The sequence below is a fragment of the Ananas comosus genome, linkage group 24 (genome assembly GCF_001540865.1).
Source record: "Ananas comosus cultivar F153 linkage group 24, ASM154086v1, whole genome shotgun sequence".
NCBI lineage: Eukaryota > Viridiplantae > Streptophyta > Magnoliopsida > Poales > Bromeliaceae > Ananas > Ananas comosus.
The window spans coordinates 2,342,149-2,414,237 of NC_033644.1; the positions used below are offsets into that span (position 1 = coordinate 2,342,149).

General features: G+C 39.9%; 2 protein-coding genes, 2 long non-coding RNA genes and 1 pseudogene across 12 annotated transcripts; 2 read left to right on the plus strand and 3 right to left on the minus strand.

Moving 5' to 3' along the window:
* On the minus strand, positions 12,911-19,000 carry LOC109728725 (annotated as a pseudogene).
* Positions 20,911-23,442, plus strand: LOC109728565. The gene is made up of 3 exons (XR_002221014.1): positions 20,911-21,001; positions 21,096-21,168; positions 23,306-23,442. It is a non-coding gene; the product is annotated as an uncharacterized LOC109728565 (long non-coding RNA).
* Positions 22,804-29,264, minus strand: LOC109728564. Of its 8 annotated transcripts, none has more exons than XR_002221011.1 (3): positions 28,889-29,264; positions 25,770-27,857; positions 22,804-23,552 (listed from the first exon to the last, which is right to left on the minus strand). It is a non-coding gene; the product is annotated as an uncharacterized LOC109728564 (long non-coding RNA). The 8 variants fall into 8 exon arrangements; XR_002221006.1 differs by having other exon boundaries at positions 25,770-28,070; XR_002221009.1 differs by lacking the exon at positions 28,889-29,264 and adding an exon at positions 27,973-28,880.
* On the plus strand, positions 39,960-46,751 carry LOC109728793 (transcription initiation factor TFIID subunit 14b). 2 transcript variants are annotated; one of them, XM_020259323.1, is made up of 6 exons: positions 39,960-40,293; positions 42,735-42,838; positions 42,991-43,212; positions 43,303-43,490; positions 43,653-43,774; positions 46,090-46,751. In XM_020259323.1, the coding sequence occupies exons 1-6, from the start codon at positions 40,129-40,131 to the stop codon at positions 46,174-46,176; spliced, it is 888 nt and encodes a 295-aa protein (XP_020114912.1). In that variant the 5' UTR covers positions 39,960-40,128; the 3' UTR covers positions 46,177-46,751. The 2 variants fall into 2 exon arrangements, with proteins under 2 accessions (XP_020114912.1, XP_020114913.1); XM_020259324.1 differs by having other exon boundaries at positions 39,961-40,293; positions 42,756-42,838.
* LOC109728518 (pentatricopeptide repeat-containing protein At2g03880, mitochondrial-like) lies at positions 52,214-53,557 on the minus strand. Its single transcript, XM_020258934.1, has one exon. The coding sequence runs from the start codon at positions 53,555-53,557 to the stop codon at positions 52,214-52,216; it is 1,344 nt and encodes a 447-aa protein (XP_020114523.1).

Sequence of the window (72,089 nt, forward strand, 5' to 3'; positions counted from 1 at the left end):
GTAAGGAAGTAATCCATCGGATCCAACGCTCGCCAAAGCCCCGAACACGAAGCAGCTCAGTGAGGAAGCTCCAGTTAATATGGTCAAAGGCGCGGTCGAAGTCAATTTTGAAAAGTGCTGTCTGCTGTTTAGAGGAGTGAAGATGGTGGCAGAGTATATGGGCCGTGAGGAAATTGTTGAGGATGTAGCGGCCTTTGATGAAAGCACCCTGGAAAGGGTTAATAAGGTTATTCATAAGGAGCTGAAGCCTGGCCGCTAGCACTTTCGAAATTAGCTTGGGCAGGCTGTGGACCAGGCTGATCAGGCGAAGGTCACGTGCGGAGAGCGCCGGATTTTTCTTCGGAATAGGGCAAATCCAGTTGCAATTCAGAATGCTAAAATCGGAAGTTCCGTTGTAAAAACTATCAAAAAGCTCCATAATGTCCGATTTCAAAACATTCCAGAATCTCTGGTAGAAAATCATCGGGAGGCCATTCGGTCCAAGAGCTTTTTCCGGTGCACAGGAGAAGATCGCCAACTTAACTTCGTCAATAGTGAAGGGGGCAGAAAGGCTAGAAAGATCAGCATTGTCAGCACAATAAAGGGAGGATAGATTGACAGTCGGTGTAGTTGCCTGCGAAACCCCTAAGGAGCTATGGTAGAAGGAAAAGAGGTGATTAGCGATAGAGTCGTGGGTGGGGAAAGAGGAAATACCATCCGTGAGGTGAGAGATGTAATTCGAGTTTCTGCGACAACTGGCTCTGCGGTGGAAGAACTTGGTATTCGCATCTCCAACCTTCAGCCAATGAATCCGGGATCTCTTCTTCCATTTAATCTATTCCTGCAAACAAAGCTCTTCGTATCGACATTTGAGGAGAGGCCGCAGAAGGCATTCATGGTGAGTCAATCTCCTTCTTTCCTCAGCTCGGTCGAGCCAGTCCAGCCAAGAGTGACAACATGTGGCTTGCTTTTTGATAGATGAGATGATACCAGCAGACCAAGAACAAAAGGCCAATTGGACTTGCTTGATTCTATAGTCGAAGCGCTGAACCGGATCCGGGCTAGGTACAGTCGAGTTCCCAACTTGGGCAATGACGTCGGCGATGTTCGGGTAACGGAGCTAGAAGGTTTCAAACCTAAACAGATCAGCTTTCGGGAGGAAAGTATGAGCCGTGAGAACCAACGGAGCGTGGTCAGACCTTGGCTGAGGAAGTGCTCTAAGGCAGTTGCGTGGGAAGGAGACTGTCCAGTCTTGCGAAATGAATACGCGGTCTAGTCGCTCAAGGGTGGGGTTCCACCTACCATTAGTCCAAGTATATGATTTGTTCAGTAAAGGGACATCATAGAGGCTCAAGTCTCGGACAAGCTCCCTAAACAAGAAAGTGTCATTGGTTATAGAGAACGGCCCATTTTTGTCAAAAGCATAGAGTAAGATGTTAAAATCCCCTATTATCACCCATGCTCCCCTGGAAAGGTGACCGAGATAATTGAGATGTCGGAAGAACTCGGGTCTAGAGCTCGCACATGTCGGACCATACACATTGGAAATCAAAAACCTCCTCCCATCACTCATCCTTCGTAAAGCTAAAGTGAAGGCGAAGGAATGAGACCACTCCTCAACGCACTCGAAGAGGGAGGGGTTCCAAGCTATAAGGAGCCCCCCCTTCGTCCCAGTAGCATCGAAGAAGCGAAAATCTTGAAGATGGTAGGCACAGAAGGTAAGAAATTTGGAAAAGGAGATAGAAGAAAGCTTGGTCTCTTGTAGGCAGAGCACCGAGCATTTACTATTACGGATAAAGCTTCTGACAATTGTGCACTTAGCCGGGTCGTTGAGTCCCCGAACATTCCAAGAGAAAAAACGAAAGACCCTGTTTCTAGTCATAGAGAGAAGAAAACATACATATCCCGACAACTCGGACCAGGAATTAGACCCTCCCGGATGGTGCCACAGTTGGTGCCGCCGAGGAAGAGGCGACAAAGGGCCGAGCTTGCAGAGTATCAGAGGGCCAAGCCTTCTTGTCTACGATTCCGCAGGAGGCCATGATCAGAGTAATGTCGTTTGTAGATAGGGGCCGAGAGGTATCCCTCGTAGGTTCAGGAGTACCGGTCTTGGATGCAGAAGTAGAGTGAAGCAGAGGCTCAGTAGTGGAAGAAGTAGTTGCAGCTGTTGGCGACGGCGATCGCGCGACCCTGGTAGCGAGCCATGCCATCTTGAGCTTTTTGCACATCAAGTCCTGGGCTCTCTGCAAGGGAGTTTTCAAGATACCCCTGTTTTTGGTTGCCAGTCGCGGGCTCCGCCTGAAAGGTAAGGTCTTTCAAGGGCCCGCGTTGTCACGACCCGCGACCACCCGCCTATTTGGCCGAGGTCGCGGCGCCGACAGCGCCGAACGGGCAGGGGTTTCCCCTGTACTACGGACAGAGTCTCCCCTGTACGTTCAAGGCATCGCAATCAATACAATACAAAGGTTCCAAACAGGAACAGTACTTAACAACAGATTGCATAAGGAAGGTATCAACAACATAACACATCCTATATTATTACATACATTCACATTCATACATTTTTACATCACAGTTCTCATTTGACTCCTCCAAATACAATCTAAGTTATTACATCATTTACTTATTACAGTTTGATACATTGTGTTCTTTTCATTCCCCATACCCCTAAGCTATGTCGACGGGGTACTGCTAGCTCTGGTCTCTGGGTAGGGCGCTATCTATGGATCTACGCCCTTTCCTCGCGCCACCGCGCCGCTCACATGCGAACCCGTAAAACCCCAAAACAACGTGGGGTGAGAACCAACTCCATGATTCCCAGTGGGTACGGCCACCCAAGGGAAAAGCTCGACTCAAAGGTCTAAGTAGGCCCTGCAACATGTTAGTTTAACCATATACAATGCAAATATATTCAATTGAAATACATGTTAGGCCTAACAATATGCAATATGCAAGTCATGCAACTCTATGCAATATCTAGTAGATCATTTGAATTCTACTTTTACTTAGCTACCTTAGCTCACATTTCTTTACTCTAAGGTTTCTATTACCTCAGTTCACAACTCGAGTTCACTTTGCCTCTAAGGTCTCTATTACCTTAGCTCTTACTATTATCACTAGCTTATAAGGTTTCTATTAACCTAATCAAGCTAACCACCCGACTCGGCCTCGAGTCAATCATCCGCGGATAGTCCGCGCACTGGCCGCACTCTGTGACTTAACCAGCTGGCGGCGAAGTCGTCGCACACGCCGAACACTGGTTCAAGTCCCTTGACTTGGCCATCTGGCGGCGAACGAATCGCACCTCACCCAACAATGGCTCAAGTCGATCTGGCGGCATAATCCACAAACTGGCTTAACCATCCGGCGGCGAAATCGTCGCACACGCCACGTCAATGGTTCAAGCCCCGGGCGGTGATCTCTGCGCGCTCACCTCCCAATCCATCCTTGGTATCAACCTCGGCGGCGAAATCGTCGCACACGCCCTAGCCTTGATACCAAGGTTAGCATAGCACAAGTCCTGGGATTCCGGAATCCACTTCCACAGGTCGAGGGTCCATAGCCAACCCTATGCTGTCGACCTAAAACATCCTAGTGGTTGCTACCACTATACTCAACAACCTAGGTTCAATGCCACTCTAGGTTTACTATTCCACAGCCTAGGTTATAAAACTCTAGGTTTACTAGTTCAACCTATGTTCACGGACACTAGGTTCCACATCACTATGTCCGACCTATGTTTATTAACACTAGGTTGGATGCCACTCGATCTATTTGATTCTAGGTCTACTCATGACCTATGTTCTTTAACACTAAGTTAGATGCCACTCGATCTATTCACAAGCTAGTTGTCCAACTAAGCATTCTACTCATTCTAGAGTTATCAACATGCATTTCATTCTTATTCACATACATATATAATCTGTTATATGCATCTACTTAGCATTTACATCATATCATTATTATCATGCATTGTTTAGCTACTTGCATCTTATCATTATGCATTTCTACTCGGCATTTACATTAACATGCATCATTTTCATGCTCCATTTACATCTATATGCATCAACATGGATTCTTAGTCTTTCTTAGACATAAAGGCGACCTAGTCGCTTCGGTAAGCACAACCCACCTTTTAACGCTTTCCGATTGCTTGTCGACACTTGCAATCGGCCTCCCGCGGCACCCGGCACCCGTTTGGGCCCGATCTCACCGTTGCACTCCACGAGCGTTCCGCTTCGCCGTTTCAAGTGCAGTATCTCTTCGGTTATACGCCACGGTGCTCCAAATCCAATCCCATGATTTTACGACGTCGCCTCGGCCCTCTCGGCGAACCCGAAGCCTAAACGTCCGTTTCTTTAATAACTTTGTAACGGCTCGTCGGATTGCCGAACCGTCTTTGCCAACGTGTTTCGTTACCTACCAATTAGGTTCACAGAGGGTTAAAAGAGATCAAACCCTCATATATATCAAAACGCCATTTTGGAGCCCTAGGTTTGCACTACGGCGAAATCCATCATTCGAACTCTAGATTCAAGCATTAAACATCTATTAAGCTTGCTAGGAATCCAACTAAACCATTTCTAGAGATCAAAACCCTACATTTAGGGATTTACCATGAGAGGGCTAAGGGCTTACCTCTCCAAAGCTTGCTCCAAGGTGAGGAAGAAGATGGAGGTGATGAAAACCTCCTCCTCGATCTTCTTCTCCTTCCTCTCCTTCCTCTTCTTCTTCTTTTTCTCCTTCTTCTCTTCTTTCTCCCCTTCTTCTTTTTCTTTCGTTTAGAGAGAGAGAGAGAGAAATGTGAGGGAGAGTGAGGGAATGAGAGAAAGAGAGAGAGAGAGTCCTCTCTTAACCCCCTCTCACATTGTAACATTTCCAAATAAGCCCCCTAACTCTTCTAACCTCGCATCAGCCCAAACTGGGCGTTTTTCGCGTTCGGGGACCGGTCCTTGCGGTGAGGGACCGGTCCCTGAGTGACCGGTCCTTGGCTGAGAGACCGGTCCCCGAAGGTCCAGAACTCAGCCTCAAGGACTTAGCCAAATTTTCAGCATTTTCGCCCGTTTTCGTCCGTTTTCGCTCGTTTGACCTCCGATTCGTCTCAAATCGAACCGAGACTCTCCATACATGTTTTCAAGCATGTTTTCATCATATTTTCATTCACGCTAATGCCGGATTTAACTCACGGCCCAACATAGCCTTTCGGGTCCCGTTTCCGCACCTATGCGCACCGAAACGCCCGAATGCCTCCGAACTTCACCGAACTTCACCGGAACCATTCGAATGGCTTTCTAACCTCACATAAACCATAACTTCATGATTTTAGAAGTCCGGTACCTTACAAGTAGGGTGCCTCTAGCTCTGCTCGGTGGGTAGGGCTCTAACTCGCGACGCCCTTACCTCGATCCTGATCCGCGGAAGGCGCAGCAGCCGAAACCTGTGGCTCTGCAAAATAGGAGTAACAACTGGGCGTGAGAACTACTATAAAAACAAGTAGTCCTCAGTGGGTGCCGCCCAAACAACATCGGTCCACCCACTAAGTCTACAGAGGGGAGCCAGGATAGTAGGAAAAGCATGAAGTAAACTCTACCGCTATCAATCACTACACTATCATGCTCTACACTAACCAACTGTAGGAAATGTCAAATCTGACCCAATCCAATCGGGACTGTAAACCAACCCGTCCCTTGGACTATGAATACACCCGTCCCTGCCCAGTTGTGACTATCCAGCTACATCCACACTAACTGGTCCGTGGAGAGCAAGCCCAACCGGCATGAGCGACACCAAGGCGAAAGCACAAAGCCCGTCTCCGGAGTGGCACTCGTGGGCGCTACTCAACTGAGTATGCAGCATATCTCTGTCGAGCTCAATCAGGCTCTGAAAAGCCAAAGTCAAGTAACCGACTATAACTAGTCTAATAACCAACAGTTCACGTGCCCTCGGCACAATCTTTCGCCAAAAAGGCGATCCGGGTCCACCGTAAACTCTGACGGCACCCAACAGTCCGAAACAGCCCAAACGACCCTATAAAAATCCACTTGGCGTACCAGCACGAGCATAAATGTGTTCTAAACTATCTGGAGTACTCGTCTCTAGAATACTGCGACAGTACAATTTTATAACGGCTCCTAGAGCTAAATCAGGCAGTTTAAACAAGTGACAGGTCCAAATCGCAGGTTTTCTCCTAATTCAAATTCCAAGTCCAACATGTATAAACTACTCAATTTATTACCACATGCTCCAAATTGAGATTTGCAATCTACCATATGATCCATGAATTCGAGCTAGAATAGACTATACTAAAATTNGGCCAGTGAATTGTAATACGACTCACTATAGGGCGAATTCGAGCTCGGTACCCGGGGATCCTCTAGAGTCGACCTGCAGGCATGCAAGCTTGCTCCAAGGTGAGGAAGAAGATGGAGGTGATGAAAACCTCCTCCTTGATCTTCTTCTCCTTCTTATTCCTCTTCTCCTTCTTCTTCTTTCTCTTCTTCTTCTCCTCTTCTTTTTCGTTTAGAGAGAGAGAGGGAGAGAGAAACGTGAGGGGGTGAGAGGAGAGAGAGAGAGAGTCCTCTCTTAACCCCTCTCACACTTGCAACATTTACAAATAAGCCCCCCAACTCTTCTAACCTCGCATCAGCTCAAACTGGGCATTTTTCGCGTTCGGGGACCGGTCCTTGCGGTGAGAGACCGGTCCCTGAGAGACCGGTCCTTGGCTGAGAGACCGGTCCCCGAAGGTCCAGAATTCAGCCTCAAGGACTTAGCCAAATTTTCAGCATTTTCGCCCGTTTTCGTCCGTTTTCGCTCGTTTGACCTCCGATTCACTTCAAATCGAACCGGGACTCTCCAAATATGTTTTCGAGCATGTTTTCATCATCTTTTCATCCACGCTAACGCCGGATTTAGCTCACGGCCCAACATAGACTTTCGGGTCCCGTTTCTGCACCTATGCGCACCGAAATGCCCGAATGCCTCCGAACTTCACTGAACTTCACCGGAACCATTCGAATGGCTTTCTAACCTCACATAAACCATAACTTCATGATTTTAGAAGTCCGGTACCTTACACGCATGATCACTACCCTGGGTGTAAAAACCAGAAGGTGGGGCCAGTCCAAATGCCGGGGGGGGAGGGGGCAGACTGGAGTCCGGCAGCGAGGCGAGAGACCCAGTAACCATGGTGACAGTGGGCTCAGGCGTGACAACTTGGAGGGCGCAAGGTATATCCGAGACCCATGGGAGGCAGAGTACGTTCGGGGCCGCACAGGAGGACCCAAAGGAGAAGAGGAGGATCGGATCACACTCGCATTCAGCAGGCCAGAGTGAGGTGGATCGAAGACATGCTCTAAGGCCTTAGTGTGGCCCATTGGGGTAGCTTCGCCTATTGGTCCATCACACGGATCCGTAGATCGGCCCAAAGTGCGGCCCAAAGAAGAAGAGTAATGGATGGCTTAGGTCGCAGAAGGTTTATCACGTGAATCCCGAGGCCCACCTACCCTACTGTCAGCAATAGGCAGGGCGGCGAGCGGCGCAAGGTGCGGCTGAAGAGACGTGCTGGCCGACAGAACAGAATTTGAAATTGTCCCGCTGTCAGGGCGTCGCTCCCACCTGATCGTTCCGGGCATCGCCGGGCGTCGCCGCACGCAGGAGTAGTCTCTCGGTAGAGGGTTGCGGAATCTCTCCCGAGGGCGCTCCCGAGGTCTGGAGGAAGGGATGGATTGGAACCCCGTCTGTCTGATAAAGGCCTCCTGGGCATCCATGGTCTCAATGCCCACGTGTTCGTCCAAGCCTTCTCCAAGGAGGATGGGGTTTGCATCTTCCCAAGATTCAATCACAACAGGTGTCAGATGTGACTCGAAATCTACTATCGTTTCCACGTTCGGGTTTACGACTCGCCGACAGCTTCGCAGTGCAACCAATTTGGAAAAGAAAATTATGGAGGAAAAATGAATGTTTGTGGTGGGTAGCGAAGGGTTCGGGCCGCCAGGGGGTGCGGGGGGCGGAGCCCCCCGCGGTACGGATCGGATCCGAAACCCATTATGAGTTTTCCTTTTTTCGTTTTTGCCCTAGAGGCGTGTGATCGTGGTCGGTTGTAATCTGAAGAACATTGTATTCCCTTTTCGTTCCATAGGGAAGCTCTCTCCTCCCTCGCCCGTGGTTTTTTCCTTGCAAAGGATTTTCCACGTAAATCTGTGTCTCTTTATTTTCTGCTTGTGGTTTGATTATTTTTTGTGTTTCTCATTTCGTTTCCGTTTGTGCGTTTGTCGTAACAACAGGTATCTGGAAACGCTTGTCCTCCACCATAAGCGTGAGTATCTCTAGAATGCGGTGAACACTCTGGCACCGAATCCGAGCTCGGAAGAAGGAGACGTCATCCCTCCTTTCGCTGAGAGGATCCACTTCCCAAAGCTCGCCAAACCCAGAGACCGCAGCTTTGACGTCTTCCTCGTTCTAACACAGGATCGGCCAGTGAAAGAGTCGGATCCACGCTTTGTGGTGAAGATGTCCCCTCTCAAGTTCCCCCACTTCCTCCCAGTTGGAAAAATGGAAAAGAGAACCCTCAAACCTGAGGGGGCTGTGTCCGATGGCCGATCCTCGATAAACCTAGCTGGGGAAGAAAACCGCCATGGCTGAGGCCCGAAAAGAGGCCACCTTGTAGTCCCGGCTGCTTCCCCCAAACCTGGCCGCCAAGCCGCGAGGGAGTACCTCCCACGCGAAGTCAGGGCGAAGACCAGCGATGTCTACCTTAGCCACAGTACCAGAGAGGGAGGGTTGCCCTGCCGGCGGCGGTCGACAAGGAAGGAAGGCATTGGCAGTCTGTGGGCGATCGGCGGAGGGTCCAGGCTCCATAGGGGAGTGAGGCGCAAGTCGCGGGTAGGGACAGCGGGCTGTAGGGTGGCCAAACTCCATACAAAGGAGGCAGCGCCTCGGCTCCCTGCAGAAGGCAGCTCGGTGGCCCCGTTCAAAACACCGAAAGCAGCGACCCTTGAGACAGGGGTTGAGGAGGAATCTAGGTGGTGAAAGAGGCAAAGCAGGGTTGGCAACTCGAGATCTGGGGGATAAACGAGGTCTGGCGGGTAAAAGTGGGGTGGGGTTTGGGTCGGAAAGGGGGAGTAGGCTTCAGAATCGCATCTTTAAAGGAGTGGGTAGGGTGAACATGTGAAGCAGTACAAGGAGATGGGCCAGGGTGAGGCTGAGTCAGGGATGGAGCAGTACTGGGCAGTGGGCCATAGAGGGGCGGAGTCGAAGCAGGAGGTGTATGGACAGGGGAAGGGTTAGAGGGGGGGGTTGCTGAGGTTGCAACGAGGACCGCGAGGGCGCACCATTCTGCCCGTTGTTCCGTGTACTTCAACTGTATTATTCCCCTCTCTCAAAAGGTTTTCCTTGTTGATGTTCATCTGTTAACAATGGCAACAAAAGGTGTCCATGTTAAGAGAATCTTATTTTGTGAAATTTAGACTCGTAATCAAAATTTCATAAGATTTAATTTGGCAATGTACATAATAGAATGATGACCTTATTTTCATCTTTCATCTTCTCTCGGATGCTTTCAAGTTTACAAACAATATTGTTTAATGTATATAAATGATTGGAGATCGACCTTGATGTCTTCTTTTATTTTGAAGAGTATAACGTTCTTTGTAAAATAATCCAGTTGGTAATTAATTTGTTTTGATACAGGCTCTCTAACATTGTTCATTATCCAAAAGCCGTCTTCTCCAGCTATGTTGAAAAGAACTTAATCCGCCAATTACATACGAATATATAATAGGTAAAGTCATCTTAAGTCCATCTCCTCTCCTTCATTATCGATCATCTACTCCAATTTGTTATCTTTCCCAAGTCAAGCCTTATATTGCCTTGTTGCACTAATAAATCATAAAACTTTTATCCTCCAAAAGTTTTTCTTTCTATCAAAAATTTTCACTTTCAATCAACTTATAGCCATCAAGGCAATTTGTCGAATATCTTGAACTCAACCTTGAAGCTGTGATAACACTTGTAGCGTGGCAAAACAACAAAACCCACATTACTATTAAGATGCCAACCTCACTAATTAACCAATGTATTAATTAATTATCTGAATCACCCACAACCAATGTATAAAAAAAATTAGAGTAAAACAATATAGAAAGAGAAAGCCCAAGTATAACCAACAACACAAAAAAAAATTACGTAGTTTATTAGAGATACGAATGGATTCGAGTTGGTAGAGATCTTGCCAAGATCCACCCCAAATAGGGCAGTAACAAGGAGCCTGTTAAATTTGGTTTGATTTGTAGTTATCTAAATTTAAGTTAAATCCTAATCTAATTAGGATTAGATATTATTTGAATTTAATTTGGTCTATATGGATTATGAGTCAGAATCTAATTCTAATTAAATTAGATTAGATTTGTATTTAGAAGTTCAATTAGACTAGAGGTCTAATTAGACTCTAATTTAAAGATATACCCTATATATATATATGCGGCTAGGGGTGGCAATCCAGCTCGCCGTTCGGGAGCTAGCTCGTATTCGGCTCGAAATGAGCTCGAGATCGAATCGCTCATTTAGTAAACGAGCCGAACACAAACTGGGGTCAGCTCGCTCGTGTTCGGCTCGATAACAGCTCGAATACATATATTTTATATTTATATAACTTATTTAGTTTATATTTATATATATAAATAAATAATTATATATATAATATATATTTTTATTATTTAATTTTTAGTAAAATAAAAATATAAAGATGAGCTCAATTATTAAAAGACTTATTTATATGTAAAATTGCAACTATTAAATTAAAGTTTAATGGATAAGATTTTATAAATTTATTTTTTATATATATTCAATCTAATCCTTCTAACTTATTGTTCGTTGACCAGCTCGTGAGCCGGCTCGTGTTCGGCTCGTTAATAAACAAGCCGAACACGAGCTGAATTTTTTGGCTCGATACTTATTTTGGTTAAAATACAGAAAACTCTTATATAAATATCTGATATAACTTATAAGAAATTGACGGAATAGTGACAAAACTCTTACAGAAGGGTTAAATGCATCAACTTAAAATTTTGAAGAGAAAAAATGTAGTTTTCTAAAGTTAGAGACGAAAAGTGGAAAAAACAGTTATACTTACCAAAAAAAATCTATATTTCAGATTTTCTAATAGTAAAAATTTTTAAAAAACTTAAATTCTAAAATAGAACTTGCAAAATTTGCACATCTTTTTAGATTGTATCAATAGCAGTGCTCTTTACGCAATACCATGATTTTAGAAAGCAAAACTTTTACCGATCGTCCCTAGAGCAAGTGGCAAAGGGTTTGGTGATTAATACCCGAGACCCAAGTTCGAATTTTAGTTGATTCACATTTCTAACTAAGTTTATTTCTAAATGAAATAAACGAAGCGGATAGCATACTACGTATTTCTTAAAAAAAAGAAAGCAAAACTTTTTTTTTTTCCCTTACGTTGGAAACGGTGACACACACACGCGCGCGCGCGCACACACACACACACACAATTCTGAAACGAAATTTTTGTCCACACACACAATTCTGAAACGAAATTTTTGTCCATTATTAAAATATGTATCTCAAATTATTTGCCTAAATTTTATCTGCATACTTGGACACATTAAGATTATTTACGGAGAACAAATTATAAGAGGTTGATAATGTGGTGAGTAAAAATATCTATTTTCTAATTTAAAAAGTCTAAAAGTTTCAAAAAAGCTTTTAATTTTTACTCATCTAACACTATAAAATTACAATTGCAGCTGGCTGGCAATCCAGCTCAGTGTTTGCGAGCCAGCGTGTATTCGACTTGAACAGAACTCACGATTGAATCACTCGTTTAGTAAACGAGTCAAACACTACCTAAATTTGTCAACTCACGAGTTAGAGTCAGTTCGCTCGTGTTCGGCTCGATAACAGATCAAATACATATATTTTATACATAAATAATTATATATATAATACAGATTTTTATTATTGATATTATAAATTTATTTTCTATAGATATAATTTTCATAATCTTTTTAACTTGTTATTCGTAAGCCTGTTCATGTTCGGCTCATTAATAAATAAACCGAATGCCCCTTGATACTTGAACGAGCTAATTCGTGCTCAGCTCGTATATGAAATGAACCGGAAAGGAGTCAACCCCAGCTCGGGCGTGTTGGGCTCGATGACACCCCTAGAGCCGGTACCCAAAATACATGTGTGCCCATCATATAAAATAAGAGAAAAATTAAAATATTTTTTAATTTCTAAGCCTTCAAAAATAAAAAATAATATAAAATACTTTTTAATCACTACATTATCAAACTAGACCCTAAGGAGGCCACAAAGATCAGACCCCAAGGAGGCCAAGAAAATCACGTATCTCAGAGTTAAATTTTAATAACTTCTACCCTAACCGACCATCCGTAGAGCGAGTGATAAAAGACTTGATGGTTGGTATCCGAAATCCTAAGTTCGGATCCTAGTTGATTCATATTTCCAGCTAAGTTTATTTCTTAATGAAATAAACGAAACGGGTAGCGTGCTACCTATCTCTCTCTCAAAAAAAAAAAAAAAAAAAAAAAACAACTATAAAAAAATTTGAATTCGTAGAAATTTAAACTTCTTTGCATTTAAATTCCACAAGCATCTAAGATTCATCAATCCAAAGAAGATGAAAGTAACTTAAAAAGGGCCAAAAAAAAAAAGTAATAAAAAGCACATTAACAAGGATAGGAAAAAGCACATTAACCAAGGATAGGAAATAGCTTTTGATCTTAAAAGCATTACCTTCCATTCAATGTGCATCCAAAAGGAACTCAAAACTACTTCAACAACTTCATCTCCAAAATTGACATTAGCTCAGAATAGGAAAAGCTTTCATTCTTAGAAGCATTATATTCTCTGCAATTATCAGCCCTAGATGCAACTTGTGATCTTAGAAGCACTATTTTCCCTTCAATGCGCACCACGGAAAGCATTAGACAACTTAAAACAACCTCGGGTTCGCGACAGAGTTGTTCACTGATGGTTCAAATTGCAAGTCCTAAACATTTAAGTTTCATTAGGGCAGTTTTTAAGAACATCATTAAACTATCTCCAATCTATTCTCTCCAACCTACCCTAGAAAAATCTAAACAAATTCAGAATTATACAATTATCTCTGGTTCTGCAGCACATTAAGCAATAAGCTTTATACCATCTACTTCAGTATACGAAACCATAAAATTAACCGAAACTAGTGGTTGGTGTCCGCAAGTTGAGAATAGGGGAATCCGGGTTGTGAAGGAGCTATTGCAGCAGGAGCAGCAGTGGAAGAACCAAAGGCATCGTAGTTCGCTGAAGAAGGGGCCGTGGGGACGCCTCATGAAGCCGGCGGGGTCAGTGTCGGCGGCCGTGGGAGACTCGGCATCTGCATTGGCATAGAAGTGGCGCCTGGCGGCACCATTGGGGGTGGAACAGTTGGAGCGCTTGGAGCCGCAGCATAACCTGTTGATAATAAATGTAAGATTATTTAGCTAGAGTGCAAATACAGAGGGTTTACATGAACTTGCCCCATGATGTTCATAAGTATAAATAAACAATTGAAATAAGGGTCAAACAAAATAATCACAAACATAGAGAATGAACTCCTACCTATTTTTCAAGGCCAGGAGTCAAAATTTTCGCAATTCATCCCATAAATGTAAGACATAAATTTCAGACAAGTTGTGTTCTGCTAATGTTTCAGCTAAGTTTTCCCAACTGTTAGTCATAATTCATAAGCACTATATCAAAAAAAAGGGGAAAAGAAAAGAAAAAAGCACTTCGTTGTTGTACGAGTAAATCTACTCATGGTCTTCAAGCTAATTTTATTTCTTTTCCCGCAAGTAATTAGGGCTCGATATACGACTCTATACTCAACATTCTCAATCCAGTTTCTTCTCACACATAGGTTCGTTAAAGGAATTTGTTTTCACTATGCTGTGTTAAATAGGATGGCTTTTGATCAAGTCATCAGTTGAGACTGGGTTACTGAAAATTAATAGGTAAAATTGTATGGAGACCCCCTCAACTATAGGCCGTTCTGAAATAATCCCCTCAACTTCAATTTTTTTTTTTTTCTTTTTGTTGACACACCTTATCTTCTTCTTCTTTTTTTATTTAAGTTCTTATAGTTATTAAGCCATATTTCATGGCTCAGTTAGTTATTAGCAATTAATTTGCCCAATTTTATTTGTTATAAAATAGTTTAAACTATTAAATTTGATGGATATATTATTTAAATTGGTGAAATTTCTACTTGTCTAAAATCACTTAATTCTAAGAATTTAAAAGTTTAGGGGATCTCAATTAAAAAAATTTTAGTTCAGGGGGTTATTTGTCAACAGCCTACAATTGAGGGGGTCTCGATACATTTTTACCAAATTAATTTTTGTAGGCTATGTGCATTCTATCTCATCTGCTACATTTCTTATACTTCTTTCTCTCTTTCTTCTAGTTCTTCCATTTTCGTTACGTCGTAACTCCAGGCTACATTAATTTGCCACTTGAAAATGTTTTTCCTGTAAACACAACCCAAAAAAAAAATAAAATAATATACAGCACAAGCTAGTTCTTCTTGTCTTTTGGATAGTTATCAGATGCAAATCAAATACATTTCTTCTGAGATATTTCGTTCTTCTTAATAATCTTAATGCATAATAAAATTATGAATGTGTTTTACGACTAAACGAAAGACAACTTATGCAGAAGGGAACTTCCAAGCGTTGAATTCAATATTCAGCATTCAATTAATAAATCATGAAATATGACCTAAATTACCCAAGAAATATAAAGCAGGAAAGTATTCAATCTTCATTAACATTGCAACATTGCTACATAAGCAATAGATAATCGAAATTAAAATTCCACATAATTAAGTAGAGGAACTGAAATGGTTTTAATTTACCCAGAGCACCAACAATTGGGGTCGGCAAAACAGGGGGTCTGACTCCTGGAATTGGCGGAGTTGCTCCAATCGGCAGAACTGGTGGTGGTAGAACTGGAAGACGAGGCCTCGGCATACCTCCAGGCATGGAGAGAAGATGTTGGTTGAAAGCAGCACCCACTTGTTGCTGGAAAGCAGCAGCCTGTCCCAAATGCTCTTTGATTCTTTGATCAATTAAGCTTTGAGTCTGTTGCTCTTCAAATTGCTGATAATAGGATCGTACATTTGCCTAACATAACAATATATAAACTGAGCAAACATTAGATAGCGGAAGAAAAGGTGAAACATAGAAGACATCATTGCCTGCAGACAGCAAGCCATGTTAAGCATGCAGCATAATGATCTGCCATTGTCTGTTCTCTCTTACTCCAATCACCACTATCCAAGTAAATTGCAGCCTTCTCTTTGATTTTAAGAATATTTTTTGGTGGATGGTTTGGATTGGAAATCTAAGAGGGGCCGGGGGTATGGCGTTGCAGTGGGTAATGTGGCACACCTGCTGTAGGCAATAGTTTCTCGAATGGTAACCTTGAGTATAATAAGAAAAATGTTCATACCTTGTGCTTGTATCCAGCATTATGCTGCTTTCTAACAGATGGCTGCATCAATTAAATCAACAGTAGGCAATATTTATATGTTAAACCAAAATTTCAAAAGGAGAACCCAAAAATAAAGAAAAAAAAAAGAGAAACCAGAATATGGCAGATATGAAGCCTCACATATCAACAGTAGAACTAAAAGGGAAGCTAATACCAAGTTGAATAGTGTAGTATAATTAGAAGCTGAGGAAAATAGATACTGATTAATAAAAATGATTAGTGGCATCCGATGATGAAACTATGCAATTGGACCTCATCTTCATGAACATGAAACAATATTGCTAAAGGAAACATCAATTTCAGTTCACTTCAAGAAAATGACAATAATCAAAATATTTTTGTAAAAAAAGGACTGCCAATATAAAAGCAAACTTGCTTCTGAAACCCAGCAGTCAGAGTAAGATACGGCATAAGTATATACTAATTTACCTTTCAATCTTAAAAAACCTAAAGATATGAGGAAAAAAGACGAAAATGGTTACACCAATACTCACAACTCCATACCCTTTAGACCCCATAAGGCAATCTAAATCTTTACTTTAACACACAAATTCAATTCCAGGTTTCAACCAATCACTAATGGTTCTTGAAGAAAGACAATAAAGGAAAATATAACTATCGCCATCCCGAAGAAATCTTGTTTGGTCGGAAGGATAGAGTGGGTAGATTGGTAAGTTTCTCCATTAGTGTCATTGAACAGTTAGAACGTAAAAATGATGCAACCCTATTTACAGTTGAGAGAAGTAAATATCCCCACTGGCTGCTTCATTCCCATGGATAGAGATGCCGTGGGATCGGGGGAATATATGAAACTTCATATATAATCTACTTATCTTGGTAATCCCATCACTATTCCCCACCAAACAAATGGAGAAAGTAAGTTCCCATGGGAGATTTTCGACCCTATCCCTAAGAAATGCTCCAAGCAAATACTGTCCATGTAAATCCTAAAATTACAAAACCTCACAGGGAACCCTTCCAACTAATGGATTTCTCCTTGTTCAAGTCATATGAGTCCTGTAATGAGAGGTCATTGAAGAGATTTTTTTTAAGCAATAGTCTTGAGTGCTTCTTTGAATAGCTTTAGTGAGACAACACTTTTGTAGAAGTTTGGGCCTGGCCAAACAGGTTTCTAATTCTAGATAGAAACAACTTTAACCTAAGCAGATTATAAGTTTCCAGACTTAGCAGGTTTGCAGTAACAACAAACAGATAGATAGCAGTAACAACCAACATAGAATAATAAAAGCAGCACCTCGGTATTAACAATAAAGCTAAATAATCCTCCATAACATCAATGTATTTACTCTCAATACAATCTACTCCTATATAGTTTCATCAAAAGTGTACAAACAGATCAATTCGCTAGACCCTATTGACATTTACGGCCTCTTCAGCCCCACTTCTATTTCTAGTTTCGGCTACAGTCATATGCAATACTGCGTTTAACAATTAGAAAAGTCTGAAGCTTCTGTGGTAGCAGGAAACACACACACAAAAAGTGATTTTGAGACCTAAAAGCACACAAGCTCTAATCCGAAGCTTCAAATTCTACTGCAGAGAGAAGCAACTACAGGGGCCGTAAAGTTAATTGTCCTAATCGCACTGCATCACCAAAAAGCCATCCATTATACCCTTCCTCACCACTTACAACAACTTCAAATCCACAAAATCGAAACATTCACACAATGTTATACAAGAAGAAGACACAAAACCCTACAAATTCCACAATCCACAAACAATACACAAAAAAATAACAAAAAGATCAAGGGGAAAATGCTTACGGAATCGTGGGTGAGGTACGTGTCGCAGTAATCGCAGTAATACCTGAAACCAAAAAGAAGAAGATGAAGAAGATTATAGATGGATTAAAGGTTGGAAATATGTATAAAAATATGAATAATTTGAGAAGAGATTAGATCAGAGAAAAGAAAGAGAGATAGAGAGATTAGGGTTTACCGAGGCATGGCGAGGAAGGGAAAAGAGATCACGAACTTCGGGAACGAAGAGAGAGAGAGAGAGAGAGAGGAGGTGTGTAACAACCTGAAGAAGAATAAAGGAGTAGAGTAGTAGCTAGCAGAGGAAGCTAGAAGTAGTAAAAATGCTAACTTTGCTTTAGTAAGAGAAGAATAAATGGCGGCAGCAGGTTGAGAAGAGCGCGGGCTTGGAGGCGGCGACCGGCGCGAAGGTGCTCGGACGGGACGCCGGGGGGGATCGACGGGCTAGGGCGTCCATGGCGCTCAGAGGAAGAGAAGAGAAGAGGAGGTTGAGGAAAAAAAGGAATAGATCGCAATCATAGTTAGTAAATTCAGATTCGACAAAAATTCGGTACGGGTATAATTCGAATAAAATTCGTCTTCTAATTTTTAAATTTATTGAAAAATACGGCTAAAAAATGGATTCGCCAATTATTCGGATACGTGATTTATACGGATATTATACGTTCGCCAATTAAAAATTCGGAATCAAAAATTCGACTGTTAAATTAAAGTATTTTCTCTCAAAATTTATGCTATTAGCATAAATACTCATATTTCTTAAGAATATAAGAATAAAGAGCTACAAAATTAAGCTAATTAAGTAAAAAAGATAGCAAACTTCTCAGATCTCAAATCTATGATAATTAATTAGGCACCTTTGGCAAGTCCAAGAGTCAATAGAAACCCAACTTAATTAATTAAGGAGAGATGAAGAAAACCTAATTAACAACTTTAATTAGCTTGAAGGAGATTAATTGTTGTGAGCAGTAGAGAAAATAGAACTTGTAGACTTCAAAACTACATTATAAGTGTTTGTTTTTTTTTTCAGAAAACAAATTATAAATGTGACCGGCTCAATGGAGAAAGCACTGAAATACTTTGATTCATTCCCATCCCCTTCACGAAATTTCCCAAAAAAATATATATATAGTAGAATCAAAATTCCTGTAAAGTATAAATCTCCAAATTTAAGATCAAGCTAATCATAAAGGAATCTCAGCACGATCCGATCATCAAATTGTTCATAACTATTGGATGAAGCACGAATGGCGACAAATTCAAATCACGAGTCATAAAATTAAAACCAAACCCCAATTAATCACAAACAAATCCATCCAATGGGGCTCGCTACCCATTCCCCACAGCAAAACACCGAAATTCTGGAAATGGGTTTTCTCCAAAACAACCAAAAAAAAATGCCCAAATCCGTGTGGATGAATCCTTAGGTGTCGTTCGTGTGTGATTCGAATCGGAAAAAACGCGAGGAAGAGGGATTACCTGCGACGCGAAGGGGAAAGGGGCGAAGAGGTTACCTCCGAGATGGGAGAGGCCGAGGAGGAGGAGGAGGAGGGAGAGGAGGTGGGCGGGGCGAGGAGGTGGGCGGCGACGGCGCAGACGCGGCGGTCGTGGAGGAAGACCTTGGCGCGGGCGTAGGCGAGGTCGGGCGGGGCGCGGGGGGCGTGGGCGTAGAGGCGCTGGTACCAGGAGAGTGAAGAACTCGATTTTCGATGTGGCCGGAAGGGAAGAGGAGGAAGGAAAGTGATCGGGGGCTGGGGTCAGTGGTAGGCGGCAGGGGTGAGGAGTTAGGGCAAAACCTTCGTTTTGGGGAGGGGCAAGGGGGGCGATTTGAATTTCCAAAGACTTTTGGCGAGACGGGTGATTCTGCACGTTTTTTTTTTTTTTTTTTTTTTTTTTTTTTTTTTTTTTGCCCTTTCTCTTCAAGCAGTTTGAGCGTCATGGCCATTTTTTANTTTTTTTTTTTTCGGTTTTGGGCTAGCCACGATCCGCGAGGCCCAGCGCCGTTTTTTTCGGGGCGTTTAATTCGCGAACCGCGAATTATTCGCCAACAAGTATATTTGACCAAAAAAAACACATTTTTTTTTGAATTTTTAGAAAAAATACGTATACAATTGTTTAATTCGTTTCTTTAAAAATTCGCGAATAATTCACTAATTATTCGCGAATTTACTAACCATTCCCAATTGGGAGAAGAAGGAGGTGCTACGGGTCGGATGATCGAATCTGCGGAGTGGGCGCAAAAGGCGAGCCCGTTCGTTAACCGCAGTTGGCGGAGCGGACAGAAGGGCGACCCGAGGTCCACTACCCGATCCGCTAGCGGCAGTCTGGACCGGCGAAGCCCATACGAGGCCCATCATGCCATTGAATGATAGCCCATGCCTTAATTCATAAATCTTTTGTTGTTTAGCCTTCATAGACTAGGTGCTTTTCATTTTAGTCCAAATTACCGAGTAGTATAAATAAATACCAAGTATAATGTAAACAGAAGGAATCAATAAAAAAAATGAAATATTGAATCTCCTTCTTCCCCAAACTCTCTTCTCCTCTAATCTTCTCCTTCCCCCTCTCATCTCTCTCCACTTCTTCTCTATTTCTAGTAAAACCCTATTCTCTACCTTCCAATCTCACTCCTTATCTCCCTCTATCTCTCTACATCTCCTTCTCCGTCCCAAACTCACCCCAGATTGAGTCCGGGTCATTACAAGGTGCGATGGAGAAGGAAGTGTAGAATGGAAGTTAGAATACATAGAAACCCTCTCACGTATAGCGTATTTTGAAATAGACTTTTTCAATATAACTCTTTAAAAATTTATAATTTTTGAAATAATCCTATAAAATTTTATTTGAACCAAAAATTCTATTTTGCCCAACGTAGCAGCAAGCTAGTTATAGAGAAGAACAATTGGAAGATGATGAATCATTTACTATTTTTAATAAAATTTATAGTTGTTCAAAAAATAATGCTTCTTATACATCCAAAAGTTGATGCATATCTTACCCTTTATCTATCCAATGAATAGGAACCACTCATTAGTTACTATTATATTGGTGGGGTGTATGATGTACATCCTGATTTAAATGTACAAGTAGTATTTAAAAAGAGAAAGAGAGTAAGAGAAAGAACGAAACCAAAGTTGTGGTAGAGGATGAGAACAAAATGCACTATTTAGTCGGGTTAATCTCAGCCATCATTATTTGAAGTGTAAGATATACATCCAAAATAATGATGTACTATTAAATTTTTTTTCTATTTTCATATATATACAATATATCTGAATTCTGAATACAGTCACTTCAAAATCAAATTTTAATTTATTAGGTATAAAATTTATACTATTATAAAAAATTTTATAAAAAAATAGTTTTGGGTACAAATGTTTCACAAATCAAACAATGACCTTCCCCTTTTGTTAAATTTTTGGGACTATTTCATGCCTAATAACTAAATCTCAATCATTTGTGCGGTGCATGAATTGTGTCCATACACCGGGTGCAGGGAATGACATGTGAATTTATATTTTATCCTCTCTCTCTGCTATTGGATTCAACGATCGCCTCCCATCACATGCTTTCCCTATAAATACCCCCAAACCCTAATTAGGGTTTCGAGAGCAACACTCAAAAGAGAGGAGGACGAAGACGACGAAGAAGACGACGACGAAGCTCCCCCTCTCTCACAATGGGTACGTAGACCATTCCGAAACCCTAGATCCCCTCTCTCTCTCCTTGATCTCTTTTCTGCTTTTCATGGCCATGGCGATCCCTTCTCACTCGTAGGTATCTCTCGCGACTCCATGCGCAAGCGCCGCGCCACAGGGGGGAAGAAGAAGGCGTGGAGGAAGAAGAGGAAGTAAGGCTCTTGATCTCGCGCACTTGTATAGTCTTGAGTGCTTCTTTGAGTGGCTCTAGTGAGACAACACTTTGTAGGAGTTTGGGCTTGGCCAAACAGGTTTCTAATTCTAAGTAGAAACAACTTTAACCTGAACAGATTATACTTACAAAAAAAAAAAATTGACCATTACAAGTTTTCTAATACTAAAAATTTTAAAAATAACTTAAATCTAAAATAGGATGTGCAAAATTTGCACATCTTTTTGGATTGTATCAGTAGCAGTGCTCTTTACCCAAAACCACATGATTTAAGAAAGCAAAACTTTTTTTTTTTTGGTCTCTAGAAGTTGTTGGTTTAGGTTGCTACGTTGAAAACGGTGACACACACACACACAAAATAAAGATTTCTGAAACGAAATTTTTGTCCATTATTAAAATATCTATCTCAAATTATTTGCCTAAATTTTATCTGCATACTTGGACACATTAAGATTATTTAGGGAATAACAATACTAAGACCTAGGTTGATAATGTGGTGAGTAAAAATATCTATTTTGTAATTTAAAATGTCTAAAAGTTTCAAAAAACTTCTTAATTTCTTCTCATCTAATACTATAAACTTACAATTGCAACCACTAAGGGTGGCAATCCAACTTGGTGGAAGCAAGCTAGCACGTGTTCGGCTTGAACAACACTTGAGATTGAATCACTCGTTTAGTAAACGAGCAGAGCACTACTTAAATTTTTCAGTTCACGAGTTAGAGTCAGTTCGCTCGTGTTCGGCTCGATAACAGTCCAAATACATATATTTTATATATAAATATAAATAAATAATTATATATATAATACAGATTTTTATTATTTGATTTTGAATTCAACCAAAATAAGAAACCCAACTCATTTATAAAAAAGACTAATTTATATATAAAATTTGTACCATTAGATCAAAATCTAATAAATAAAAAAATTATAAATTTATTTTCTGTATACATAATCTTTATAATGTTTTTAACATGTTATTCATAAGCCAGTTCGGCTCATTAGTAAACAAGCCGAACACCCGCTCGATGCATTAACAAGCCAGCTCATACTATCTTTCACCTTTCACCGACCGTCCCCAACGTAAATGGCACAAAACTTGATGGTTGGTACCCGAAATCCCAAGTTCGAATCCTAGTTAATTAACATTTCCAGCTAAGTTTATTTCTAAAAAAATAAACGTAGTGAATAGCTTGCTACCTTTCTCTCTAAAAAAAAAAAAAAAAAAAAAAACGAGCCAGCTCGTGCTCAGCTGGTTTTATCAGCTACCCAAAAAACATGTGCCTATTACATAAAATAAGAAAAAAATTAAAAATATTTTCAAATTTCTAAGCCTTCCAAAATAGAAAATAAAATAAAATACTTCATAATCACTATAATTATCAAACTAGGCCTACGGAGGCCATAAAAATCACATATGGCTGAGTTAAATTTTAGTACCTCATCTCTAAACAAACAACAATAGAAAATGTTGAATTCTAAGCAATTTAAACTTCATTGCATTTAAATTCCACCAGCATCTAAGATTCATCAATCCAAAGAAGATGACAACAACCTAAAGGGCCCCAAAAAAACAGCAATAAAAAGTACAGTAACAAGGATAGGAAAAAGCACATTAACCAAGGATAGGAAAAAGCTTTAGATCTTAGAAGCATTACCTTCCACTCAATGTGCATCCAAAAGGAACTCAAAACAACTTCAACAACTTCATCTCCAAAATTGACATTAGCTCAGGATAGGAAAAACGTTCACTCTTTCTTAGAAGCATTATATTCTCAGCAATTATCAGCCCTAGATGCAACAACTTGTGATCTTAGAAGCACTATTTTCCCTTCAATGCGCACCACGGAAAGCATTAGACAACTTAAAACAACCTCGGGTTCGAGACAGAGTTGTTCACTGATGGTTCAAATTGCAAGTCCTAAACATTTAAGTTTCATTAGGGCAGTTTTTAAGAACATCATCAAACTATCTCCAAACTATTCTCTCCAACCTACCCTGGGAATATCTAAACAAATTCAGAATTATACAATTATCTCCGGTTCTGCAGCACATTAAGCAATAAGCTTTATACCATCTACTTCAATATGCAAAACCATAAAATTAACCGAAACTAGTGGTTGGCGTCTGCAAGTTGAGAATAGGAAAATCCGGGATGTGAAGGAGCTGCTGCAGCAGGAGCAGCAGTGGAAGCGCCAAAGGCATCGTAGCTCGCTGAAGAAGGGGCCGTGGGGGCGCCTCCTGAAGCCGGCGGGGTCAGTGTCGGCGGCCGTGGGAGACTCGGCATCTGCATTGGCATAGAAGTGGCGCCTGGCGGCACCATTGGGGGTGGAACAGTTGGAGCGCTTGGAGCCGCAGCATAACCTGTTGATAATAAATGTAAGATTATTTAGCTAGAGTGCAAATACAGAGGGTTTACATGAACTTGCCCCATGATGTTCATAAGTATAAATAAACAATTGAAATAAGGGTCAAACAAAATAATCACAAACATAGAGAATGAACTCCTACCTATTTTTCAAGGCCAGGAGTCAAAATTTTCGCAATTCATCCCATAAATGTAAGACATAAATTTCAGACAAGTTGTGTTCTGCTAATGTTTCAGCTAAGTTTTCCCAACTGTTAGTCATAATTCATAAGCACTATATCAAAAAAAAGGGGAAAAGAAAAGAAAAAAGCACTTCGTTGTTGTACAAGTAAATCTACTCATGGTCTTCATGCTAATTTTATTCCTTTTCCCGCAAATAATTAGGGCTCGATATATGACTCTATACTAAACATTCTCTTCTCATACATAGGTTAGTGAAAGGAATTTGTTTTCACTATGCTGTGTTAAATAGGATGGCTTTTGATCAAGTCATCAGTTGAGACTGGGTTACAGAAAATTAATAGGCAAAAATGTATGGAGACCCCCTCAACTATAGGCCGTTCTGAAATAATCCCCTCAACTTCAATTTTTTTTTTTTCCTTTTGTTGACACACCTTATCTTCTTCTTCTTCTTTTATTTGAGTTCTTATAGTTATTAAGCCATACTTCATGGCTCAGTTAGTTATTAGCAATTAATTTGCCCAATTTTATTTGCTATGAACTAGTTTAAACTATTAAATTTGATGGATATATTAATTAAATTGGTGAAATTTCAACTTGTCTAAAATCACTTAATTCCAAGAATTTAAAAGTTAAGGGGGTCTCAATTAAAAAAATTATAGTTCAGGGGTTTATTTGTCAACAGCCTATAGTTGAGGGGGTCTCGATACATTTTTACCAAATTAATTTTCGTAGGCTATGTCCATTCTATCTCATCTGCTACATTTCTTATACTTCTTTCTCTCTTTCTTCTAGTTCTTCCATTTTCGTTACGTCGTAACTCCAGGCTACATTAATTTGCCACTTGAAAATGTTTTTCCTGTGAACACAACCCCCAAAAAATAAAAAATAAAATACAGCACAAGCTAGTTCTTCTTGCCTTTTGGATATTTATCAGATGCAAATCAAATACATTTCTTCTGAGATATTTCGTTCTTCTTAATAATCTTAATGCATAATAAAATTATGAATGTGTTTTACGACTAAACGAAAGACAACTTACGCAGAAGGGAACTTCCAAGCGCTGAATTCAGTATTCAACATTCAATTAATAAATCATGAAATATGACCTAAATTAACCAGGAAATATAAAGCAGGAAAGTATTCAATCTTCACTAGTGAAGGCCCGCGCTACGCAGCGGAAAATTTATATAAATTTAATAAAATAAACAAAATAATGTGAAGTATGAATAAGTGTCGTATTAAAATATGAATCAAAATTTAGAATTCATATAAAAGGTGACTTATATGAATTTTGAATGTATGGTCTTCAGTGTTCAGAATCCCTATTTTTTGACCTACTCTTACTTTTACAGTCCAATTCAGATTTCCGAAATCTGAATTTTGAACTCAGGTAAGCAATTCGGAATTCTGCTAGGTAATTTGGAATTTTGCTAGACAATTCAAAGAAGGCATACGAAAGAAGTTTTATGTAATTTTTATGCATGTCCCTCTTCTATGCCTCACACTCATGTTGCTATAAACTGCTGCTTCCTTCTGAGTTTTATTTGATTCATTTGAAAACAAAGAGGCTGCAACCTAAGAGGCCGAGGAAAAATAGGCCTATTTTCTGAGCCTCGCAAAAGTTCGAGGGTACTGTAAATTTATGAGGAAAGGACTGACTGACAGAATTTGTTATGAAAAAAGATATGCTTGACACTTAAGAATTACATAATTGATAATAGACATCAAGCTAAAGCTTGTTATGGAAAAAAGACTGCTCGATAATTGAACAATCTATAACAAGTGCAACCGTTTGTTGCTAAAGTAGTAATGGTAGAATTGTCTATTGCTAAAAAATTTTGTTGAGATAATAGAATTATTTAGTGTTGAAAATTATGAGTATATTATATAAATATAAAATATATTAATTACTAAAATTTAAAATTTACTTACAGTACACTTTTTCTTTTTCTTTTTTTTTTATTTCTCTTCACAATTCTATTCTTGGATGTAGTATAGATGAAGAGCATGTCATACAACGTTTTGTTTACCTGTCAATGTTGGATTATCGCTGTGATGAAATTATCTGACAATCTCGGTTCTGCACTAACCTGTGAGTTCTGTTGTGAAATGGCACTCAAATAAGTCCGTATTGTCAATTAAGGAAATGCTAGAACCAATGTAAATTTACATGATTATTACATAATTATTTTTTTACATGATTTTTTTTTTTTTTTTGCCAGCAGTAATCTTAGTAGATAGAGTGTTCAACAAAGAAAAAGAGAAAACTAAAACTCTTGATTCAGTACAAAGCAGAAAAAAAAATTTTGAGCATCAAAAAAAAATCTTCAAGACGGTTCTATTCTGCTCAATGAAAATACTATAATAGACCATGACAAATGGATAAAGAAACAAAATCCAAAGAATCCTTAAAAGAATCTGCAGATTGAAAATTTAGCCAACAGGATCCTCAAAAGAGATGCAAACTAAAAATTTGGCCAAAACATCAGTTATATAAGTTTCAATCATTATAACCTATATGAATCATCTTTCCGTAGTAAAAATAAATTAATACAACTAATGTTCCATTTTCATACTGATGGAAATCATGAAGACTACCAAAATTTTGCAAGAACTTGGTGGGATGAATGTAGCAGAACTCAAGTTATTATTTCAAATGAAATTCTTTATATGAGGTAAAAGCACAAAATTACATGCTGATGGAGATTAAAAGCAACTCCAAATGCTACTTGGTGGACAAAGCACTAAACTTGCAGGCTTCTCAAAAGGAATGGTTAGAAAATAGCTTAGTTTCAAAATAATCATCATAAAAAGCACAATGATCAGATTAGTTGTAGCAAATAAGGTATACAAAGTACTAATAATTTGAAGCGACAGATAGAAGAGCGAGAAGCTAAGGCTTCAAGTTTAATTTGATCTGCTAGCAACAAAATCAAGAATTAAATAAGACTCCACTTAAAAAGTTTCTTTTCGTTTTTTTAACAACTTTTTGAAGCAGGGATAGTCCTCTTCTTAAATATATAGGGCTAGGTGTAGTGAGAACCTATGTAAACTTAAAAGGCAAGAAAGTTGCATTAGGTTATGATCGAATCAAAAGAAAGGTCAAACCAACATAACCAAAAGGCTGATACATAAGGTCAACAAAAAAAAAAAAAAAAAAAAGGAAATAGACCAACAAAAAATCAAAATATTTCCCCTGCCATGAAATTGTGTTACTTTCAGAATGCCAAAACACTAAACGCCTATAGGGGCATTGTCGAGTTAATTCAAACTTTTTTTCATGATAGCCTGCCATGCAAATTGTGCTACTTTAAAAATGCCAAAACACTAAACACCTATTCCTCCTATCCATCTAACATTATTAGATCCAGTCCAAACCTTTTTTATAAGTATTGCCGAGTAAATTGAAACCCAAACGGAGAGCCATAATAAGAGAATAGTGTTGGGAAGAAGCAAAGAATTCTCACAAGTCTAAAAATATCTAAACTTGAATATAAGAAGTAAAAAATCCGAAATTAGAAACCATCTAGCAGGTAAATATGTTGATATGCAACTGCTCACTATGTAGGAATTATTAGTGTCCCAGCATCTAATCTAGTTTTAACATCCATAAACCAAGAAATCCAAAATCAGTTACTCCAAATAGAACATAAACAAACAGTAAATACATTTTTTCATAAAAAATGTACTCCACTCCTATGTAAAAACACATTGAGATAGTGAGATGGCCCACATCAAATCAAAAAAACGACACACAACATCTATTTCTCCTATATCCACATACTTTCAAAATGCAAAAACACCTACCATGCAAATTTTCAATTCACCTGACACAAAAAATGTTTTTTCAATCCACAAAGTATTCAATTCACAAACTGCCACTCAGTGTTATTGCGCTCCTCCGGGTCAAGAAAATTCTACATAAGATGAAAAGTGCAGTTTGTTTTGACATGCGATTCTTTAGCTTGAAAAAAAATCCAATGTGCAATTCATAACAAATATGTACCTTGAGCAAAGAATTCTGGGGCTAAAAAAAAAACTCAAATACACAGGGAAAGGCAGTTACGAATGAGAGTCCTGCAACCCAATTACCACCTTTTAGCAAATGTGAAGACGTCCTGCATTATGAACAGACCAATCAAAGGTAGATTCTAAATTGTGAAACTCCTTTTTGTATGCCCTCTTTCAATTGTTTAGTTGAATTCTGAATTACCTAGCATAATCCTGAATTACCTAGCAGAATTCTAATTTCAGATTTCAGAATTCTGAAATTTGAATTGCAGTATCAGAGTAAGAGTAGGCCCGAAGATACGGCTGCTGAATTCTACAGACTGAGAATTCAGAATTCATATAAGACACCTTTTATATAATAAATAGATAAAAGGTAAATCAAAACAGGATATGCAACCTTTTATATGCAGAATTCTCAATATGCAAGCTTTTATATGCAGCTTTTATATGCAGCTTTTATCCGTACAGAATTCTGAATTCTGAATTAGTATACAATTTATTTAGTATACAATAGTGAATTCGTATACAATAGGCATAGTTTTATTTATTTATTATACAATTTAAAATACAAAGGTAAATAGACACCTTTTATTCAGAATTTTGAATATGCAAGCTTTTATATGCAACTTGCATCAAAATATTTGATGTATATAGAAAAATTGAATTCAGAATTTAGAACCGCATCAATGTTCTTTGAGAATTCAGAATTATGAATTCCGAAAGGTTAGGATCCCATATAAAATATTAGATCTCAGAATTTGGAATTCTAAATTCGCGTTTCTAAATCCTTAACTACATGAACAGCTAGCCTTATAGAATTTAGAATTCAAAGGCAAAACTATTTTTCCAACGAAACATAGGTTTTTTTCGAAAGACATAACGGAAAAATTGATCACAAATTCTCTGATTGCAAGGGCAGAAAACTTTTACCCCTTTCTAACACAATAAAATGGTTGCATACAATAAAATGGTCGCCAATTGCTGGATATAAAATTTGTTATTTCCATGATGGATCTAATGACAAAAGCAATGAGGGAAAACAGTATAGAAGAAAAAGAATTAAAAAAATAATCTATAGAAACAAAGAAGTAAATAGTAAAGGAAAACACAAAGAAAAAGCGTAATAGAGAGAAAATACATAAAGCTCCTCCTGGATGACTTCTAAAGAGCCTTAGATATATGGCCGTCTAACATACAGCCTGTATTTTCTTCAGGAATCAGTGTGAAAAGTATGGGAAAAAAATTTTGGCAGCGAAAAAGAGGGAGGGGCGATCAGTTTAAGAAAAGTATAGACAACTAATAGTAAAGTAAGGTGGATCAATCAAACAAATGAGACGGTAATAAGGTAAATCAAAAGCTGCAGGTAAAGTATGTATATATTACAAAATACAAAAGGGGAAAAGATAGCCAATATTAAAGTATGTGAACATAAGAGCAAGCTAAAGTAAAGCAGGAAATGCAAATACAATATGTAGAACAATGAAAGCGAGCATCCGAGGAGAAGTGACAACACAAAATAGAGAAGAAAAGAAAATACAAACAACTATTAGTAAGGTAAAGAGGATCAATCAAACAAATGAGACAGTAATAACGCAAATCAAAAGTTGCAAGTAAAGTATGTATATATTAGAAAACACAAAAGGGAAAAAGATAGCCAGTATTAAAGCATGTGAAAATAAGAGTAAGTTAAAGTAAAGGAGAAAATGCAAATACAATATGTAAAGCAATGAAAGTGAGCTTGCGAGGAAAAATAGTGGCAAGAGGAAAAAGTGGAGGGGAAAAGAGTAAGCCCGCATATTGCATCCCCACTCATCATTTAAGCACACCATGAAATACAAATACAAAAAGAGAAGGAAAGAAGAGTAGGACCACATATTGCATTCCCCCTCACCATCTGCCTCTCATTTTGGTAATACAAAATCATCACTGCTTTTCCAATAGGAATTTCATTTTGTTCAGAGAAAATCATCATTGCCTCTCCTAGATAATTTACACCAACCAGAGGATCAACCAAACAAATGAAACAATAATAAGGTAAGTCAAAAGTTGTAAGTAAAGAACGAACAAAATCAGTTTTTTCCTTCGGCAAAATTGCAGCAAAAATTTATCAGATGACAAAAAATTCAGAAAATACTGGAGCAACACCTGAGAAAATAAACTCCAACAAAGTAAATATCCATAAGAGTGAGAGTAAACAAACAAAAAAAAAGAATTTCTGCGTTCTAAGTAAGCAACGTTTTATAAAGAACCTTTTATATGAATTCACATTGTGAATCCTGAATGTTGAGCCCTGAATTCTGAATATGCATCCTGAATCTATATAAAATGTTGAGGCAACATCCAAAGTCCTTGCACAACAGCAAATCCTAAGCCACTAGTAATCAACTTCGAAGAATTCAGTTCATAAAATATCTTACAAACTTCCTAGTAAACAATTAAACTTATACATCCGTCTCTAAGCTACCATAAAAACCATCCTTACAATAAATTAGACCCTAAAATATGAACAATCAATAGCCAAGTACCAATTGCATTCTCGAGAGCTTCCACTTTTACAAAAGATGCAGTTTAAAGCTTTCACTTTTAAATATTAAGAAGACAACAAAATATATATATTTTCTCATTCTAACCTTTTTATATGTATGAAACAACCTGATGCACTTCAAATCAGAATTCTGAATTCTAAACTTTCATATGTACCAATTCAGCTAGGCAATTCCGCATACTCAAAAAACTAAACTATGTAAAATAGAATAAATCTAGAGAATATAAAATAACATTCGAAAAAAATTTAGAAGACAACGTGGAAAAGAAGGCTCAGATTCAACATTAATTTACGTACTAAAATAGTTTCTACTCTTCTCTTCAAGTGCAAATCAAACTTTTGCAAAGGATTGAAAGCTGCAGTGGTTGCCATGTGGCCATCCATACTGCCTCGCCGTCCAAACCTTCTAATACGAATTTGAAAAATACTTAAAAGAGAAGATAGAGACCTTATGAAACTTCATCATCAATGTATGAAACCTATAATCAAGCAGCGAACTTCCGAATACATTGTGATGTTTCAACTCATCATCATCGCCTAAAATCAGAATTCTTTTTCAAATAAAAGTTCTTGACTTTTTTTTTTAGATAAAGAAAGCAATAAGAAAGAATAAATAAGAATCATACAAAACATAAAATTTCATTAAGCAATAGATTGCAAGAGCAAGCATAGCAAAATAAAAAAAAAATTGATAGTTTCTTGACTTTTTTTTGGGATAAAGTAAGCAATAAGAAAGAATAAATAAGAATCATACAAAATATAAAATTTCAATTAAGCAATAGATTGCAAGAGCAAGCATAGCAAAACAAAAAAAAATTGATAGTGGAGAAAGAATCAGAAAAAAGACTCTAGTGGGTATTACATCAAACATATGAGGGGCATAGCAAAATGAACAATTTTTGGAGCTCCCCTTGCTCCACTGAGTAGAGAGAGAGATAGAGAGAGAGGCATTAGGGGAAGAGCAAGAGAGGAATAAGCTTGAATATGTGGGAAGGGAGGTAGTATTTGCTCCGTCTTAGCCCGTGGACGTAGGCCGTTAGCCAAACCGCCTAAAATATATATCGGTGTGTTCTTTTTTTTTTCTTTTCTTTTTCTGTATTAAGTTATTTTCTGGATCTATTTTTCGTCGTTCTGATGTTAATAAACTGGTATCAGAGCTTTTCTATTCACTTTGAGGATTAAGATGACGACGAAGTTCGAGATTCAGAAATTTCATAGGACCAACAGTTTTGCATTATGGTAAGTTAAGATGCGTGCTATATTGACGCAACAAGGATTGCAGAAGTGTGACACCCCAAGAACATTTGGTCAAACTGACTGAAGATTCTTGCTGAGTGAGGGTCGGAATGACAGACTAAGCTAGGGTCGGTGATTGTGTCACACCCCAATAATCCCACATCAGATAGGAATGGGGACGTGATTGGGTATATAAGAGACTTAGACACTAGTAATAATAACTGGGCTTAAGCATTTTGGGCTGGTGGTTGGGCCCAACGTATAACGACCAAGCCCACTAGCAACAATAACTCGTTGGGCCCAACCACCGGCCCAAAATACTTAAGCCTAGTTATTATTACTAGTGTCTAAGCTCTTATAAACCCAATGACAACCCCATTCCCATCTGATGTGGGACTATTGGGGTATCACAGACTCCCCCCGTTAAGGCCTTGACGTCCTCGTCAGTCCAATCACACACACAGCCCAAGATTACCAGGCGATGTGAGACTCGTCTCGCTAGCCCGTCATCCAGACCCTGGCTCAGCCGAGACTCGCCACACATATCCAGCTGGTGAACCGGCTCTGATACCAAATATAACGACCCAGCCCACTAGCAACAATAACTCGTTGGGCCCAACCACCGGCCCAAAATACTTAAGCTCAGTTATTCTTACTAGTGTATAAGTCTCTTATAAACCTAATGACAACCCCATTCCCATCTGATGTGGGACTATTGGGGTGTCACACAACGAGTTATTGTTGCTAGTGGACTGGGTTGTTACATTTGGTATCAGAGCCAGTTCACTAGCCAAAAACGTGTGACGAGTCTCGGCTAAGTTAGGATCTGAAAGACAAGGTGATAAACTATGCCGGAGTCTGAATAACAAGGTGGCCGACTATGCCAGAGTCCGGATGACAAGGCTAGCGAGACGAGTCTCACATCATCTGGTGATCTTGGGCTGTGTGTGTGTGATTGGACTGACGAGGACGTCAGGGCCTTAACGGGGGGGAGTCTGTCACACCCGAATAATCCCACATCAGATAGGAATGGGGATGTGACTGGGTATATAAGAGACTTAGACACTAGTAATAATAACTGGGCTTAAGCATTTTGGGCTGGTGGTTGGGCCCAATGAGTTATTGTTGCTAGTGGACTGGGAAACAAATCTCACATCGCCCGATGATCTTGAGCTCTGTGTGTGTTTAGGGCTGACGAGGGCGTCAGGGCGTCAGGGCCTAAACGAGGGGAGTATGTGACACCCCAATAATCCCACATTGGATAGTTAGGAATACCTCCAATAATCCCACATCGGATAGTTATAATTAGATATAGGGGTATTTAAGCTTGACTAGGTTAGACATAATAACTGGGCTTAAGCATTTTGGGTCGGTGGTTTTGGCCCAACGAGTTATTATTGCTAGCGGATCGTACCGTTACATTTGGTATTAGAGCCAATTCACCAGCCGAAAGTGTGAGATGAGTCTTAGCTGAGCTAGAGTCGGAATGACAGACTAAGCTAGGATCGATGATTGACAGATTAAGTCAGGGTTGGAATGACAAAGGCTAGCGAGACAAGTCTCACATCGCCTGGTGATCTTGAGCTGTGTGTGTGTTTAGCGCTGACGAGAACGTCAGGGCCTAAACGGGGGGAGTATGTGACACCCCAAGAATATTTGGTCAAACTGGCTGAAGATTCTTGTTGAGCCAGGGTCAGAATGACAGACTAAGTTAGGGTCGATGATTGACAGGCTAAGTCAGGGTCGGAATGACAAAGGCTAGCTAGATAAGTCTCATATCGCTTGGTGATCTTGAGCTGTGTGTGTGTTTAGGGCTGACGAAGACGTCAGGGCCTAAACGAGGGGAGTATGTGACACCCCAATAATCCCACATCGGGTAGTTAGGAACACCCAATAATCCCACATCGGATAGTTATAATTAGATGCGGGGGTATTTAAGCTTGACTAGGCTAGACATAATAACTGGGCTTAAGCATTTTGGGCTGGTGGTGTGGGCCCAACGAGTTATTATTGCTAGCGGGTCGTACCGTTACAAGAAGGCACTATTGGAAAAAAGAAAATATGTCCAATTCTTTGATGCCGGAGCAAAAGGGCAATACAATTATGTTTATCCGATGAGGTATTGCGTGAGGTCTTGGATGAAAAGACCGCTACAGGGCTTTGGCTTAAATTGGAGTCTCTCTACATGACAAAGTCTCTAACCAACAAGTTATATTTGAAGCAACGTCTCTGCATATTGCGCATGACAGAAGATACCTCTATTAACTCACATTTAGATGAATTCTATTATTATGGATCTCCGCTCGATAGATGTTAAAATCGAGGAGAAAGATGAAGCCCTTTTATATATTATTATGTTCTTTACCGTTCTCTTACAAGAATTTCCGTGAGACCTTCTTGTTTGGACGAGATGCTCTATGTCTCGATGATGTTAAATCCTCTTTACTTTCAAAAGAGAGAGTTCACCTGTAGATAAGCAACGAGACAGGTGGAGCTTCAGGACAAGATTTGGTCGCTAGAGGGAGGTCTTGGGAGAAGGGTTCCGATAATAGAGGTACATCTAGATATAGTCAAAACATAGGAATCTGATTAGTGGTTATTGTAAGAAGAAGGGTCACATAAAAGCTGATTGTTTCAAGCTGAAAAATAAAGAGCAGCGGAAGAATAACGGTGATAAGACTCAAGGTCAGAAAAACACCAATACTGAAGCAGAAGCAAGTGTTGCAGCAGGAGAATCAGATAACAATGATATCGTCTTCACAGTTACGGATAAGACATGCAGACAGAATGAGTGGCTTATAGACTCCGCCTGTTCCTTCCATATCTGTACGCATAGAGAATGGTTCTCGACGTACAAGCCTATTCAAGGTGGAGATGTATTGATGGGAAATCACTTTAAGTGTACAGTTATTGGAATTGGCACCACTACATGAAATACTTCATTTAACGGAAGAATAAACTGTCGTTATAAACACATACTCCCGTCGTTAATACGCAATAACGGCAGACAATTTACCCGTCGTGACCTGTCGTAAAAGCTTCCTTCGTTAAAAACAGTTATGACCAAAGTGAACCGCCGGTCGTTATAGACTAATAACGACCAAAAATTTTGTCGCTATTATAACTAACGACTACATGTTCCGTCGTTAAAAGTATTTCACAAGTATAGAAGAAGATTATGTAACAACGACTACTCTTCCCATCGTTAATAATATAGATATTGCATTTGAGATCATAATTTATTTTTAACCAATTATTATTTTTAATCACATAAATATTTTGCATACACAATAATATAAATACATATATACACACACATATATATAAACAAGCTTACAACAAATCCACAATTTTTAGATGTATAATAAAACTTCATTAACAATTGAAGTAATTAGCATCCATAATATTTATATTTTTCTCCAAAACATTCATCTATTACATATAGTTTCAATTCCATCACACCATAGTTTCCATCACACCATTACATATATAGTCAACATTCACCAAAAAGAAAACAAAGTACTAAAGTTAATGACTATCACCATTTTTCCAAAAAAGGTCCGCTTGAAACAAAAAAGAGAGCTTGCAATTCATCATCTTTTCTTGTCCTAAAAATCACGATGAACTACCTACAAAAGAGAAAAAGAATAAAGTTAAAACAATATAAAAATAAGTCATGCAAATAGATTTTGAACAACATAGCAAATAAATAACTCATAGAATCTAAAACAACTTTTGTATACCACTATAAACATGCAAAAATTATACAAATTAATATAAATAAGATTACATTGTTTATCCTTCAGATGAAGGAGGTGGACCATTGGAATGTTGGCGTTGAAACATTTCCTTAATCATTCTTATCTCGGCTTTGTTCGAAAATCATTTTAACAAGAGGTGTTAACAGGATACTAGAAAAAGCAACCGTAGTAAAGCACTCACTTTGAAATACATGGTCGTAAAGTAGAATTAAGTTCCAACAGTTCAAAGCAGAGTAGAAAAGGATGACACAAAAACTAAACATGATAAAACTAATAGTCAAACTTTATCATATGATACTTCAGCCAAATACACTAATGAAGAGGGTGACAGAGTGTATCGTACTTTTGAATATTAAAACTGTTAAATCTGAGTGAATTTGTATAGGTTTGCTTACTATTTAAAATAGTTCTCTTATATTGTGGATGAACTGCATGACATAATTCTATAAATACTTTTAAGAAAGGAAGAAAAATAATTCTCCTATACATATTGTGCAAGAACTGCATGACACGATATTTTATACTTGGCCCATGTATTACATGATTAGTAGTACTACTACCACTCTGAAACTACATCAAACTTGGCAAAAGTGAATATAGCTCGCATCAAAGACCAAAAGTGGCTTTTAGCCAGAAATTAATACCTCTTACTTTCCATTACAGAACCGGTTCTGAACCATACGATTTTAGCTTGATCTTTTCACTCATTTAGAAACTAAATCTATACTAGATAATAGTTATAACAATTGCATCTAAACAGGCACTCGAGTCTTATATATCATTTTTTTGCAATCTTTGGTTAAGCCTTTATTTCTATACTATGCCTAAGGTTGTCTATCAGTAAGGAAGAAATTTGAAAGATAAGATGAATATTTCTAAGATCCTATCACCTACAACTATAATAGTCATCCTAAAGCATATATTTGGAACAAGATAGCCAAAAGACAAAAAAGAAAAAAAGAGGAAGAGACACAGATGTGAGATAGGCTTGCAATTAAAATGAAGATCTTAGAAAGTATTACAAACTGGTTTAAGAGATAAAAATTCCTTCTCAATGTTTGCTTTGTGCTCTACAATTTCCTTATAAACTGGGCAACGAGCTGCAGAGTGCAGGGTGAACCAATGAGAAAGGGCTGCAGAGGAGAAATCCAGAATAAATTAGATCCAAAATAAACAAAAATTCGACCAAAAAACTCATCCAGCGTTAGACTTAGATAGAGAACTGGTTTAAATAATTCCAAAAATTTGTCGGCTCATATTTTTGGCATGCTAAGCAAATAGTAAATCGAGCAGCAATATAGTAGAAATGCCAGTTCAAAACAAGCAGTAGAATTTCGCATTACTTGGGAAAAGATGTATAGTGGTCCTTAACCATCAATCTATCTCCTAATAAGAAAATTGCACAGGGAATTTCGAATTCATTAACATCTAATAAGACTACTGTAGGAAATTCTTAACTAAAAAAAACCACCGTATACTAATCATATTCCTACGGCTAGTCTGCACAAGGAAATATGTAGAACTAAAAAACTGCTTCTAAAATCATATTTTATGACAAACAACAACTTCAGTATCACCTATGTTCTAACCATGTACTATAGCAATCTCTAACAATCTCCTTATTGATAAAGATCGATAATTGACTACGCCCAGCAGAATATAGAAGTCAAAAAATGTTGTACGTGCTTGAAGCAGAATCAGATAGTTGTACAATCGCAAAAATTTCACTTGGCGTGAAACGACATTCATCTTCTTGGTCAAATGATAATGCGAGAGTAGAATCACTTTTTCTATTAGCAGTTTGAGAAAAGTTTCCTAGTGAAAGAAATTAATAAGGATCACCACCATAATGACGGCTGCCCGGCATCATGGTTCCTAGTTTAGTGCACTTGCTTTGCAAAAGCAAGACTTGTCCGTCTCGGTGGACCATAGCATGACTCAAATTCAACTTATTCGCTTGTATACTCCATCTATCAATAAGAATGGGACGATGCCAGGAGCATAATCAATTTTAAGTTCCTCAAATAACACAAAACTCCTGCCTGTTTTATCTTCCTTTTTCACTATGATCTCTAACTAACAATATGCATAGGACAAAAGAAGAAGAAATACAATAACTATGTTAGGACAAATAATGTTATGCTCCTGAATTGGCTACTAACTTAAACAAATTACACTCTTGGCGGATGAATTACCTACCAAAATCCTTCTTTCGCATAATCCATCTATTAAAACGAGGGTTGAGTTCATAAACTGTGAGAGTTTATATTTTCTTTAAAGGGTAAAATGTATTGATAATACCTGTGCTATAGCAATATTACAACTTGATCAGTGTTCTTTCATGTGAATATGTTAGTTCTTGGATGTCAATAATAGACCTAATTTTTCTTATAAAATGATCATTTTATCCTTCTACTAAATGATTCACTTATTTCGGTTATTCCAAACATGGTTAAATATCATTGTATATAAAAATATAATATTTTTGAATAGTCAGAGACTAAAAATGCTATATATATGAAAGCTTCAAAGACAACACAAAAAAATTGGAAAAAGAAAAAATAATTTACAAATACTAGTGAGAGGGGCTAGCGTCGGCGAACTAGTGAGAGAGGCTAGTGCCGTAGTGCGTCTAGGATCTGCTTCAGGCCGACAGAGGGCTCGCGCGAGTCCGAGATCCTCTTCTTGTCACGCGCGCCATTGCTAGCTCGCATGCGCCATCTCTCGCGAGCGCGTGGGGTGGGGGGTTACTTTGGGGAAAGGATGAGAAAGGGGAAGAGGGTTTGGGGAGGGGGTGAGAGAGAGAGAGAGAGAGAGAAAGTAACAGAGAGAGAGATGGGGTTGACTCTATGAATGGGAAAGAGGGAAATGGGCGTAGGAGAAGAGGAACAAAGGGTTTGGGGAGGTGCCAGAGAGAAAGAGAGAGAGAGATTTCTAATTGCTTCTAATTTTAGATATGTAAAATTAGAAAGTTAATACTAAAAAATAAAATCAGATTTCAAAAAATAGATTATCAAAATACTTTACCATCATCTATTACCTATACTATTTGACACCTCCATCAAAGGCGACGTGGCATCTCTCCCTATGCTTCCTTCCACGTGGCGAAGGGGAATTTATCCCCACATCTACCCCATTCTCCTACTCTCTCTCTCTCTCTCTCTCTCCACGTCACATCTACCTGGCACACTCTTCTTTTTCCCCTTCTGCGGTTCTCCCTCTCTCCGCCCCTCTCTCTCTCTTCCCCTATACTCCTACCCTCTCACTCTCTCTTCCCCTCTACTTCTACCCTGTCCCTCTTTCTCTCCCCCCCTACTCCTAGCCGAAGCCCTCTCTCTCTCTCTCGCCCCCTCTATTCTCTTATTATTTGACGTTTCGCTTTCCGAAAGGCCACTTTCTCCCAATTCGACTCTTCACCACTTGAAGGGTTTTTTTTTCTAAGCATCTCTCTCTAACCTCCAGTGCTCTCTCTCCTTCCTCCCAAAGTTTCTCTCTCTATTCTCTCTCTATCTATGCCTTCTCTCTTTCCTTCCCTCCCAAAGTTTCTTTCTCTATTATCTCTATACCTGCGCCTTGGTCATGAGGACGGCGATGACTTGGATGATGTCAGCAGCGGTAACCGCGGCAGCGTGAGCGGCGTTCACGGCAGCAAGAGCGACTTGGGCGACGTTAGCGGTGGACACGACGGCGGCAACATCATACAAAAAAAANAAAAAACCCGCAGCTACTAGCTTCTTTTTTTTTTTTCTTTTTACTCTTCTCCTGATTCTCTTTTTCTTTTTCTTTGTACTTACCTATTCTTCTTTTTTTCCTTCTTCTTTCTTTCGTTTTTTCACTTCTAGCCTGACAATGGCTATGGCAGTTTGGGTGGTTGAGCGGCGGCGGCGGCGGTCACGGCGGCGTAGGCGTTTGCGCACAGCAGCATCGGCGACAGTTACTATAGCAACAACGACTTTTCTCCTTTTCGTTTTCTCCTCTTTTTTTTTTAACTCTTCTCCTTATCCTTTTTTCTTCTTCTTTCTTTCCTTTATTTCTTGCCGGACAACATCGATGGCAGCTTAGGTGGTGCCAGCGGCGGCTTGGCCGGCGTCGGCAATACGCACGACAGTGAGAAGCAGCGTCGGCGGTCGTGGTGGCAGTGGTGGCCGCGGGAACAATGGAGGTCACGGCAACAGTGGCGGTTATTACAACAACATCAGCAACGATCACGACGGCGACAGCCACTGTTTTCCTAATCTTTTTTTTTTCTTTTTTTTTTTTTTTTCTCTTCTCCTTATTCTCTGTAACTCCCTCTTCTTCTTTTTCTTCTTTTTTTTTATCTCTTCTTCCTTCTTCTTTTTCTATTTGAAAGATAAGTGAAAATTTGATGTCACTATAATTTCTTTCCCTAAAAAAACTAGTTTATATAATTTTATGTCAAATCAAACACCTCTTTAGAGGTATTTCTTTAAAAATTGATTAATTTTTCATATTTTTATTTTTAGTTAATTATTTTTTAAAATATTATATTTATATTATTTATCCGCAGCGAAGCGCGGGTCCTACACCAGTAGAAAATTATTTTTCAATCCGGAACTGGCTTCTGGACCGGTTCAGATTTTAGTGGAACCGGTCGAGACTGGTTTAAGACAGAAACGCCTTAACACGCGATTATTCAGGGTTCGGCGAACCCTAACTACTACGCTCGCCCGCTCCTCGCTCCTCAGTCTCCCAAAAACGAGAAAAAAAAAAAGAAAAAAAAAAGAAAACCCTTCGACCTCGTTCCTAAACCCGACCCTTTCTCTCTCTCCCTCACCTCAGTTCCCTTCTCTTTCGACCACAACATCCTTCTTTCCGATGCCTAACCCCGCGACGGCGGCGGCGGCGGCGGCGGCGGCGCCGTCATCTTCTTCCAAGAAGAGCGCCGGCGACCCGCCCGAGTCCGCCGGCGCCGGCGCCGGCTCCGTCCAGAAGGCCCAGCGGTCGAAGCCCGCTCGGCCCTCCGACGACGCCGACAAGAAGGTGATGCTGCCTCTTAACCCTTCTTCTCTCTCTCTCCTTCTTAATAATTGTTAAGTATTCAATTTCTTGAGCATGGTGGTTGGTTGATTCATGCATATGCAGTTATCAATAACGAATTATAGCGGTATCGTGTATAAATAAGAACTTAACAAGGGTTGTAGTGTTGGTAATTTAAGAATTGAATCAATAAACGGTAAGATTGATGTCAATGTAATGCAAACAAGATCTCAATTAACTCCTCATTGGCAACCTCTCTTTAGGCCCCAATCAGACTTCATTCTCTGGCCGCTGATGATTGGTTTAGTCTAGCAGACTGCGTATGCAGCTCATATCTGGCCGCATAAGATAGATAGTGCCGTTTGAATGATACGCTGCCGTCTAAGTAGTGCTATTATTAGAACTAGTTGTTCTTGAGAACAAAAGTAGAAGCACAGTCAAACAGGCGCATAGGCTATTTAATGTGGTTTATATGAAACTGCTTCTATCTTAATTTTCACTAGACGCCTTTCTATTTTACTTCTATCCTTGGTTGAAATTAATCGCATGCTTGTTAGCAATGAAGAGGCCAGCATGAGATAGGTTATGATATATTTTTGAGGAAACAAGATGGTCGAGTGCAATTACTGCCAGAACAACAATACTGAAATTCGGTTGTATTTTTTAAGATAAAATAAATTTTAGTGATGGAAACAAATGCAAACTGATAAATTAGTGCTTTGGTAACTAGCAATTGATGTAGAACAAATTGAAACTCTATCTTCGCAAAGTGTGCATCGCACCTAAGGCATATTTCTATCTTTTGTGTCGAATTGACCAAGAACACTGTGCCAAGATACGACCGAAAATCCTAAGCCCGCAAGCATGATCATGGAGGAGGTAGACAAAGATTTCTAACACCCAAAGATGAAAAGCAATCAAGATTAGAGGAAATTGCAGACATGGAGAGAGAGAATCTGGGGGGTTTCTTTCTGACTTTTTTTCTCGAATAGGTAACAGAGATAAGATATTCCAATGATGGTTGGGCTAGCTTTAGGCCAAAAAAGGAATATTAAGGCACTAATGTTCTTCCTAATGTTTGCTAAAACATTCATGACCTGCTCGTGAACATATACAGTAAGGTTCGTAATGGGAGCATTCTCCCCATGTTAGCAGCGATCGTTTGTGAGAAGACTTGAAGAGACATGATAATTAAGCTAGGTTTTTAACGTGTGAAAATGGCTAAATGGCTAATTGGTAATTGAGTACAGTAGCTATTAAAAAATAATAGAAATGAAATAGCAAAGTCTAGAGGTGATATCCCACACCCACACCCGCAACTATGTTGCACTACTCCATGCTAGCTTGACCTGACTTGGACTACTCCGTTCCCATGCTCAAGCTCAACTAGGTGTGTGCACGCATATTAGAAACTTTTCTCTTCAACCTCCTCAAAGCGCTCTAAAGATATGGCGGCTAACTCTAGTTTCGCTTCCAGTGTTGGACTGAACTTCCAAGAGAAAGTTGAAGACTTTTAATTGAAGTTGAAAAATAGGAGGGAACTTAAAAGACAACATGTCAGCACATAGTGACAAAAGAAACATTGGAGGGAATGGACAAAAAGGATTTGGAGGGATTAGAAATTAACATATTCAAATATGGGGAAGAATATTAGGGCCTATAGTTACGTTCTTTTATGGGCCTATAAACAGCCAATCCTATTGTCATATGGACAACATCACAAAGTGCAAATGATTTGATAAGCAGTTATAATATGTTGGCGCCAAAGAAAATAGATATTTCTTCACATAGTGTATCAGCAGATAGGTAAGTGCTCGGTCCGACCCCATGCCACGGCACTTAAATCCTTATTTTCAAGAAATTTTACTCAAATTAGTCAGTAATCTGTCTATTAAGGGCAAACAATAAAATTAAAAGACCTCTTGAAAGTCTAGGAAATGGTTTTTAGTTAAATACCTCAGGACAAAATATCTTGTTATGCCTGATAATGTGTGTCGTTGGCATAGATTGCCACACCATATATCAGTGTAATTCAGGTGCTCACGTAAGTACTTTGCTACACATGGCTGTCACGTAGAGCGTACCACACGATGGTAGTCCTGTCTTTTTGTAATCTAGATGTAAGCTAGCAACAAATATTTTTCTGTCATTTTTTTTCTGATGGCTTGCAGCTCACATTATTCTTTTCATTCGGCAACTGTTCTTTTTCTTTCTTCGCGTTCTGCTGTTTTCTTAACAATAACGATGTTTTTCATATTGATAATGAAGATTAATAAGAAGTAAGAACTGTTACAAATGTAGTTCAAGTATCTTTTCAGCGAACTATCTTTTATTTCATAGTGCTAATCAGTAGAAGCTCGAGTCCGAAATGTGTCTCTCTTTTTCATCCTGCATGCTGATGAACATCCTTTTACTGCACATAATCTTTCTATTTACTGTGTCAGTTGCTTTTTTCTGAAGAACAGACCAAAAGGCTCAAGGATGTGGAGATCAGCTTTCCTATTGTGTACGGAACAATATCATTTTGGCTTGGTAAAAAAGCAAGCGAGTAAGTTTGCAATTTAACGACTCTTTTTTTTGGGAGAATATTTGGCAAGTTAGAACTACTAATATAGTCTTTATACAAAAAGGGGGTTATTGTAAAATCACATGTTGTGTCAATATATATTATTATGTTAGTAATTAGATTTTCCCATTTAGGTACAATTCACACAAATGGACTGTCTATGTCCGTGGAGCAACAAATGAGGATTTAAGCGTGATAGTTAAGCGTGCAGTGTTTCAACTACATCCCAGCTTCAACAATCCGACAAGGGTTGTGGAGTCGGCACCTTTTGAGGTATCGGAATCTGGTTGGGGAGAATTTGAAATAGCCATTAGCCTTTTCTTCCACAGTGATGTTTGTGACAAGCAGTTGGATCTGTAAGTTTGAAGTAAAAGAGTTTCTGCTATCACTTAATTCTGATCACCAACCTCATTCTACGTCTAATGGAACTTTTCCAAATGGAACAGATATCACCAGCTAAAGTTGTATCCTGAAGATGATAGTGCTCCTCAGTCCACTAAAAAGCCTGTTGTAATTGAAACATATGATGAGGTTGTATTTTCGGAGCCTACAGAAGCTTTTTTTGCTAGAGTTCAGAATCATCCAGCTGCAGTTGTACCTAGGCTACCTCCTGGTTTATCCTTGCCACCCCCAGGTATAATGCAACTCTCTTTACTTGTCATTCATATTTTTAACCCTCATTACTTGTTATTTGTACTTTCAACTCTCTTTACTTGCCATTTGTACATTCAACTCTCTTTACTCGTCATTCGTACTCTATATTTTCTGAGAAACTAACTGCCATTGACCCTTTTAGCGCCACTTGAGCATGTAAATGAAAAGAAACGAGGTGACACTAAAGATCATGCACTGAGTCAGTGGTTCATGAATTTCTCCGAGGCAGATGAGCTATTAAAACTGGCAGCAGCTCGTCAACAGGTAATATTTGATTTCCTTATCTTTGAACTATTTAAATGGAGATGGTTTCTAAATTTAGCATTTTGGACATTTGAATGCTTGTGTTAGGAAGTCTGTGAATGTAATATTTGGTTTGTAAAGTTGTTACGCAAAGTCAATTTGTAAGATTTCTCTCAGCCATACTAAGTCTGATCTCACATGTCACGAATTTCCTCAAAATGTTTCAAGTTATTACTGCTTCTTATCTCTAAGGTTTGTGAAATTCACATATAGATTGCTTGATGCAGAATGGTTTAGGGGTTGAGAGCTTTCGAGAATTGCTTTAAATACGGATCGAGCGATTCTTAGAAATCAAACTAAAAAGAAATAAATGACAAATCCGGAAATTCAAAAATTTAAATAAGAGATTGATTAGGGAAAAATCACACCTTTGAGTTTCCACTGGATTGGATCCATTGCACGCATGTGGGTGAGTCAGTTCAACTTCTTTCGATCGTCAGGTCTTAGCCGCTTTGGTAGAACTTTTAAAATAGTGGGAAAGAGAGTAAGGGTTAGAGTTTAGAAAGTGATGGGAAAAAAATGAGGATAATAGGAAATTAGGGTTTAAGATTAGCTATAGAAAGAATAGAGAAATTGAAAGATTTGACGATGACTCGTTTCCACAGAGTAGGCTTAGATCGCAATCTCGATCAGATGGTTGTTGTGGTGATGGTGGATTGTAGGGAAGGAGAAAATGGACGGATTATTCTTTTTTGATCAAGTGCCCCCGTAGCTTGCTGTACGGACCGAGAGGAGGGGGCATACGGACAAAAGTTGAATGCGCCTCACGTACAACTTCTTTAGTACGGCCTAGCTGTGAAGGGATCCGACAGGTGGGTCCTATGCAGATAAGTCGATCTCAACGACTCTCTTTTATTGTACTGGATCCAACAGCTCAAATAAAATAGAAGAGAAAAGAGAAGGAAAAGAAACAATAATCCATAGGATAACTCCTAAGTCGGACTCACTTCGGTCAAAGCTTTCGCAAAGGCAAGGAAAATTCACGAGGAATTCAACTCTTTCAAATTTCAATAACAAAAAGCATGCCTTACAATAATGTCTTGACCCTTATTTATAGAATATAGGTTAAAACGTCTAAGAACACGAGTCCTAAAAATGAAATTAAAAAAAATTCTCATAACAGAATTCAAAATAGATTTCTGAAAACAAATAAAATTCTAATCTAAAACTTCCAAATAAACTAAAACTTTCAAATAAAAATCTTAATCTAATAAAACTTCCAAAATCAATCTACCGAATCTGAATCAGATTCAGATCTAAGTAAGGCTTCTAGCATTGGTCCATCGTGCAACCAAATATTCCAAATACAGTTCCGACGATGAGTACAAGTCCGAAAAGGATCCGATTCCCCATCATTGCCACTATATGGTGAAGCCGGATTATGGTCGGCCTGCATTTTCTATGCAGGTAAATTTGAGTAGATTTTCATGCTGAAACTTTATAATATAAATGTCATGTTTACTTCGAAAGATAATGATTATTCTTTACTCAGTATGTACCCATATGATCTTTATGCTGATTGGAGTTGTGCAGTAGGTTGAAATGGTGTGAACCATATAATGGTGATGATGTAGTATGTAGGGTTAGTGGTTAATCAATAATGAAAATATTAGATAGGGGAAAGGAAAGAATGCAGCCAGGATTAGCATGAGTATTACAGGTAGAAGATCCATGGAAAATGGATGAAACGCTGCTGGGCCCAAGGAAACAAAGTTTCCTCTGTTATTAGTCAATAATGTCTCTTACAAATCAACCATTCATCTCTATGCATAATGTTCACTTTGAGTTGTATATGGACTCCTTCAAGCTCTTAGATGGGAAATGGATCAGATTAAATTGTTGTAGAATCATGTTGAATATAGATAAGAGTCATAGCCCATCAAATTTTTTTTTTTGTAATCTTTGCTGCTTTAAATAGCACAATAATTATATGGAAATTATACAGATTCTTGAAAAATAGAAAATTCACCAAATTCATGCCCAACTGAAGGTAGATTAAAATGCCTCAACATAACAAAAGTAAACACTGATTGAGCTAACCATCGTCATGATTCAGTTACATCATGTTCCTTAACCTTGCTTGATTATGGAGTTGGTCAATAGATGCGCTATAATATTAAAGATGGATTCCAGCAAATTAATGCAATTATTCTGTTTGTTTTCTGTACATCTATATTTGATATTCCTAGAGTTAGTTTACATCATAGGGCATAACCGAAAGTATTCATATAGTAAATTGACTCAAAATTTAATTCAACTGTTGTTTCCTCATTCAGGTGCAAGCTCACATAGTTAAGCTCAGAAGACAGTTAACCAAGATTGATGGGCCGCCACAACAGTCAAGAGCTGCTTCTGGTCAGTAACTATACCTGTGGTTTTCCCTTTAGCGGTTGTCTACAGAGTTCCAGATACTGTGGACAAACAAAACTTGCTTCCAGTAACAGTATGCCGATGACTTGAAGTTAGAATTTTGAAGCAAATAGGGAGGTCCCATACGAAATGGAAATAGGAACTGCAGTGAGGCTGCTTTCTTTCATTTGACATGGCACAATTTTCAGTGGGAATGCTTTCGCTACTGCATTTAGTTCTATTGTTCTCTGTAGTTTGCTTCGTTGTGTTTGTAAAGTTTATTGGACCTTACAGCAATGAGCAAACATTTGTGTTGCAGATAGTAAAGGTAAGTACATCGAAAAAAAGGATTTATTGTCAGTTTTTCATTTTTATTTTGTTTCAGCTTTCTGCCTTTGTGCTTTGAAGGGAAAACTTCAAAAGGTCTCCTGTAATGTAGTGCATTTACATTGTGCTTCAAAGTGCAGTACTTTGCTATTAAGTGGTTTTTGTTTTTGTTTTCCGTAAGGAACTGTGGTTAATGGGGCGGCAAAATGCTATAATTATATAAACAACGAATTAGTAAAGTACAAGCTGGATTGTACCATTCTATTTTTTGTAACATGTAGTCCTTGTTACTCGCAACAATGGATTCTTACGGAAAACAAAAGATAAAATGTTATAGTAGCAATACTGTTACACTTAAATTGATAGGATACTAAGCTGGGAATGCACTATATCGGAAGGGGGATTTTGAAGTTTTCCTACTATAGCACTTAAAATCTGCAAGGAGCCTTTTCCTTCTTTAGAACTTCAAATTTTTGCTATGAATAGTTTTATTTCAGGTTCAAAATATTGCCAAGCTGCAGAATATATGGTTGAACAAAATTAAGCAAAAGATTCTTGCTTACAGTTGTGGTGCTATGGTATTATTGTATGCCTACTTGTGGAAGCATTAATACAATGCCATCAAATTCAGATTTCATACTCACTGTGAAGGTAAAAATGAGTGGGTATCCCCTCAACTATAAGGCAGATGAGATCAAGATATGTCCTTGAAACTTTTTTTCATTTAATAGATAACACCTTCAACTTTTGATTTGTTCTGATTCTGATTTCCAATCCGTTTTGTTGAGGATTTCGTTAATTTAATCTGCGGTTCAGTAAGATTTCCAATCCGTTTTGTTGATGCTTGATGACTAATAGTTAATGGAGCCTTTAACTTTAATGAATCTTAATTCAAATCGCTCAAACAACTCAAATCAAAACGGTGCAAATGAAAGCTTAGGGGGGGTTGGGGGCCTGTTACAGAATTTTCTATGGTTGAGGGAATTCCCATATATTTTTGCCTAAAACGAAAAAGTAAATATTACTTGTACAATCTATGGAAGTATTTACTACTCTGGTCACATGGTGTGACCAGCGAAGCACCTCCCTCCACTGAGGGAGTGTGTGTGTGTGGTGGGGTCGATCATAAACTTGGGATAGAGTGTATGCTCATGGAAAAGAAAAGAGATAAAACATGTATTAATAGGCTGTTAAAATTCAAAGGATGCTATTCAAAGTAGCCTAGCGGCCTAGTGTGCAACAACAATTAGTTTTTAAATGCACGAAACTGAACATCAGTTTTTTAATATGTATGCAGTTACAACTGTAGTGTGATCGCAACTATATACATCTAGAGGTTATAATATTGCGTTCGCGTCAAGAATCACTACCTGTTTACATTCATAGACTCAAAAGTAGATTCTTAGTTGCATAAATGTACATACACAAGCCTCAAGTATTTGATCCACCCAAAATCAGTTTGTGTGTGTGTATATATATATATATAGGAGGTCTTGTGTGCTATTAGGAGCATGGAGGTCTCCGTGCTTCTAAGTTGTTTTCGATGATGGAGCTTCCGAATCAACGATCGGCTCCGTTAGACTTCATCTAGTGTATTTGAAGTATCTAGAAAATAAATTTTGTAATTTTTCGATATCATTTACTTAACGATCGAAAGAGTTCAAAATCAACGGCCGAAAATAAAAATATCACAAAAAGTGATGATATAGCACTAAAATTTTTGATCAGAGATATTGATCTTGCAGTGAATAGTACAAAAAATTTTTTATCAAAATTTTATTTGGTTTGAATACTTCTATACCGTTAAACTTGCAAACAATATATATCAACCATTAAAAATTGTTGATTTTGAACCATTTCGATCGCTAGGTAAATGATATCCAAAAAGAGTAAAATTTATTTTTAGATACTTCAAATATGCTAGATTAAGTCTAACAGAGTCGATCGTCGATTCGGAAGCTCCATCATAAAAAACGGCTTTGGAGTACGGAGGCCTCAGTACTCCTAATAGTACAAAAGACCTACTCTCTCTCTCTCTCTCTATATATATATATAGAGAGAGAGAGAGAGAAAGAGAGAGATAGAGAGAGAGAGTTATGCTACTATACTATCAATAGTATCAAGCCCTTGGTACTATTGAGTTTTCGACTGTTGGATGAAAAAATGTGTGGCTAGGATGATAGTGGCCCCCGGTTAAATTGATAGTGGTCTCTTAGGGTTCAGTGGGTGGTTGGTTAATAGTATAATCTAACGGGTGGAAATGATCAAAGAGTAGATCTAATGGTAGAAAACTCAATAGTACAAAGAACTTGGTACTATCGATAGTATAGTAGCCGGACTCTCTCTTTCTCTCTCTCTCTCTCTCTCTCTCTCTCTCTCTCTATATATATATATATATATATATATATATATATATATATATATATATATATATAGAGCAGGACTGTTGTGCTCTCGGGAGCACGGAGGCCTCCGTGCTCCTGAGCCGTTTTCGATGATGAAATTTCCGAATCGACGATCGGCTCCGTTAGACTTGATCGAGCGTATTTGAAGTTTCTAGAAAATAATTTTTGCGATTTTTCGATATCATTTACCTAGCAATCGAAAGGATTCAAAATCAATAATTTTTAATGGCTAAAAATAAAAATTCTATAAAAAGTGGTGATATAGCACTAAAATTTTCGATCAGAAATATTGAACTTGTTGTAGATAGTATAAATAATTTTGTATCAAAATTTCATCTGATTTGAATATTTCTACACCGTTAAACTTGAAAACGGCAGATATCAACCATTAAAAATTATTGATTTTGACTCCTTTTGATCACTAGGTAAATGATATCAAAAAATCGCAAAAATTATTTTCTAAAAACTTCAAATACCCTAGATCAAGTCTAATAGAGCCGATCGTCGATTCGAAAATTCCATCATTGAAAACGGCTCAGGAGCACGGAGGCCTCCGAGCTCCTGAGCACGGAGGCCTCCGTGCTCCTGAGAGCACATCAGCCCTGCTATACACACACACACACACATATATATATATATATATATATATATATATATATATATAATTGAGCTCCTATGCTTTTAAAAGTACCAAGTCATTAGTGCTTGTAAGTTTTTAGCCCTTGGATTAAGGAATGTGCGGTTAAGATAATATGGGCCTCCTAGGGTTAAGTGGGTGGTTGGTTGAATAGTATAATCTAACGGGTGAAAATGATCAAAGGCCTACATCTAACGGTAAAAAAATTATAAGCACCAAATACTTGGTACTTTTACAAGCACCATAGCCGGACTCTCTCTCTCTCTCTCTCTCTCTCTCTATATATATATATATATATATATATAATTGAGCTCCTATGCTTTTAAAAGTACCAAGTTATTGGTGCTTGTAGATTTTTAGCCATTGGATTAAGAGATATGCGGTTAGGATGATGTGGGCCTCTTAGGGTTGAGTGTGTGGTTGGTTGAATAGTGTAATCTAATGGTTGAAAATGATCCGATGAATAGATCTAACGGTAAAAAACTTACAAGCATCAAGTGCTTGGTGCTTTTACAAGCACCATAGCTAGACTCTCTCTCTCTATCTCTCTCTCTCTCTATATATATATACAGAGCAGGGCTGCTGTGCTCCTGTGCTCCTGAGCCGTTTTCGATGATGGAATTTTCGAATCGACGATCGGCTCCGTTAGACTTGATCTAGGGTATTTGAAGTGTCTAGAAAATAATTTTTGCAATTTTTTGATATCATTTACCTAGTGATCGAAAGGATTTAAAATCCATAATTTTTAATGGTTGATATCTGCCATTTTCAAGTTTAATGGTATAGAAGTATTCAAATCAGATGATATTTTGATACAAAATTCTTTATACTATCTACAACAAAATCAATATTTCCGATCGAAAAATTTAGTGCTATATCACCACTTTTTATAGGATTTTTATTTTCAGCCGTTAAAAATTATTGATTTTTTATCCTTTCGATTGCTAGGTAAATGATATCGAAAAATCGTAAAAATTATTTTCTAGAAAATTCAAATACGCTAGATCAAGTCTAACGGAGCCGATCGTCGATTCGGAAATTCCATCATCGAAAACGGCTCAGGAGAACGAAGGCCTCCGTGCTCCTGAGAGCACAGCAGTCCTACTATATATATATATATATATATATATATATATATCCTCCAACAATTGAGATTGAGCACACTTGCGACAGAACCAGCAACAACAGAAATATGAATTCTCAATATTGTTCAAGATCAACTCGATCTTTCTTCAGCATCTTTCACTAATAAACCCATCCTCTTCTGTAAAAGGCATGTCAGAGCCTCTAGCTATTCTGCATTTACAGTAGAAGAAAGTTAGCTAGATATCTCACTTGGCAAGATAAGGGAACCAAAGCCAACACAATGTGTCTTATTTTAGCTCTTTAGTAAACAGTAGAGAAGGAATTTCTCTATATTCAAAATCACTAAGCTTGCAAATTAACTCTTGGACAAGAAATGGACCAAGACTATTTCTGTTGATCATCTAAAGCATGAGACAAAAAGGAGGTTTTGTGCATTCATTACCTAAGTAACATTCTTGCGAGTCTCGGCATTTGTCTACACCATCTTAAGAGCATGCATTAATCTAACTTGAAAATTTATTCTTTTCTAGAGCAAGTGACAAAGCGCTTGATAGTTGGTATCTGAGACACAAGTTCGAATCCTAGTTGATTCATATTTCCAGCTAAGTTTATTTCTAAGTGAAATAAACGAAGCGGATAGCGTGCTATCTATCTCTCTCAAAAAAAAAAGAAAAAAAGAAAGAAAAAGTATTCTTTCCTTAACATGAATGTAATGAATTTAATAATATCTCATTCGCAAATGATTCTAAGCAACTTAGAACCGAATCCTTGAGGACTTGATCCTCCTCTTCTCATTAAACTATTCCACGCGTTCTCTCGCTCCCTCTACTTCATGTTTCTATTGATCTATTTATCTTATTTCGCATCTGCTCCCTCTATTTCATGTTTCTATTGATCTATTTATCTCTGCATCTACACAGATAAGACTTCAGTTACTTGAATTCAAGTAAAAAGAGGGACAACAACATAGTGATAGAGTCAAACATTAGAGTAACCATCTAAGATCACAGTGATAGAGTAGGCAAATCATTACAGGAGCGCCAGTCAGTTTGAATCCAATCTTTCCAAATCCCTATAGCACATTACTGGCAAACAATCAGCTATGGAAATAAAATTTTCAGTCCTTGGTAACACCAGATGAAATCCATCATCTCTGCAGCCAGCAAGGATTTTATGAGCACATTTCTCTCATCATCTCCCTAGATTTGTCTTCTGTCAGAAACACTTTTAGCTTCAACAGATATGAATAATGAATTCACCTCATAAGTTCAAAAAATTGTCACAAAAAAGAGTCTGCGATTATTTCTAGAATACAACATCGATCAAATTTAACAATGCAAGCTTTCCTGTTAACATCACCACCAGAATAATTCAATTATCAACAGTTAGAAACTATGATTATTAATACACTTCAGGTATCAAACTCCTCAGATAATGTGGCGCGGAGAGGATGATTCTACTCTCAATTCACTGGATTCTCCTCTGATCGATTGCACTACATATGCAGTGATGAATACAAAAATTCATTCCATCTCGATCTATCTGGCTCCGGGGGGCTACTGATTATTAACCTCAATGTGTATTGAATTAAGCTGTCTATTTGACATGTTCCAACCTGCTAAATGCCAAATCTTTCTCCAATCCTTTCCCCTTCATCAACACTCTTAGCTCTTCAATCTCATCCCACATACCAACCGTCGCATACAAATTCGACAACTCGACGTAAATACCCACATTATCAGGTTCCAATTCGAGAGCCTTCTTAGCAGCGACCTTCCCGATCTCGACATTTCCGAATTCCCTACAGGCGCTAAGCAAGGAAACCCACACGGTGACACCACCACCGTCTCCGCCTTTATCCAATACCATCTCATTAGCAAAGTCCCATGCTTTTCCCAACTCTCCCGCTTTACAAAGCATATCGACAACACAACCGTAGTGCTCAGGCCCAGGAACCATTCCGTAACCTTTCCTCATTGATTCAAAGAGCGAGAGCCCTTTGAGGACTTGGCCCGAGCGAGCGCACGCCGAGAGGACCACTAGCAAGGCTATCTCATCCGGCTCGATCCCTTCAACCAGCATCTCTTCGAAAGCCCTTATCACGTCATCAAACCGCCCGTTCCGGCCGTAGGCATTAAGCATCGACGTCCACAAAACGACGTCTCTCCTCCTCACCTCCTTCCGGGCGGATTCGAAAATGAGCCGGGCCTTACCCACGAGGCCGCACTTGCCGTACATCTCGACCAACGCGCTGAAGAGGAACGCATCCTCTTCCGCATTCTCGACCTTACGAATCAAATACGCGTGCGCCTGCGCGCCCAGATTGACAGCGGCCAATTCGGCGCAAATCCTCAAGACGGACGACAACGTGAACCCGTCGGCCTCCAAACCCAGCTCATTCATCTGACCCACGAACGAAAGGCTCTCGTCCCAGCTCCGGCTCTCGACGTACCCGGCGAGGAGCGCGTTCGCGCACACGGTGTTCTTAAGTGGAATTTCGTCGAACATCTGACGAGCGTGGCGGACAGAACCTAGTCTAACGTACAGGTCGACGAGGGCGCCGCCGACGAAGACGCTGGAGGCCCAGCCGGACTTGGCGGCGCAGGCGTGGATTTGCGCGGCGTGGGGAGGGGATTTGGAGGAGGAGATGGCGGCGGAGAGGGCGTAGGAGTCGAGGGGGAGGGGGAGGCGGTGGGCGAGGGCGAAGGCGCGGAGGGCGAGGGAGGGGAAGCCGCGGCGGGAGAAGGCGGAGAGGAGGAAGGCGAGGGAGGAGGGGTGGGAGAGGAAGAGGGTGGGAGCGGGGATGGGGTGGGGAAAGACGCCGGTCTTTAAAGAGAGCGCGTGGAGGGTCTTGGCGGGTTTTGTTCGGGTTTTCAAAATTGGTGGGAAGGGAAGACTGGCGGGGGTGGGGAGACGGGTTCGGATCCCTTGGGCTGTCATTAGACAACATGCGTCTCCAGTCTTCACCGCACGTGGTGTCGTGGGATTAAATATGGTTTACTTGTGCTATGCTATGTTTTTTTTAAAAATAATATTAGGGCTTTTTTTTTTTGTACTTAGCTCTCATAATTTTTTAATTTTTATTTTATTTTATTTTTTTTTTTTTTACAAATAGCTCTAACAAATTTATATTTACATAAATAATTCTCTTCTTGCCACGTAAGCGCTTATGTTGTATTTTTAAGTTGAGCATGGTAGATCACCGTGTTCCCCCTTTTGTTTCGTTCCTAACTAGAAAAGAAGGGACTAAAAGTGTGGATATGAATACGGTGACTTAATCACTATGTTCAATTTAAAAATATAATGTGGTGTTCGCATGACAAGAAGAGGGTCATATGTGCAAACATAAATTTATTAAGGTTATATATAAATTTTTTTTTTTTTGATCGGGGCTAAATGTGAAAAAAATCCATAATATTATGATTAATTTCATACACACCCCTGCAAAAGTATCAAGCAGTAAATATATTTCTACAAAACTTAAGCTATCTAATTTATCACTTTAAGAATTCTCTGATTTGTGGATGTATCATTCCAAAAGTTCTAGTCCATTCATATATGTCCCTACTATTTGATTCATCATTAATTTTTTTAATGCTTGGTGCATAAAATGACTATTAATTTTCTCTCTCTCTCTCTCTCTCTCTCTCTCGCCTTCGTTGTGGTACATGCGGCGTACCTTATTTTTGCCGCGACTGAGGGCTTCGCCTTCGATGTCGCCGCAGCCATAGGTCTCGCTATTACCATGGATAAAGAGGAGAGAGTGAGAAAGATAATGAGATTCAACATTAGAATACAAATTATATATATGAGGTGGAAAGGTCATTTTACCCCTTAGCTAACTGTGGTTAGTGGTTAGCATTTTTAACTCCTGATCATCTAAATTTTGGTAATAGAATGATATATTTATAAACGAAAGGACTTTTGGAGGAATAAATCTCATAACTGAAGTTTTGTAAAGATATATTTGCTATTTAATGCCCGTGTAAGAAGCCATATGCAATTATCCCATAATTTTATATGAGCAATGCTACACATATACCCTAAAAGGGGGTGTATAATATACACTCCATTCATCCTAGATTGAAAATTTTTCACTAGCCAAATTGATGTGTTTAGTGACGGCCATCCCATCGTTGGATGAATAGGGTGTATGATTATACACTCATTTGGGTGGAGAGTAGGGGTGTAAAACTCGGCCTGGCACGACCTCGGGCTGGGCTACAGCTCGGCACGGATACTGTAGCACTCGTGCCGAGCCGGCCGGCCTAAGGCTTTGGGCCATGTTGGGCCTTATTTTTGGACCCCGATGGCTCGGCTCGGCACGGCATGGCCTGAAACGGGCTTGGGCTGTGCCAGGCCGAGGGGAAGCGGGCAGCCCGGCACGTCACGCCCTCTTGGGCCGTGCCAGCCGGGCCCGGACCCCATGTACTGCCTTCGGCCATGTGGTTTGAGCTCCTGGATGAAAGTTTTGAGGAGCCCAAGGATCTATCTAGATTGTATCTATCACCTAGAGGGGGGTGAATAGGTGAAAGAGCCAAAAACCACAAATCTCAATGCGATAAAAATAAATGCGAAAAATAAAAATCACACCGAGATTTACGTGAAAAAACTCCAATTTGGAGAAAAACCCACGGGACCAACACGCAAAAAAAAATTCACTAAGAGAAAAGATTACAAGGTGATTACCGACTACACGGACTCAACCTCTCTTAACCTCCTATTAATCTCGTGCAATCCTCCGGGTTGTCCACGCCCTCACGCTCGAATCCACGAACGCCACGTCTCGAATCCACGAAATGCCTCGCACACGTCCGAATCCACGAACGCCACTCGAATCCACGAGCCTTTGATCCGAATCCTCGAACCGTCGTTAATCACGCCGAATCCACGACGCCGTTTATGAAGAGCATCATGATTATGGTGATTCTTCGCTTAGAGTATTGTAGAAAACCAAGGAAGAAGACTCCAATTGAAGACTAGATCAAATCGACATATAGCGAATGCGAAACGATATCTCGATTTGATCTAAAGAGGCTAATTTGTAGAAAATAGGTTTAGAACGAAATACTAGCCTCTAGGGTTCTTTAATTGTGTATTCTTATGATCGATCATCGATTAGAGAACCTCTATAGCTTATTTATAGACTTTAGAATCAAAACGGAGTAGGATTAGAAAGTTTCTTTCCATATTCAGCACCTTATATCGGAACGCGGGAAGCTGTCCAGGGTACAGCATGACGGAAGATTTTTCTGCGAAGCTTCTGTACCCTGAACAGACTGCAGCTTGTTCCGGAACAAGGCTTGTACCGGTACAGCCATGATGGTTGTACCGGAACAACCATCGTAATTCCCTGCGGCAATAGCCGTTGTCTGTACCGGTACAGAAAAACCCTTGTACCGGTACAACAATGCAATTTTCGCTGAAAATACATTGTTTCGAGTTTTACAAGCTCTTAGAAACTTTCTAATCAATTACAACTTGAAAATTATGATTCTAAGATCTATAATTAAGTATGAATCACCATAAACAAGATTTAAAGCTTACCTAAGCATCGTGATTCAAGTTTTGCGTGTTTTGCGTCCTTTCCGATTCTTCGAAGTCTTGGATTCTTCGATCTTCAATACTCTGGAGGCAGGACCAGATCAAGAGCTCTCCGGGACGGGACCAGAAGAAAAATCGTGATTTAGTTCTCCGATTTTGAAGCAAAACGAAGCCTATACCGGTTATAAGCCGCTCGAGTACAGACCGTTGTACCGGTACAAACAGGTTCTTGTAGCCGGTACAAGGACCAAAACTGCTGAAAAAAAAAATTCTTACGGAAAAAATCTGCTTTAAAAACGCCATCAAATTTCAAATTAAATTCATATAATTAAGCGTTTACTCTCAAATAATCCATCACTAATAATATGAGAATAAAATTATCTATAATAGAGATTCAAAATTCATCGAAACATCAAAATTTCATTATCAAAAATAAGTCCTAATGATTCCAAATCCATCAAGAATGTAAGCTTATGAAAAAACATAATTTTTAGAACATTCAAACAAAGAATTGAGCACCAATTATGTCGTAACCACGTTTCAAAATAGAGATTTAACTAATATGATATCTGGGGGTGGCTCTTTTGAGGCATCTTCTTTTCAAACTAACACCTTATATTTCACCGAAAGATTCTAAATATATTTATTTTTTCAACATTTTCGGTTAATCACATTCAATTTTCAGTGGTGCTTCACACACTTGGCCGGACGACCGGGTGGTAGCTCTTTCCTAACTGTGGTGTAGTTTTCACATCTCCTTAATGGATCGTAACTCTTTTTCCACATCTTTTAAAAGACATAGGAGTTTTCCTCTTTTTTTTAATTCTCAAACCTCCCTTCTAAATTGACAATGCTCAGCAATTGCAATATTTTGACAAATTTATTAGTCTATTAGCAAATATCGCATCTATCATATTCAAGCACACATAACCGAGATAGATTAATCACCACGAGATCAATTTGATTACAAAATTTGATAGATATATGCTTAAGAAATCAATATATCAAAATTATCGTCAAAGATAAATAAAGAGTGGAGTAAAATGATAATTAATATATCTACTTAATATGCTTGCTAAAGTAAGACACGTTAAACAACTTTGAAAAATTTCTCTTCCCTCAAATAATGATCTCCTCAATCATCCTCTTCTCTCAAAAATTTGAATTCACAAAACAAACTTTCCTCAAATGATTTTTAAACAAACAAATTCAATAGTACCAAAAAATCTTGTAAACATGTAATGCAATTGAATAAAATTAGCCAAGCGAGAGCACCTAATCAATGCACTTACACAAGAAAATTCAAGAATACAACTAAGACAGGAAGCAAGGAAAGATACTCACGCTTCGGATCCAAACTTGTCGGATTCTTTGTTTTCGTTCGGCTTGTCCGAGCAGCTTTGTACCGATGGTTGCTTAGATTTAGATGCTAACCGTTGTGTTTTCTCGCTGAGGCTTAGGTAAGAACTTGGCGTTGAGGTTAGAAGCTCCGATCTCTTTTTGAGGTACCCGACTTACTTGATTTTCTTTTGATTCCGCGGGGGAAGTCGAGTTGTAAGATGATGCCGGCTTGAGTTTAAGAGTGTCGATCGATTCTTCATTTCGCTTGTTTGAGGCAATTCCTTTTTAATAGTGTCTTTCATGCCGACATTCTATCGACCTTACCTTCTCTTTTCGAATCTGTTGAGACCAGCTGTAGAAGTTGATTTTGAATACCTTCTCAAACGTATGTCCATTCATATTCGAGGTCAAGCTGTCATTTGACGCCAATCCGAGCATATGATCTAGTTCTTTGATCCGGAAGGAAAATCGTTGAAATGTGGGAGTGACGGTTGCCGAACTCTGATTTGGTCAATGACTTATGGACTATTGCGATTCCTCGAATTGTGTGGCTCCACAAAATCCAACCTTGTCTTATATATTTGATTCGTGATTTCTCTTCTTAAACTTCTCTGGAGGTCGAATTTATTGTCCAAATTAATTCCGCTTTCCTCATCAAGAGCTTTGTTCGTCGATCTTTAAGTTGTTGTTTCCTCTTCGAGATTAAGAACGACGCCGCTCAAGCTTCTTATTAATTTAGCCCTCTTGCCTTTGATTCCAATACAGAAGTTGATTGTCACTCCGCTAGTCCGTCGTCGTTGCTTCCTCCTGTCACTTTCGCCATTGTTGCTCGAAGAATTAGTGAAGAACCAGAGAAATATTGAATTAGTAAGCAATAGAGGATAAACACACAACGTTAGACAAAGGCAAGGTAAGATTTGCAAATAAAGAAGGTTCTCATTCTTTTCTTCGTCACTTGAGGCTTGATTCACATTGAAGTTGTATATCCCCACCGTCTCTTGCTTGCAATCCTTCCTTCAGTATAGAATGAATTTCTTGAGGGATCACCGTTGCGATGTGACCGTAGCTCTATGCACTTGAAGCATCGGATTTCACCTTCAAATCATATACCTTGTTCTTTCGAAGCCTTTGCACACTTCTGCTCTTAGTTGTTAAGAAGAGTTAGAAAACGTTTGTTGCTTAGGACGATGTACCTGTCCGAATTGTTCTTTGCTTTTCGGAAATTCCGACGAAGGATTCCTTCGTTGGAGCGCCAATTATTCAGATCGCAATTGAGATCTACTCTCATCGGAATTTCAAGTCTCGCGTCCTTACCTCTTTCGTTTTGATTTTAATGGCAATCCTAATGCTTTTAGAAAAATTACTTAGAAGAAGATTGATTATAGGAAAACGTCCATCTATAAGTTTGGCAAACTCCTACTAATCTTCGACTTTCATCGTCGTCCTTTAATGCTTAACCGGTTTCGATCGCGCGGCACCACTTTTGCCCGAAGCGTTTCGGGAAGAGTTCGAAGAATCTTTTCGCACAACTTTACGCATCCTGGCGATTTTCTCTCCGAAGTTAGCGCAATGTATTGACTTACTCACGTCTATACGTGTGTTATCAGTAACACGGTCTCGTTTTCATCCATAAGAAATAGATAACAAACTTGGCTTATACTTGCAATTGTTATAGACGGCTTCACTAAGCTTGTCCCTCTGCGTAACTTAAAGAGCATCCAATCTCCTGGCGTTTCACTGACGCCCGAAACCAACGCGGTAGAGAGGCCTAACCGTTATGAGACAAGTGCATTAAATAGAGCGTTAATACCTTGGACCGTTAAAGCGAACATGGGCTCATTTTTCATCTTGTCCATTGTTCGTGTTTTGGCGTTCAGCCATTCTCAAGCCTTTATCAATAGGGAGTGGGTGCGAGTCGCAGAGACTCAATAGATTAGCCAAAACCACGCTCATTCGTAGCATTAGAAAAGCTCTCATGCGAACCATATACTAATAGATAATCTTGTGCTTGCGTCGAAGAGAAAGTGGTTTTCCGAGTTACGTGGTCCAGACTTCAGGCCGATTAGATTAGAGAGAAATGTGAGGTCCGATCAACCTCGCTTTTGATACCAATTAAACAGTTTAACTATGGAAGATAGTTCTCACCCCACTCTATTTCCAGTGGTAGGTTCAGGGCTGCAGAGGGAGGACCGCGGCAAGGGCGTCGCGCCCGACCAGTGAGACCGTGGTAGTATAGTAGCTTTCCCTTTTGCATTAGTCACCTATGTATAGAGAGAGATTTATTGTAGGTGAGGATTTGGAGAGCTATGTATTTTGGATGAGAAATGATGTAAAGAATGCAACTATTGTAATAGTTAGTAAAGTACTCTCTTTATTTCACTCGTATATCTTGTGGATTACTTGCTCTTCTTGTTGTTGGCACTGTTTGTGCCCTCGTTGAATGTGTATGTTTAGAATTAAAGTCCTGGGTAAATTCTTGTACACATTCCTGTCGTTGAGCCTTGGGCGGACAAGGGAGATGCTGTCCGTTCGGCGGTGCGCCGCCGCGGCCGAGCCGTGCCAAATTGGTAGTGGTTTCGGGGCGGGGCGTGACAATAAAAAGAGAAAATCCACTAGAAAGAAACATCAAAGTTAAAGTATAAATACATGCCTAAGAGAAAAAGCAACAAATACAAGTAGAAGTGTGAACTAAACATGAAAACATAAGTCTAAGATAAAACATGAAGCTCTAGAAAACATCACTCTGCGTCCTCGTCCTCGTCATCCTCTACGCCAGCACCAGATCCAGATGCTCCAGCGTCTGACACACCTGTGGCAAGAGGAATGAGTGGATGTCGGGAAGATGACCGCTGATACGTGGCAGAAGATGGAGTAGGCTCCCAAATATCATCATGTCAACATCCCATCTTATCCATCATTATTTTGATACTTAATTCAAACTTCTTGATACTTGACTCAACTTTTCTCCCAATATTGTTCACCTTCTTCTTTAATTTTCGCAAATCCTCTTTAACTGATTCCAGTGTCGTCGCTCCTCCCGAACTAGATGAAGTATGATGACTCCCTCGGGATGGAGGTAGAGGAGCAGAGCTAGAAGCTGCTCTCGGTGGAGGTGTTGGGCTAGATGCTTCAGGAGGTGGCCCCTTGGTCTGATGGAATGACTTGAGAGTGCTAACAGACTTAGCCCAAGTAACTGAATCAATAGGCCCAAGGCCAACATCATACTTGTCACATGATGTATCTACTCCATTTGCTTGTAGAATCCTCGTAATCAGAACAGGAAATGGAAGTAGATCCCGTCGAGTGGCACCCTGAATCACGTGTATCATCCTTTGCCAGATCAGAAACAGAATGTTGATGTTCAACCCGTTAGCTTGCTCGGGATGACCAAGAAGATATAGCAATACTAATCTCTCCCAACGGATCCTCTTCGTGCCGATGGTTGGTTGAACATTGTAGCTCATAACCAAGGATAACAAGTGGTACTCAGGTAATAAATCCTTGGATTCTATGTAACCATGAGTCATGTGAACACCGGCCTTGCATATAGCTCTAAGAACGATATCCATGTGAGTTGACGATTGGAATCCTCCTGACGTATAGAGAAGACCTGTAGTGTCCACATGCATTCCCAAGATCTCTCCAATGGTATAGGGGGTAACTGGGAATCTTTTCTTACGCACAACAGTCTCGAAAATAAAAGTGCCTGTTTCCTCGTCTTCAGCAAGTACCTTTCCATTCATATAGAACTCCCGAATGAGTTCCACATAGAAGGGAATCTTGGCAGGGACCCGTCCAACTGGCTCAATCGGTGCGCGTTTTAGCAGTCGTCCAAAAACAGGAACATCCCGAATCAGGCCATTGAAGTTCACAAAGCGTTCAGCTATGCACGACTTCGACAATATAAGCTTTGTCGTGCTAGAGGGACATCCGTGGCTTGTTTTGTGCATCCCTCACGCGTACGAGAACCACCGCCATGAGATGATTCGCCCACAACACCCTTTCCTTTACCAGCTCGAGTCGCCGCTTCTTCTGTTTCTTCCTGCGAGTTTGCTTGATACTCCGGATCTGAACCGAACTCTCCTGTAGCAGCACAGGCTCTCTTTGAGGTCCCTTAGCGACCTCGACCACGTCCACGACCGCCGCCCGCGGCCATAAGCACCGTCAACACCAACACGAGGACAAACGCCATTTTCCTACACCACAAATAGCATACATGAACAAATTTTTGAAAACATCTGTAAAAAATTAGCAAGTAAGTTTCAAAAATCCTTAGAATGCATACTAATGCTATTTCAAATCAATTCATGCAAAAAATTTCAGCAAAAATCAAAATTTTTGAAAAATTCCGAAACTACATGCATAATAAAGCATAAAACTTAGATCAGCGAAAAATAACTTGTTTTGATGTTGTTCAAGTGGTCTACAAGCAAGATAATGCCCTAAAACACTAATCTATAGCAAAAAATTGCAACAAAAACGAATCAAAAAGAGATCAAACAATATCTCGGAATTTTCTAAAAAATAGGCAAAAACGAGGTTGAATCATGAAGTCCGAGCTAAAAACTTACAAATCTAAGGGGGAAAGCAGTAGATCTGGAGGAGGAAGATCCCAAGAGCTCTCGGGACAAGAAAAATCGTGATTTGGTTTCGATTTGAAGCAAAACGAAGCGCTATACCCGGTTATAAGCCGCTCGGGTACAGACCTTGTACCGGTACACAGGTTCTTGTACCGGTACAAGGACCAAAATGTGAAAAAAAAATTTTTAGAAAAATATGCTTTAAAAACCCATCAAATTTAAATTAAATTCATATAATTAAGGCTTTTACTCCAAAAATCACTATAATGAGAATAAAATATTATAAGATTTCAAAATTCATCGAAACATCAAAATTTCATTATCAAAAATAGTCTAATGATTCAAAATCATCAAGATGTAAGTTGATGAAAAATAATTTTTAGAAATTCAACAAAAATTGACACCAATTTGTCGTAACACGTTCAAAATAGAGATTTAACTAATATGATACCGGGGGTGGCTCTTTGAGCATCTTTTTCAAACTAGCACCTTATTATTCCGAAAATTCTAAAATATTTATTTTTTTCAACATTTTTCGGTTAATCAATTCAATTTTCATGTGGTAGCTTCACACACTTGCCGGACGACCGGGGTGGTAGCTCTTTCCTACATGTGGTGGTAGTTTTCACACTCCTTATGGATGTAACTCTTTCCACATCTTTTTAAACATAGGAGTTTTCTCTTTTTTTTTAATTTCAAACTCCTTCTAAATTAGACAATCTCACAATTGAAAATATTTTGACAAATTTTAGTCTATTAGCAAATATCCATCTATCATATTCAACACACATAACCGAGATAGATTAATCACCAAGAGATCAAATTTGATTACAAAATTTTGATAAATATATGCATTAAGAAATCATATATCAAATTATCGTCAAAATAATAAAGAGTGGAGTAAAAACGATAATTAATATGAATTTAACTTAATATGCTTGTAAAGTTAAACACCGTTTAAACAACTTTGAAAAATTTCTCTCCTCAAAATAATGATTCTCAATCATCTCTTCTCTCAAAAATTTTGAATTCCAAAACACCTTTCCTCAAAATGATTTTTAAACAAACAAAATTCAAAGTACCAAAAATCATTTAAACATGTAATGCAATGAATAAAATTATGCAACAAGCACCTATCAATGCACTACACAAGAAATCAAAAACAACTAAGACGAGAAGCAAGGAAAGATATCACCTTTCCGGATCCAAACTTGTCGGATCTTTGGTTTTCTCGGCTTGTCGACGTTTGGTACCATTTGCTTAGATTTTAGATCAACCGTTGGTGTTTTCTTCGCTTGAGGCTTAGGTAGAACTTGGCGTTGAGGTTTAGAAGTCCGATTCTTTTGAGGTACCCGACTTACTTGATTTTTCTTTTGATTCCGCGGGGGAAGTCGAGTTGTAGATGATGCCGCTTGAGGTTTAGAGAGTGTCGATCGATTCTTCATTTCCTTGTTTGAGCAATTCCTTTTAATGTGTCCTTTCATGCCACATTTATGACATACCTTCTCTTTCGAAATTGTTGAGACTGTAGAAGTTGATTTTGAATCCTTCTCAACGTATGTCCATTCATATTCGAGTTCAAGCTTGTTCATTTGACCCAATCCGAGCATATGATCTAGTTTCTTTGATCCGGAAGAAAATCGTTGAATGTCGGATTGAAGTTGACGAACTTGATTGGTCAATGACTTATTGGATATGTGCGATTCCTCGAATTGTTGCTCCAAAAATCCAACCTTGTCTTTATATGATTTGATCGTTGATTCCTCTTCATTAAACTTCTCTTGGAGGTCCGAATTATTGTTCAAAATTAATTCCCTTTCCTCATCAAGAGCTTTGTTCGTGATCTTTAAGTTGTTGTTTTCCTCTTCGAGATTCAAGAAACGACGCCTCAACTTCTTATTAAGTTTAGCCATCTTCTTTGATTCAATAAGAAGTTGATTGTACGCTTCCGCTATGTCGTCGTCGTTTGATTCCTCCTCACTTTCGCCATTGTTGCTCGAAGAATTATGTGAAGAAAGAGAAATATTGGAATTAGTAGCAATAGAGGATAAACACACAACGTTAGACAAAGGCAAGGTAGATTTGGCAAATAAAGCAAGGTTTTCATTCTTTTCTTCGTCACTTGAGCTTGATTCACTTGAAGTTGTATCATCCCACGTCTTTGCTTGCAATGCCTTCTTAGTATATGATTTCTTTGAGGGACAATCCGTTGCGATGTGACCGTAGCTTTGCACTTGAAGCATCGGATTTCACCTTCAAATTCATCCTTTTCTTTCGAAGCCTTTGCACACTTCTTCTCTTTAGTTGTAGAAGATTTAGAAAACGTTTGTTGCTTAGACGATGTAGCCTTGTCCGAATTGTTCTTCTTTCGGAAATTCCGACGAAACTTCTTCGTTAGGAGCGCCAATTGATGTTCGAAGTCGGCAATTGAGATCTCTCCATCGGAATTCAAGTCTCCGTCTTCCTCTTTTGTAGATTTCAATGCAACCCCTGTGCTTTTAGAGAAAGACTTGGAAGAAGATTGATTAGTAGGAAAAGTCATCTCATAAGTTTGCAAAGCTCCTACTAACTCTTCGACTTTCATCTCGTCCGAATGCTTAACGGTTTCGATCGCGGCAACTTTTGCCCGAAAGCGTTTCGGAAGAGTTCGAAGAATCTTTCGCACAACTTTAGCATCCGGGATTTTCTCTCCCAAGTTAGCGCATGTATTGACTACGTCTTATAGACGTGTGTAGTACTAGGTAAAGGTCTCGTTTTCATCCATAGAAATAGAATCAAACTTGCTTGTTAGCATTTGCAATTTTAAGACCTTCACTAAGCTTGTTCCCTCATGCGTAACTTAAAGAGCATCCCAAATCTCCTTGGCGGTTTCACACGCCGAAACACGAGTAAACTCCGTTTGAGACAATGCATTAAATAGAGCGTTTATCCCTTGCCGTTAAACGAAGATGGCTCATTTTCATCTTTTGTCCACTTGTTCCGTGGTTTTGGCGTTTCAACATTCTCAACCTTTTCAATAGGATGTTTCCATCCAAACTCAATAGATTGCCAAACACGCTCATCGATAGCAATTAGAAAAGCTCTCATGCGAACCTTCTAATAGGCATAATTTGTGCCGTCGAAGAGCAGTGGTCGATTAATGTTTCCACCTTCGGCCATTAGATAAACAATTTATCTAGATCCCGCTTTGATACCAATTAAAAGTTTTGAGGAGCCCAAGGATCTATCTAGATTGTATCTATCACCTAGAGGGGGGTGAATAGGTGAAATAGCCAAAAACCACAAATCTCAATGCGATAAAAATAAATGCGGAAAATAAAAATCACATCGAGATTTACGTGGGAAAACTCCAATTTGGAGAAAAACCCATGGGACCAACACGCAAAAAAAATAATTCACTAAGAGAAAAGATTACAAGGTGATTACCGACTCCACGGACTCAACCTCTCTTAACCTCTTATGAATCTCGCGCAATCCTCTGAGTTGTCCACGCCCTCACGTTCGAATCCACGAATGCCTCCACTTCGAATCCACGAAGCTTCAATCACGCCGAATCCACAACGCCACTCGAATCCACGAGCCCACGATCCGAATCCATGAACCGCCTTCGTTCACGCCGAATCCACGACGCCGTTCATGAAGAACATCATGATTATGGTGATCCTTCGCTTAGAGTATCGTAGATAACCAAGGAAGAAAACTCCAAGCGAAGACTAGATCAAATCGACATATAGCGAATGCGAAACGATACATCGATTTGATTTAAAGAGGCTAATTTGTAAAAAATAGGTTTAGAACGAAATACTAGCCTTTAGGGTTCTTTTTGTGTATTCTTATGATCGATCCTTGATTAGAGAACCCCTATAGCTTATTTATAGACTTTAGAATCAAAACGGAGTAGGATTAGAAAGTTTCTTTCTATATTCAGCACCTTGTACCGGTACAAGGGAAGCTGTTCAGGGTACAGCATGACGGAAGATTTTTCTGCGAAGCTTCTGTACCCTGAACAGACTGCAGCTTGTTCCGGAACAAGGCTTGTACCGATACAGCCATGATGGTTGTACCGGAACAACCATCGAAAATCCCAGAGGCAATAGCTGATGTCTGTACCGGTACAGCAAAACTCTTGTACCGGTACAATAATGCAATTTTTGCTGAAAATGCATTGTTTCGAGTTTTACAAGCTCTTAGAAACTTTCTAATCAATTACAACTTGAAAAAATGATTCTAACATCTATAATTAAGCATGAATCACCATAAACAAAATTTAAAGCTTACCTAAGCATCATGATTCAAGTTTTGTGTGTTTTGCGTCCTTTCCGATTCTTCGAAGTCTTGGATTCTTCGATCTTCAATACTTCGCTCCGGACTACTTCAAGACTCCGACTCGACCTACGAAACTTGCAAACACATAGGACCTAACATATCGGACCCTTCGAGATTTTGGAACGAGTTCGTGCGGTGGCCTACAAGTTGGCATTACCACCGAGGCTCGCGGGAGTACATGATGTATTCCATGTATTCCAACTCCGCAAGTATGTGTACGATCCAGATCATATTCTCTCGTATATACCGATAGAACTTCAAAAGGATATGACTTATGAAGAGTTTCCGGCACATATTGTCGATCGGGAGGTGCAAAAGTTTCGGAACCGCGAAATCCCGTATGTTAAAATTCATTGGTGCGAACATGATGACCGGGAAGAAATGTGGGAGCTCGAAAGCGAAATGAGGGAGCATTATCCTCACCTCTTCGAGGATCTGAAGTGAGGTATGAAATTTAAATTTCAACCTTAGTAGTTTCGCGGACTAAACTAAATTAAGGGGTGGAGAATGTAACATACCACATCCCTCGTGAATCGTGCCGAGTTTCGTCGAAACGTGCGGAGCGTGGAGTGGAACTAGTGGGTATAGGCTCTAGGTGCACTGGAGTCTATACGAGGTGCAAAGGGACCCGAGAGAGTGAGATTTCAAAATCTGGCTAAGTCCCAGATTTTGTGCTCTCGGGGACCGGTCCCTGAAGGAGAGATCGGTCCCCGTACGCATAGCCTGCCAGGAATCCTGAGGCAACCGGTCCCTGGCAGTGAGACCGGTCCTCAGGAGACCGGTCCCTGAAGGAGAGACCGGTCCCTCGTCACGCAGCAGCTGAAAAGCTAGAAAATTGGCTAAGTCCTGGAAAACCCACGTTCGGGAACCGGTCCTTGGTTGGGGAGACCGGTCCCCGATAGCGAAAAATGCCCAGTCTGGGCAGTGCACTATAAATCAAGTGGAGGGGCTTAAGTGCAATTGTCACAACATGTTATATGGCCAATCCCCTCTCTCCCACAGCCATTTCCCATCTCTCTCTCATTTTTCTCTCTTTCTCTCTCTAGAACCCTAGCTCTAGGGCTTGGAGAAGAAAAAGAAGAAGCAAGGAGAAGGTGGATTTGGAGGCTTTGGTGGGTCTAGGAGCTCTCCTACAAGAAGGACTTAGAGGAGCATTAGGCTAAGGTGAGTTTTTGGTATAAATGAGTCTAGGGTTTGATTTTAAACCTTGGGATTTAGAGTTTTGATCCTCTAATTAACCTAGAAACCCTCTATTGACCTTAAAACCATGAACTCCATGGTTTTCTTGAGGAGCTCTCATGGTGGATCACTAGGGCTCATGGTAGATGCCCTAGGGATGGTTCCAAGAGTCTAGATGTCACGCCCCGCGCCGAAACCACTACCCATTTGGCACGGTTCGGCCGCGACGGCGGATTGCCGAACGGACAGCACCTCCCTTGTCCGCCCAAGGCTCAACAACAAGAATGTGTACAAGAATTTATCCAGAAAATTAAATTCTAAACATACACATTCACAAGGGCACAAACAGTGCCAACAATACAAAGAGCAAGAAATCCACAAGATATAGTCTGTGAAATAAAGATAGTACTTTACTAACTATTACAATAGTTTCATCGTTCTCATTTATATCATTTTTCTTTAAATGAATACATTGTTCATCTCAAAATGCATAGCTCTCCAAGTCCTCACCTACAATGATTCTCTCTCAATACATAGGTGTACTAATGCAAAAGGGGAAGCTACTACACTACCACGGTCTCACTGGTCGGGAGCGATGCCCTTGCCAAGGTCCTCCCTTGGCAACCCTGCACCTACCATTGGAAATAGAGTGGGGTGAGAACTATCTTCCATAGTTCCTAGTGGGCTCGGCCGCCGACTCTGCCGATCTCCCCACTAGGTCCAAGTGGGCACAAGTAACAACAGATAGATAGATAGATATATATCTGAAAACTGTAAATGCAATAGTAGGAAAACTATGCTACTATGCCCATAATCATGAATATGAATGCATGCATCATATAATAAAGGTTTGCTACCATGCTAACAAATTCGATCCATGTTCGAATAGCAATGTTCAATGACATTATTAACTCTTTAACCTTTCCGTTTACCCAATCTGTGGCGAGGCCCTAGGACTCGCTTATAACTCACCTTTCAATCCCAAAGTGGGGAGGGAGCTCCAAGTGCACCCAAGCCCGGGACCGTCTGTGGACCTCCATGTGGTCCGGACCTCCAAGTGGTCCTAGTCACGCGACACTCCGGAGTACTCGACGACAATCCCCTCCATGTGGGGGTTGGATGGCTATACCACCCAAAACGCAGACTGTGAGCTAGATCTATCCTCTCCAAATAAGGATGCCCTACATCTAGGGTCAACAATCCAATCAAGTCTCTCCAAGTGAGGATGCTCTACAACTAGAGTCAATACCCAATCGAATCCTCTCCAAGTGAGGAAGCACTATAACTAGGGTCCACAACCCAATCAAATCCTCTCCATGTGAGGATGCTCTACAACTAGGGTCAATGTCTCAATCGACTCATCGACAACCTCTCCACGTGAGGACACTTAGGTTTACTAAATTCTTTATCCACAAGGCGTTTTCTAAGGGATCTATCTATCCCTATGTTCTCAAACCTCTAGTGTTATTTACACTACATTAATGCCACTCGTCATCATTCAATGTTTGGATGCCACTCGTTTGTTCTTTAACATTAGCACTACTTTCTATGTCATCAACACCCCCATCGGGTTCACCTCTTTTCTTTCGCGTTATAGGATCCACGTTCCGACCCAATCCTCACCTATCTATGTCACCAAGCGTTCCGAGTACACTAGGTTATCATTTAGAAAGCATAAGAAATGGAGCTATTATGTAATCCTACAATGCAACATGAAGAGATGAGATTAAATGCAATCTAAGACATAGAAAGGAGTTCGAAAACTTCGGGATGGCACCCCCCACCTTTAATCGATGTAGAGGCTTCGGAAATCCTTCTCGGCGAACTTTACGAAAAGGCTTTAGCCTTCCTTGCCCAAGTCAATGCCAACCCGGCCCTATTTTGCTGAGAACTTCACGCTGGCTCGCCGAATGCTAAAACCGACTTCGCCCCCACGTTTTGTGACCTAACAATAGGGTTTCCAAGGCTTCAAATGAGATCAATCTCATACTTTGACAAAAACCCTATTTTGGAGCCCTAGGTTTGCACCTATAGCAAACCACCAATAAATCCCTAGATTTTTGGGATTGATCTACTTAGAAGGATGCCTAGGGTCCATTTGATCCATTCCAAAGCATAAAAACCCAAAACCCCAAATTCTAGAAGTTAGGGTTCAAGAGCTTACCTCTTGTGCTACTCCAATGAGAAGAGGAGAGGGAGATGAAGGTACTCAAAGCCTTTCTTTTGATCTCCTTCTTCTTCTCCTCCTTGCTCTTTTTCTTCTTTTCCTTCCTCTCCTTCTTGTTCTTCCTCTCCTCCTTTCCTTTCTAGAGAGAAAGAGGAAGAGAAAATATGAGAGGGAGAGAGTGTGAGTGAGGGTGAGAGAGGAAGAGGGCTCAGCCCCTCTAATCCCCACCTAACTAATGCCATTTTGCATAAAAACCCCTCAACTTTTAATCCTATACACTGCCCTTACTGGGCAGAATTCTCGCGGAGGGACCGGTCTCCACGACTTGGGACCGATCCCCGAGGGCCTCCCTCGGGCGCACGCGTTCGGGAACCGGTCTCTCCCCAGGAGACCAGTCCTCGGGAGACCGGTCCTTGCCTGAGAGATCGGTCCCCGAGAGCTCGATTTTCAGGACTTAGCCAAATCTCGGCATTTCTCGCTTGGACCACGTTCGGGAACCGGTCCCTCCCTCCCAGGGACCGGTTGCATCTAGCAACCCCGCTACACCCAGCCAATGGAACCGGTCTCTCACCTCCAGAGACCGGTCCCCGAGAGTAACATCAGCCCAATGATGCAGTTTGCACCATTTGCTCTCGTGGACTCAACTCCAAGGCACTTTTTGTGCTTTGGACATCTCTAACTTCCCCAAAGGGTATTTTCTCGACAAATAGTCGATCCTGGATGAAGTACAATCCTCGGATTTCGAGAATTCACTTCCTTACATCCTCCCCTCCTTAAAAGGAGTTTCATCCTCGAAACGAACTCAATTCTTAACTTTAACTTAAATCCATACCTTACTCCTCAAATAGATGAGGATGGTGTTTTCTCATCAGGTCCTCGAGTTCCCAGGTGGCTTCGCGATCCTCGTGATTGCTCTACCTGACCTTCACATAGGGGATTTCTCGACTTCTCAACTTTCGCACCTCTCGGGCGATAATCTCTACCGGAAACTCTTCATAGCTCAAGTCTCCTTGAAGTTCCGGTGGTTCATATAGCATTGCATGCTCGGGGTCGTGAATATACTTGCGGAGGTTGGAGACATGGAACACATTATGTATATCTGCAAGCGCAAAGCAAGTCGGTAGGCCACCGTGCCGACTCGCTCCAATATCTCATATGGTCCAATGGATCGGGGACTCAATTTTCCCCGTACTCCAAACCGCTTCACACCCCGCATCGGTGAAACCTTCAAGAATACGCGGTCGCCTACCGCGAATTCTATATCTCGACGGCGCCTATCTGCATAGCTTTGCTGTCTCGACTGCGCCGTGAGCAATCTCTTGCGAGCAAGGCGGACTTTCTCCTCCGCTTCTCGCAGAACATCGGGGCCGAACTCTATACGCTCACCCACATCGCTCCAGTGTATAGAAGATCGACACGTACGCCCATAAAGAGCCTCGAATGGTGCCATCTCCACACTAGCATGATAACTGTTGTTATAGGCGAACTCGGCCATAGGTAGGTGATCACACCAACTTCCTTTATAGTCGATGACACACGCTCGCAACATATCCTCCAGAGTTTGAATGGTTCTCTCTGTTTGCCCATCGGTCTGAGGATGAAATGCTGTGCTAAAATCGAGCCGTGTGCCAAGGGCTTCCTGCAGGCTCTTCCAGAAGTGTGAAGCGAACCGGGGGTTACGATCCGACACGATCGATTTCGGCACCCCATGCAGTCTCACTATCTCGTCAAGGTACACCTGCGCTAACTTGTCTTCCGACCACGTGGTGTGGATCGGCAAGAAGTGAGCCGACTTTGTCAATCGGTCCACAATTACCCAAATTGCATCGTGGCCGCCTGTTGAACGAGGCAAGCCGACCACGAAGTCCATCGATATATCCTCCGATTTCCAAACAGGGATTGGTAGGCTTTGAAGCTTTCCCGATGGGAATCGACGCTCGGCCTTCACTTGTTGGCATGTTAAGCGCTTCGCCACAAAGCGTCCGATATCACCTTTCATTCCCGGCCACCAATAGTGCATTTTTAGTCCTTGATACATCTTGGTGCCGCCCGGGTGATCGGCATATGGAGATCGGTGTGCTTCCTGTAGAATCAATTCACGAAGCTCTCCATCCTTCGGCACACACCATCGGTTTTTGAACCGAAGCATGCCATCGGCGTCTACCTTGAAATCGCCGCCACGCCCTTCCTCGATGTTTCGCCGCACCTTTTGGAGTTCTGGGTCTGCAGGCTGCAGATCTTTGATCCTCTCCAACAAGGTCGGTTGGACAACGAGTGCCATCAACTGAGTCGGGACCTCGGGAGCGACCACTTCAAGGTCCAATCGCTCCATATC

Bases quoted from the DNA above. Each gene is read 5' to 3' on its own strand.
- LOC109728793 (XM_020259323.1), top strand. From the start codon at position 40,129: ATGCCTAACCCCGCGACGGCGGCGGCGGCGGCGGCGGCGGCGCCGTCA. The intron at 43,213-43,302 runs GTAAGTTTGAAG...CAAATGGAACAG, and splicing joins TGTGACAAGCAGTTGGATCT to ATATCACCAGCTAAAGTTGT. The intron at 43,491-43,652 runs GTATAATGCAAC...TGACCCTTTTAG, and splicing joins TTTATCCTTGCCACCCCCAG to CGCCACTTGAGCATGTAAAT.
- LOC109728518 (XM_020258934.1), bottom strand. From the start codon at position 53,557: ATGACAGCCCAAGGGATCCGAACCCGTCTCCCCACCCCCGCCAGTCTT.